The sequence below is a fragment of the Spermophilus citellus genome (genome assembly GCF_964194105.1).
Source record: "Spermophilus citellus genome assembly, chromosome: 4".
In the NCBI taxonomy this organism is placed as follows: Eukaryota; Metazoa; Chordata; class Mammalia; order Rodentia; family Sciuridae; genus Spermophilus; species Spermophilus citellus.
The window spans coordinates 29,193,346-29,264,559 of NC_138185.1; the positions used below are offsets into that span (position 1 = coordinate 29,193,346).

Consider the following 71,214-nt stretch of genomic DNA (forward strand, 5'->3'; position numbering starts at 1 on the left):
CCCAGTGACTTGGGGAGGCTGAGGCAGGAGGGTTGCAAGTTCCAGGGCAGTCTCAGCAACTTAGTGAGTCTCAAAATAAAAAAAAAAAAAGACTGGGGTTGTAGCTCAGTGGTAAAGCACCCCTGGGTTCAATCCCTAGTATTGCAAAAATACAAGAAAAGAAAAATAAATAAATAAATAAATAAAGAGGGGGGACAAGCAGCTGTACAATGTAAGGAGACAAATGAAAGGGCTTAAGACTTTTTAAGTCTTATACAGACAGAGCTGGAGTAGATTGACCAGGTTGAGCCCAAGCCTATAGCCTGGTTTTTCAGCCAAGGAAACTGAGGATGTGTACTGCTTATCGTCATTTCCATCATCTCATTATAGAAGGTCACCTCACTGAGGCCATTGCATGCATAAGCACGTGCCCTGGCATCTCATTTGCCCTGTTGCTCATGCTCCTCTTCCCCTCCTCAGTCCCAGGAGCCAGAGCTCCCCCAGCTGAGCTCATCCTGTGAGTGGGAGGGAGGAAGGCAGGTGAAAGGGGTTCTCTCTGGAGGCTCCCAGTTTCTGAGACAGGCTAATTGCAGGCTTCCTAATTAATGAGCCATGGGGTTGCATTTCATCAGCTGAGTCAGAGCTGATGTCTGGGCTCTGGCCCAAGGGAAGGGTACCAAGAGTCAGGGGGGTCTCCCCCACAAGGATGCTTTGCCCTTCTTCTTTTCAAACCCAGTTCTCTTCACCAGTTCACAGTGGCCCCAACCCACCCTTCTTATTCTTGATGTCTTCCTGTTCCTGGCTCAGTCTGTCTGTCCCTCATGCCATTCCACTCCACCAGGACCATACCAGGTTCATCTGATACTGATTCACACATGGTTTCCCAATCAGTTTTTTTTTTTCAGACTTCTTCAGCCACACACATTCCATACCTGGGGTCTCTGAAACATGACAAGGCCACCCCAGCAGGATACTGAGGCCCACTGTTCCTGTTGGCAGTTTGCTAAAGATCCTGCCCATGCCTTCCTCTTTCCGTAAGTGCACAGGATGGGCACTTTTCCATTCACATTTCAGCCATATTTCTCCATTTATATGCAGCTAATTCTGCTGAGCCTTTGTTTGGGGAAGCATCTTCTATTTTTGTGCCTAGTGTTGTAACAATTGAATTTTCAAGAGTTATGCTGTGGCCTGGTCATGAGGTTGCTATTCCATACCTGCATTCTGCCGTGCCCTTGGTTCTGCATGGTGGATTTTTGGACACAAGTGAAAAGATTCCTGTATGTCATTTGATTGTTGGTTTCCCACCAGATCAATGATGGGATCTGTAGGAAACCATCCAAAATAGAACCTGAGCTAGTCATATTAGCTCCTCATATAACTGAGCATCAGTTTCCTCTTAATCCCAGAGCTGCCTGGATTAAATACATATAAAACATAGCTCATGTGAGGCTCGGAGGCATACATCTATAATCCCAGTGGCTTGGTAGGCTGAGGCAGGAGTATCACAAGTTCAAAGCTAGCCTCAGCAGCCTAGTGAGATCCTGAGCACCTTAGTGAGAAAATAAAATAAAATAAAAAATAAAAAGGACTGGGATGTGGCACAGTGGTTAAGTGCCCCTGGGTTCAGTCCCCAGTAACAACAACAACAACAACAACAACAACAAAACCAGTTCAGGACACTGTGCTTGATACTAGAAACTTTTCTTTAATTTTGGTACTGGGCGGGGGGGTCAAACCTAGGGTGTCACATATGCTAGGAAAGTGCTCCACCACTGAGTCACATCCTTGGCCCCCTTTTAAACTTTTAAATGCACAGATTTTTTGTTTTTCTTTTGTGTTACTGAAAATCAAACCCAGGGCCTTGAAAATGCTAGGCAAGTACCACTAAGCTACATCCCCAGTCCTTTTATCATTTTGAGGCAGGGTCTTGCTAAATTGCCCAGGCTGGCCTTGAAACTTGCCATCTTCCTGCCTCAAATTTCCAAGTAGCTAGGATTACAAGTGTGCACCAACTTGACCAATAAATGCATTTTTTTTGTTCTATGCATTGATATTTTATTAGTAGTAGTAGTAATAGTAGTACCGATAATTTAACCCAGAGATGCTTTACCACAGAATTATATCCCCAGACCTTTTTAATTTTTTATTTTGAAACAGGTTCTAATTAACTTGATAAGGGCATCAATAATTTGATGGGCTGGCCTTGGATTTGTGATCCTTCTGTATCAGCCTCCTGAATCGCTGGGATTATAGGCATGTAACACTACACCCAGCAAATGGCAAATGCAATATTTTGTGTTGTTTTAAACCCAGGGGCATTTAACCACTGAGCCATATCCCCAGCCCTTTTTATTTTTTATTTTGAGACAGGGTCTAACTAAGCTGCATAGTGCCTCACTAAATTACTGAGGCTGGCTTTGAACTTGTGATCTTCTTGCCTCAGCTTCCCTAGCCCCTGGGAATACAGGCATGAACCACCTCACTGGCAATAACTCACTTTTTTCCTCATAGAGAAGTGTTGCAAAGGAAAACACAAAATATTTGTGTGGTCACGTCTCCCCCCTCCCCCCAATAATGAGAATTGATCCCAGGGGCACTTTGCCACCAAGCTACATCCCCAGCCTTTTTTGTTTTGTTTTTAATTTTAAGGCAGGGTTTCACTAAGTTGCTTATGGCCTCACTAAATTGTTGAACTTGAAATCTTCCTGTCTCAGCCTCCCAAATTGCTGGGATTATAGGCATGCACCACCACACCTGACTGGTTGTGTATCAAAAGCATGGTTATAGGTAACATTGTTATTAGTATAAACCTTTCATGGAAAAGCTTGCCAACCACCACCAGGTTGTCTCTTGCTCTTTTATCACTCATCTCTATGACACTGGAGATTCTGTCACTCTTTGGGGCTGTCAGAGTAGCAGGCAGAGCCATCTCAAGCACCTCTTATAAGAAAAGGGAGTTCATGTTGGTAGTGTGGAGGCCCAGACTGTGGCCAATGCCCAGTGCAGGAAAGAGTTTCAAGCCTGCAATTCTCTCCATCACTCTCCTGCTCTCTCATTCTCATGAACTGGTACTTCTCCTGACAGGTTCATAAGAAGTAAGGGGCAAGCCACTCCACCAAGTTCATACTTTGGCCTAGCACTATCCAGAACTCTTGTCATGGTGGAAATGTCTTTATCTGTGCTGTCCAATACAGTAACCTCCAACCACATGAATATCAAGCACTTGAAATGTGGCTGTTGGGACCAGGAGCTGAGTCTTAAATTATGTTTACTTTAATTAAATACATTGTAATTAATTTTAATAGACTATCGACTACTATAGTAGACTGCAGCTCTGGCCAATTCCCAACCCAGCTCCTCCCCTTTCCATCCAGAACCCAAAGGAATATGCTGCATGTGCAAGTGGGTTGGGAGGCCAGGTGAGGCCACAGTAGGGGTGGCCAGGGAGGTGAGAGGTGGTGGTCAGACCAGCTCAGTACCAGGTCCTATTTCCAGTATGTCTACAAGACCTCTGTGGGAGGTGGCCAGTTTGCAGCAGCCCTATCCCCACCCCAGTGGCCATCACAATCAAGAGTCAGGCCAACATACAATGCCACCGGCAGGAGGTTGAGCAGCAGCCTTGTGCCTGTGGATGGTTTCCTCCAGGGCAGGTCTCTTTGTCTGCAGACCTATTTACAGCAACTCCAGCGTCAGAGGACCAGTTTCCTAGGGAATAGAAAGGCATCCAGCAGCTGAGTGGCCTTAAGCTGGAGGCCAATAGGAAGAAGCAAAACAAGTGTGGGCTTAAGATAAAAGTATGTATATCTCCAAGGATGTAGGCAAGTTCTGCCTACCCCTGTGGTTCCCATGTCTGGTTTTCCACTAGAGCTGCTAGGGAGTAAGAACCTGCTAGAAATGCAGATCATAGTCAGGTGTGATGTGAATGCCTGTAATCCCAATGGCTCAGGAGGCTGAGGCAAGAAGGATCTCAAGTTCAAGGCCAGCCTGAGCAACTTTGTGGGACTCTGTCTCAAAGTAAAAAATGAAAAGGACCGGGGATACAGCTTGATGGTAGAGCACCCTGAGTTCAATCCCCAGTATTGCAAAAAAAAAAAAAAAAAAAAAAGAAAGAAAGAAAAAATGCAGCTCACCAGGCCCCTGCAACAGGTCTGGTCTGAGAAGTACCTCCAGCATAGCTGTTGGAGGGGAGTTGAGGTGAGGGAAAGGAGCAGGCTCTGCCCTCATCCAGGTACTCTGCACTGCTCCCACTAACACCAAGTTGTTGGTTTCCAGGGCTGGGCAGACAGGACATCCCCCAGAGAGAACATCTTCAGTGGAGAGCACTGAAGACCTTGAACCACTGCTGGTGAAGTAGGCTGTTCCAGAGACCAAAAAGAGGGTGAGGGTAGCAAGCACCCCTCCCCCCCCCACACACACACTCCAACCAAAGTGCTCTGCTGGGGCTTTCCAGGAACCCAGCACATGGAAGGGATGGTGAGATCCTGGAGTGGTATAGACATATAGATATCCAAAGGGCACACAAGAGCCTCATCAGCAAGGGCATGGCTTGCCATCCATGCTTATGACCCTGAAGTCTTACATGAGGGTTGCATCAAGGTAAGGATCAGAGGGAAGTAGAAGTAAGGAGAAGACTACCTCTACAGCCGCCTTTGTGGACAAAATCCTAGGAACTCTCAAATGCAGATTCCCCCCAGCTACTCTAGAAGCTGAGGCAGGATGATTCCAAGTTTGATGTCATCCAGGGCACCTAGTTGAGACCTTGTCTCAAAACTTTAAAAATTAAAAAAAGGGGCTAGGGAGCCAGGCATGGTGTTACACACCTGTAATCCCAGCAGCTCAGGAGGCTGAGGCCGGAGGATCTTGAGATCAAAACCAGCCTTAGCAATGGCGAGGTGCTAAGCAACTTACTGAGACCCTGTCTCTAAATAAAATACAAAATAGGGCTGGGGATGTGGCTCAGTGTTCAAGTGCTCCTGAATTCAGTCCCCAGTACTCAAAAAAAAAAGGGGGGGGGTTGGAGATTTAGCTCAGTTATAGAGAGCTTGCCTAGCATGTGTGAGACGTTGGGTTTGATCCCAGCACTGAAAAAAAAAAAGAAAGAAAAAGAAAAAATACGCAGATTCCCTAAGCCCAGCTGCACCTCTCTAAATTCTAGAGTCTGGATGGAGCCCTGGGCAGCAGCCCAAGGCCTGTCTACAGGACTGCGATTAATCTCAAGAACAAAACAGGAGCATGTGGGGCCAATCCTTCCTTAATATGCTCAGCAGAGAATGAGAACACCATGGTGTACTTTCTCACATTCTGGTGAGTAGAATCTGTGTGATATGGTAAACAGAATTGTGGGAATAACAAATTTAAAAGAAAAAAAAAAACAAATACAGCCTATAAACAAGTGTTTTTTTCTGAAATGAGCCACAAGTAGAATAATGCCTTCCCCGCTTCTAAGAGCAGCCCTAGGAGCCAATTGAGTGCATGCTGATACCTGGCTAGGAGGTCACTCAACCCTCCCAACTGGCAAATGAATAGCAAACCTGTCATTTTGGGCTCTCCCAACTGAGTGGGTGTGAAAACTCCAGCTTTTGTTCTTTCAGCTTGTTAACAAGAATCACAGCCTAATGGGTTGCAGCGACTACTCATGGCTGCCCTGTGATAGTTCCACTTGTGTGGACGCAGGTGGGGAACAGAAATATGACGACAGAGACAGGCACTCTGCCAAGAGGAAGACATCAATAATCACTTTATTAAGGCGCTGAGTGTCTGCCGGTCAAAGGAGGAGGCTGAGTCATGAGCTCCACAGCCCCCACCGTGGTCAGTATGACCCTGAGACCCTCTTTGCTATCCATAGTCCATTGTGCTCCACTCACAAGGCTCTGCTAGAAAAGGGTATGGACAAGCAATTCAGGGAGCCCTCAGCATGGGTACTCCTGCCCCAGTGGGGCTGGCTTCAGCAGGCCCTGGGATCTGGTGGGGGAGTGGCAGGGAGGCACAGGAGGGTAGGGACATCCCCCAGCCTTCCCAGCCAAGCCTATGGCTTTTTTATCCTGTTGCCACCTGAGCAGGAGTGGAGTGTTTCCCCACTCAGTCCCTGTGCAACACTATGAGGTGATAAAGCCCTGGAGAAAAAACAGGCACTCTGTGCCTGCCACCATCAAACTGCAGGAAAGCTGTGACTCTGCTCCTGCTCCCCCTCTGCTCCTCCCAGCAAGTGCTTCTCAGGTTGAGGCTGGTCACTCAGAAGTGGACCCGCAGCACATCCTGGCTGGCAACTGGCTGCTGGCAGGCTGTGCATGTCATGGGCAGGGAGCGCTGCTTCTCAGCCAGGCAGGGTCGACATAGGAGGTGACCACAGGGCAGCTGGTACATGGGCTCCTTTTTGAAGTAGGAAGAAAATGTTCTTTTGCAGGAGGCACATTCAGGGCCTGCGATGCTCCCAGGCTGCTCTAAATCAGGAGACAGGATAGAGTTAGGGAAGGCTATTCCTTGGCCCAGGCTCACTCTGAGAGTCTGGCTTTTTCCTTCCTTAGCCCATCTCTAATCTGGGAGAAGAGGTGACAGGGTACTGGGTAAATTGGCAGGCCTCCTCTCTATAATCTCTGACCAAATCTCAAGATTCCTGTGACTGTTCAAGATGAACTGGCCTCCGGGACCAACAAACAGGACCAGCTCTTACCCCTAGTTTCCCAGCAAGGTATACTCTCCTGAACAGGCACAAACTCATCCTCATAATTGCAAGAAAAGGTGAAATGTGACAAGAAAAGAGAAAAGCAGAAAGTGGATAGTTAGGAGGTCACAAGAGGGACAGCTGAGATTTGCTTTCAGTCACCTTCCCAACACCTCAACCCTTATCCTGTGCTACCCTGACCTCTAGGGCAGGCCTCCCAGGGGGCCTCCTGAAGCTCCAGCCACTCCTCCCCCTCCTCCCCCTCCCCAAGCTGCACCTGTGGTGCTCTTCCTTACCTGAGGTCCTTGCCTGAGAAGCTGCTCTTTATCCCCTACTCTAGGGAGAGGCAGGAGCTGGCCTCACCTGTCTTCCTTCAGGTCCACTTCTCCATTCCTAGCCACCACTCCATAGGGGACCCCCAAAGCATCTCAAACTTTGAAACTTCTTAAACCTTAAAGTTCTACTTTGAAAATTCTTAAACCTAGCTCCCCCCACTCCATCCACTTTCATCATTATAATCCCAGCTACTTGGCACATCTCTTCCTGCCTGGATCACTTTCCTCCAGACTTGTCCTGGACATCTATTCTCAGCCCCCATCCATACAAGAGCACAACCTGACTCCCATGCCTCTGCTTTACACCTCCTGGGAGTGCTCCCTACCTTCTGGCACAGTCAATCCCTTGTGTGGCCTATGCAGCCTCGCCTCATACCCACTCTCATTCTTTAGGTTCCAGTAACTTCAAATCAGTTCTTTTCTGCATATTTTGCTATTGCTGGTCTCCTGACATTGTGCTTACTGTTCCCTCTGCTTGAAATGTCCTTATGACATGTGGCTCAGATCACACCCCTTTCAGGAAGCCAATCCTGAATGCCCCTCTCCTGTGCCTCTGGAGCTTTTTACAGTTGTTCTCACACATGCCTGTTTCCTCCCCTAGCTCTGGAAGCCCACATTCATGCTTCTTCTCAGTCCATTCTTGGGGCCTAGCAAAGCACTTCATATGGCCCACATTCAGTAAGTATATGTTGAATGGATCTGACTTCTGCACAAAGGGACCAGACATCAAGAAATGCACCTCAGCTCCCTGCACTGTGCACCCCAAACCTCACAGGGAAGTCCAAATTGCAAGGTGGTCTAAAGAGTGCTGTCCTACCTCAACATCCCTGAGGCTGTGGCCAAGAAAGAAGGGCCTGGCCTCCAGTGTTTTCATTAAACAACCTAAAAGAATCAGTGTATGTCCTCTAAACAAACAGGCCAAGAATCCACAATGAGTTGAAATATTCCCTTCCTTACTGGAGAATCTCTAAAATGAAGGGAAAACAGAAGGGAGAAAAAATGCAGGGAGAAGGAATGAAGAAAAGGAAGCAAAAGGCCCCAATTCTCTCTAGCACCAATGAGAAGTTCCATTGAAGGGTTTTAAAGGCCTAAAGCCCCAGGGGCAGTTTTAGAGACAGAAAACAAAAGTCACTAAGAAATAAAGAAAAGACACAGAGTGAGATGAGTGAACCACAGTGTGGCTTCAGATGAGATGGAGAGGAGGGGAGGCAGGGCTACAGCATGCAGACCTCAGAGACAGCAGGAGGCTAGGTTCTATTTTAAGTTCAATGGTATGCCATAGAAGGATTTTAAGAATGAAGTGCAGTTGGTAGAGTGCTTGCCTCGCATGCACAAGGCCCTGGATTCAATTCTCAGCAACACCACCACCACAAAAACAACAAAAAATGAAGCACAGTGATCCTGTTTACATTTTAATAAGATCCCTCTGACTCCTGTGAGGGTACTGAAATAGTGAGCAAGGGTGGCTGAGGGGAGCCAGCAGGGCTACTGCAGGGCTGGTGGAAAAGCAGCAGGAGTGGTGCCATGGTGGCAGTCAAGGGAAGCAGGGCACAGAGGACTAATCTAAGAACTACTCTGGAGGAGTAATGAAGGAAATGTCAAGGTCAGGACACTGACTTTCATGTTCAAGGCCTGACACAGGTAGAATATACTGCTTTTTGCCCAGATGAGCTGATTGAGGGGTGGAGGGGAACTTTAGAGGGCAGATACCCATGAAAAGAAGCTGAGCAGCTGTAGGGAGACTGGGGGTCTGAATCCCAAGGAGAAGTAGGAGCTGCATGGAAGGGAAGGGAGCCCCAAACCTCCCTAGTACTCCAGATGTCATATGGGAGACTGGCTAGATGAGAAAAATAAAAAAGAAGAAACAAAACTCCCCAGGAGAGAATATTTAACATGACATCTTAGAAAGAAACACAGCAAAAGAGTAGCTAAGCCATGAGTCCACGGATTGACTAAGGGCTGACTGAAGAAGGCCTTCCCTCTGAAGGTCAGTTTGCCAGGAAGCCTGTTACCTCCTCTTGGAGAAGGCAAACAAGCAGTGTTCTCCCCAGGTTGGAATTAAGGAAGGAGGGAGCTGGCTACACAGGTCCACAGAGCCCCCAGGGACAAGCCCAGCATTCTGTACAGGATGGGCCACCTGTTCTATGGCTCTGGGAAGATACAGGGGGGAGGGACCCAGGTTACCCGAGCTGGCGCCTGGCCTCCCAGCAGTGCTGCTCCCTCTTATGCCCAGGTGCTGGAGCTGTCCCCTGGTCAGTCGGGCTGTGAAGGAGGGCATGGAACCAAGGGTGGACATCAAGGCAATTTCCAAGCTTTGCGATAGCTTCTGCTCATGGGACACTGGATCTGTTGAGAGATGCAGAGACTACAACATTCAGAGGAAGTTCAGCAAAACAAGTCACAAGTCCTTTGAGGACTACAAAATAGCACCTTCAACATACATAAATGTAAAAAAAAAGAAAAAAAAAACCTTCCTACTATCTCTTAGGACTTTGATGACAGAACACAGGGAGTCATAGGCCTGGAAACCCTGAAAGTTCCTCTCCATCCCTCATGACTTCAAGGCCTTGGGCTCTCTAGCTTCCTGTTCCTGAACAAAGTGCAGGGCAGGCAGGGGCCACCTGGTGGCTCCATGAGGAACTGCAGCAGCCTTTCTAAAGGCCTCCCTGGAGTGCGCCAAGAAAAGGACAAAGCTAACAAATACCAGGTTTGTACCCCTCTCCCTCCTCCCATCTTCCTTCCCCAGCTGCCTTAGTCTTTGCCTTCCTCAACTTCTCCTACTGGGACCCTCAACACCAGGCAGTGATACTTGCCTGAGTTCTAGGTGTTGTGTCCTCTTTCTCCTGGTAAGTAAAGCAGAGTGGACTAACCTTAGTCACTCTGACCAGATCATGATCTAGGTAAGTAAAGCAGAGTGAACTAACCTTAGTTATTCTTTCTGACTAGGTCATATCAGAAAGCCAAGATATAGGATGAGGGTGGGGGCAAGAGGGGTTTGGGGGAGAGCTGCTCAAGAAAGGCCCCAGGGATCAGCCTGTTGGCAGAATTTGCAAGACTTCTCCAACTCAGGGAGTGGAATATTTTGTCAGGTTTGTAGGACATAGGACATCAACTTAGGGCCTTCAAGGACCACTAGTCCACATGGCTCTGTGTCACCAAGTCTGTCAAGGCCAACACCAGTGAAACTTCTACAAACAGACAAGAGATGTAAGGACCTTGTTGCATCCCATTGAACCTCAGATGCTTCCAGGAATTCCTGGGGTCATGCCAAAGACACAAATGTAACCATTAAGCACATTCTCAGCATAGCCTTTTAGAAAAAGACAGGAAATTAAAAGAATAATAAGATTTGAACAGACGGAGTTTCTTAAGGAAAAAAAGAAAAAAGGAAAAAAGCTGTCAAAGAAAGAGGTTCCTCCAAAAGCAACAGGCACTAATCATTAAAGGGAGTCTACCAAAGATGCAAAGAGTAGATTATTCTGATACTATTAAATTGTTCCAGAATACAGAAAAGGAAAATTTCCAAATTCTTTTTATGAAGTAAAAAAATCCCTGATATCAAAGCCTGTCCAAAGATAAACAACAAACTGAGAAAATATATTTTTAGCTTACATTAAGGTCAAAGGGCTAAACTTGATAAAATATAAAAAGTTCCTAGAGATAATTGGGAAACAACAACAACTGATTGAAAATGGGCAAGGAAATGGGCAGTCGATTCACAGAAAAGGAAACAAAAATAGTTTTTTTTTTATTAGAAATGTTCAAGCTCACTAATAAGAGATATAAAAACTAAAGCAATCATAAGATACCATTTTTTTACCTATCAAAATAATAGCTCCTCAATAAATAACAGTTCCTCAATTCCACAATGTGTTAGTAAAGCTAAGAGGAATCTCATATCACTAGTGGAATGGTCGTGACGGCAACTGGGCAATATCTATCAAGTCTACAGAAGAATATAACCCAGAAATGTGAATTCTATGATACTGTCCTACAGAGACAGCTGCAGTTGTAAAATTATATATGCACCAGGTTTATTCTGTGCAGTAAAAGATCAGAAAAAAACTTACCACCAAAAGGACAGGGTAACACTCTGAGCCCGGATCGGATGAATTCAAGCTCCTGTTCGCCTGCTTCCCACAGACAAACAGCTGTGACTCAGCACTAATCCATCCGGCTGAAACAACTGGTCAGCCCTTCTCATCCTATGGAGGTAAATGCCTACCGAGCCTTCATAGGTAGTGGCCACAGGTTTGAAACGGGGCTTGGGAGAGACAGTAAGGACCCACCCGTTGCATGGGTCGTCAGGCAAAGGGAAACGAACTGTCGCCATTTGCAAGAGATACCACCATGGCAGAGAACTGACGTCATCAGACTGTGGCGGAGGAGATAACTTCATTGAAACCTGCGGCTACAGGTGTGTAATTCCCTAGCCTTCCCTCTCCACACATCGGGGAAACCTGAAGGGCCCCTCCCAGCACTCCTGTGAGCATGATAGCCAGACCCAGGGAATCAGAGGTGGCGAGGGACCCGCGGCGCGGAACTACCGCTCCCACCAGGGCTGACTGCTGAGGTCTCTTGCACCAACTACCGGGGGAGTGGCTACCGGAGGGCAAGTAAAATTCGCTGAGGATTCTCAGCCCCAAGCTCTACAAACTTAGGGTCTGAGGGAATGGCAAACTGGAAGAGTGTGCCCAGTCGTTCATGAAAACAGGGCTCCCCGGAGCAGCAGACCTGGTGTGTAGCCAGTATTGTGGTGAGAGGGGCCTGGCTAGAGGAAAAGTGGGAAGTGACTAGACACAAGAGGAGGCCCTAGGCACTCAGGATTGGAGACTTGCCCAGTCTGGGAGGAGCTGCTGCACAGTGATTGGTTCCCGTGTATTGACAGGAGAAACTTGGCCTGGTGGGCACAGCGCCACCTACTGGAAGAGAAGTTAATCAAACGCTAAGACTGCATTTATTAGTTTTTTTTTCTTTTTCTCTTTTTTTTTTGATTTGGGTTTTTCTTTCATTTTCATTTTTCTTTCTTGTTGTTTTTTTAAATTTTTTTTTACAATTTTTAAAAAAATTTTTTTCTTCTAATTTTAATTTTAATTTTTTTATTATTTTTTTTTAAATTTTTTCTTTTTTTATTTCCTATTTTTTTCTTCTTTTCTCTTTTCATTTCTTTTCAATTATCTTATCCCCCCCTTCCTTGAATTATACCTGCTTACTCTCATTCTCTTTAGTGACTTCTTCCCTTCCCTTCTAATACCTTTCCTCCCAAGCATCAAATAAATTTATAGGAGTAAACAGTAACTCAGCAGTCAAACAGAACAAGAAGTAACATGAGCAGCTTCAAAAAGCAAGGAAGAAAATGAGTACAAACAATGCAGGACAGCCTAAATATTCAGGAGGACCTAGAGTCATCAGAAAAATGGTCATATAAAGAACTCAAGGAACACCTTAGACAGATGGAATGGAACCTTAAAGAGGATACAAGACAGCAAATTCAAGCAGCAAAAGAACACATTGAGAATGAATTACATAAACAGATAAAAGAAGAAGTTAAGCATCTTTACCAGGAGATAGAGATTATAAAAAATAATCAAACAATAATTCTAGAAATGAAGGAAACGATAAACCAAATTAAAAACTCAATTGAGAGTATCACTAACAGAGTGGAGCAAGTAGAAGCCAGAACGTCAGATAATGAAGACAAAATATATCATCTTGAAAAGAGTCTAGCCAACTCAGAAAGGCTGGTAAAAAATCACAAGAAAAACATCCAAGAGTTATGGGATAACATAAAAAAAACCAAACTTACGAGTCATCGGGATAGAAGAAGGTACAGAGATTCAAACCAAGGGAATGAGTAACCTGCTGAATGAAATAATTACAGAAAACTTTCCAGAAATAAAAAAGGAAACAGATATACAAATTGAAGATGCATACAGGACACCAAGCACACAAAATCACAGTAGACCAACGCCAAGACACATTGTTATGAAGATATCCAATATACAGAACAAAGAGAAAATATTAAAAGCTACAAGAGAAAGGAGACAGATTACATTCAGGGGTAAACCAATAAGGTTAACAACGGATTTTTCATCACAGACACTGAAAGCAAGAAGGTCATGGAACAATGTATTTCAAACACTGAAAGACAATGGATGCCAACCAAGAATTCTGTATCCAGCAAAATTAAGCTTCAGGTATGACAACGAAATAAAAATCTTTCATGATAAACAAAAGTTAAAAGAATTTGCAGCCAGAAAACCAGCATTGCAAAGCATTTTGAGCAAAACACTAAACGAGGAAGAAATGAAAAACAATAACCAAAACCATCAGTAGGAAGTGCCTCGGTAAAGACAGAGGGCGAGGGGAAAGATAATCATGGAGAAACAAACTAAATTTTTTTTAAAAAAGGATAAATAATCAAACATGGATGGAAGTACAAACCATATATCAATAGTAACTCTGAATGTTAATGGCTTAAACTCTCCAATAAAGCGACATAGGCTGGTATCATGGATTAAAAAAACAAATCCAACAATATGCTGCCTCCAGGAGACACATCTGATTGGAAAAGACATACACAGGCTCAAGGTGAAAGGATGGGAAAAAATATACCATGCACACGGTCCTCGTAAGCAAGCAGGGGTGGCCATCCTCATATCGAATAAAATCGACTTCAAGACTAAGTTAATCAAAAGGGATAAAGAGGGACATTATATAATGTTAAAAGGAACCATTCACCAACAAGACATAACAATTATCAATATTTATGCACCAAATAATGGTGTTGCGACATTCATAAAACAAATTCTCCTCAAGTTCAAGAATCAAATAGACCACAACACAATAATTATGGGTGACTTCAACACACCTCTCTCACCATTGGACAGATCCTCCAAACAAAAGTTGAATAAAGAAACTATAGAACTCAATATCACAATCAATAACCTAGACTTAACTGACATATATAGAATATATCAACCATCATCAAATGGATATACTTTTTTCTCAGCAGCACATGGATCCTTCTCACAAATAGACCATATATTATGCCATAGGGCAACCCTCAGTAAATATAAAGGGGTGGAGATAATACCTTGCATTTTATCTGATCATAATGGAATGAAACTGGAAATCAATGATAAAAGAAGGAAGGAAAAATCCTACACCACATGGAAAATGAACAATATGTTACTGAATGATCAATGGGTTACAGAAGACATAAAGGAGGAAATCAAAAAATTCTTAGAGATAAATGAAAATACAGACACAACATATCGGAATCTATGGGACACAATGAAAGCAGTTTTAAGAGGGAAATTCATCGCCTGGAGGTCATTCCTCAAAAAAAGAAAAAACCAACAAATAAATGAGCTCACACTTCTTCTCAAAGCCCTAGAAAAAGAAGAGCAAAACAACAGCAAATGTAGCAGAAGGCAAGAAATAATTAAAATCAGAGTGGAAATCAATGAAATTGAAACAAAAGAAACTATTGAAAAAATTAACAAAACTAAAAGTTGGTTCTTCGAAAAAATAAATAAGATCGACAGACCTTTAGCCATGCTAACGAAGAGAAGAAGAGAGAGAACTCAAATTACTAACATACGGGATGAAAAAGGCAATATCACAACAGATGCTACAGAAATACAGAAGACAATTAGAAATTATTTTGAAAACCTATATTCCAATAAAATAGAAGATAGTGAAGACATCGATAAATTTCTTAAGTCATATGATTTGCCCAGACTGAGTCAGGAGGATACACACAATTTGAACAGACCAATATCAATGGATGAAATTGAAGAAGCCATCAAAAGACTACCAACCAAGAAAAGCCCAGGACCGGATGGGTATACAGCGGAGTTTTACAAAACCTTTAAAGAAGAATTAATACCAATACTTTTCAAGTTATTTCAGGAAATAGAAAAAGAGGGAGTTCTTCCAAATTCATTCTATGAGGCCAACATCACCCTGATTCTGAAACCAGACAAAGACACCTCAAAGAAAGAAAACTACACACCAATATCTCTAATGAACCTAGATGCAAAAATCCTCAATAAAATTCTGGCGAATCGAATACAAAAACACATCAAAAAAATTGTGCACCATGATCAAGTAGGATTCATCCCTGGGATGCAAGGATGGTTCAATATACGGAAATCAATAAATGTTATTCACCACATCAATAGACTTAAAGATAAGAACCATATGATCATCTCGATAGACGCAGAGAAAGCATTCGACAAAGTACAGCATCCCTTTATGTTCAAAACATTAGAAAAACTAGGGATAACAGGAACTTACCTTGACATTGTAAAAGCTATCTATGCTAAGCCTCAGGCTAGCATCATTCTGAATGGACAAAAGTTGAAGGCATTCCCTCTAAAATCTGGAACAAGACAGGGATGCCCTCTCTCACCACTTCTATTTAATTTAGTCCTTGAAACACTAGCCAGAGCAATTAGACAGACAAAAGAAATTAAAGGCATAAAAATAGGAAAAGAAGAACTTAAATTATCACTATTTGCAGACGACATGATTCTATACCTAGAAGACCCAAAAGGGTCTACAAAGAAACTACTAGAACTAATAAATGAATTCAGGAAAGTGGCAGGATATAAAATCAACACACATAAATCAAAGGCATTTCTGTATATCAGCGACAAAACTTCTGAAACGGAAATGAGGAAACACACTCCATTCACAATATCCTCAAAAAAAATAAAATACTTGGGAATCAACCTAACAAAAGAGGTGAAAGATTTATACAATGAAAACTACAGAACCCTAAAGAGAGAAGTAGAAGAAGATCTTAGAAGATGGAAAAATATACCCTGTTCATGGATAGGCAGAACTAACATCATCAAAATGGCGATATTACCAAAAGTTCTCTATAGGTTTAATGCAATGCCAATCAAAATCCCAACAGCATTTCTTGTAGAAATAGATAAAGCAATTATGAAATTCATATGGAAAAATAAAAGACCCAGAATAGCAAAAGCAATTCTAAGCAGGAAGTGTGAATCAGGCAGTATAGCGATACCAGATTTCAAACTATATTACAGAGCAATAGTGACAAAAACAGCATGGCACTGGTACCAAAACAGGCGGGTGGACCAATGGTATAGAATAGAGGATACAGAGACTAATTCACAAAGTTACAACTATCTTATATTTGATAAAGGGGCTAAAAGCATGCAATGGAGGAAGGATAGCATCTTCAACAAATGGTGTTGGGAAAACTGGAAATCCATATGCAACAAAATGAAACTGAATCCCTTTCTCTCGCCATGCACAAAAGTTAACTCAAAATGGATCAAGGAGCTTGATATCAAATCAGAGACTCTGCGTCTGATAGAAGAAAAAGTTGGCTCTGATCTACATATTGTGGGGTCGGGCTCCAAATTCCTTAATAGGACACCCATAGCACAAGAGTTAATAACAAGAATCAACAAATGGGACTTACTTAAACTAAAAAGTTTTTTCTCAGCAAGAGAAACAATAAGAGAGGTAAATAGGGAGCCTACATCCTGGGAACAAATTTTTACTCCTCACACTTCAGATAGAGCCCTAATATCCAGAGTATACAAAGAACTCAAAAAATTAGACAATAAGATAACAAATAACCCAATCAACAAATGGGCCAAGGACCTGAACAGACACTTCTCAGAGGAGGATATACAATCAATCAACAAGTACATGAAAAAATGCTCACCATCTCTAGCAATCAGAGAAATGCAAATCAAAACCACCCTAAGATATCATCTCACTCCAGTAAGATTGGCAGCCACTATGAAGTCAAACAACAACAAGTGCTGGCGAGGATGTGGAGAAAAGGGTACACTTGTACATTGCTGGTGGGACTGCAAATTGGTGCGGCCAATTTGGAAAGCAGTTTGGAGATTCCTGGGAAAGATGGGAATGGAACCACCATTTGACCCTGCTATTGCCCTTCTTGGACTATTCCCTGAAGAACTTAAAAGAGCATGCTACAGGGATACTGCCACATCGATGTTCATAGCAGCACAATTCACAATAGCTAGACTGTGGAACCAACCCAGATGCCCTTCAATAGATGAATGGATAAAAAAATGTGGCATTTGTACACCATGGAATATTACACAGCACTAAAAAATGACAAAATCATGGAATTTGCAGGGAAATGGATGGCACTAGAGCAGATTATGCTTAGTGAAGCTAGCCAGTCCCTAAAAAACAAATACCAAATGTCTTCTTTGATATAATGAGAGCAACTATGAACAGAGCAGGGAGGAAGAGCAGGAAGAAAAGATTAACATTAAACAGAGACATGAGATGGGAGGGAAAGGGAGAGAAAAGGGAAATTGCATGGAAATGAAGGGAGACCCTCATTGCTATACAAAATTACATATAAGAGGTTGTGAGGGGAATGGGAAAATAAACAAGGAGAGAAATGAATTACAGTAGATGGAGTAGAGAGAGAAGATGTGAGGGAAGGGGAGGGGGGATAGTAGGGGATAGGAAAGGTAGCAGAATACAACAATTACTAATAGGGCATTATGTAAAATTGTGGATGTGTAAGCGAAGTGATTCTGCAATCTGCATTTGGGGTAAAATTGGGGGTTCATAACCCACTTCAATCTAATGTATGAAATATGATATGTCAAGAGCTTTGTAATGTTGTGAACAACCAATGAAAAAAAAAAGAAAGCCAGGAAAAAAAAATTCCAATATAGAAGGTATAATAGCGTAGCACTCTTGTTCCACTCTCCAGACTTAAGGTTCTTATTAAGCTGCTGATAATGTTTTGTCAACTTTGCTCTTGAGTTTTGGAAAGAAAATAAACAAAGTGATTAGAAAAAAAAAAATAAATAAATAAATAAAAGCAAAAAAAAAAAAAAACAATTACTAATAGGGCATTATGTAAAATTGTGGATGTGTAACCGACGTGATTCTGCAATCTGCATTTGGGGTAAAATTGGGGGTTCATAACCCACTTCAATCTAATGTATGAAATATGATATGTCAAGAGCTTTGTAATGTTGTGAACAACCAATAAAAAAAAAATTAAAAAAAAAGGACAGGGTAAGACTGTTTCACTCTGTGTGTGTATACAATCTGCTTTTCAGTTTTTAAAAACTACATGAATACATTGCTTTTTTAAAAACAAAAGGTACTAAAGTTAGGCTTAGTTAAAATAGCACAATGATAAAACAGCCTAAAGATTTATGGAATCACCTTTAAAACTCTTACCTAATCTTAAAAGTTCCAAAGCACTAATCTTTTGTTTCAATTTTGCAGTTCAAAAAACTTAGATTTTAATCTTTTTTCTAAGTTTTAAAACAACCTTTGCTCTAAATCATTCACTCTGACCTAAAGATAAATGTCTACATTGAGGCACTAGAATTTCTGCTCATGCTGCCTAAGCTGAGAAGACTTTTTAAAATTTATACTTTTTCATCTCTCTCTTCTACTTTTACTAGAATTAAGTATATTACTTGTCAGTCTTATTTGGAACACATATAAATCACAATGGTCTTCCATGCAGAGCCCATTACGAACATGAACGGGGGTTCATCAAAATGAAGGCCCCAAAACTAAGCCCAATAACTACATGAAGAAGGTGGTGGTGATTGATGGGGAAAACAAAGCTTAAGCAAAATCACATGGCTGGCTGGCTGGCTGACCATTCAGCTGCAGAAAGGCTAAGCCTACTATCCCGAGGAGAGGGCGGCATCCCTGGTCCCAGAAATCACTGGCAATGCCCTGGGGAAGAAGTGGGAAGCCAGAAGGCTTAAATTTCATACTAAAGAACACTGTAATTGTTCAAGTACTTATTGACACCTGTTCTTCAGTACGACTTCTTTCTCCTAAAAGTAGGACCCTCCAACTTAGTTATTTTCTGCTTTTCTGTGTGCTCATGGCACCTCGTGGTGAGGTAAGGCAGGGAGGATATTAATGCACTTCCACCAGAGCTCCTCTGTGAAAATTCAAACAACATCCTAGAAGAGTCCACTGATACATGATGAACTGTAAAGACAGAAGATGGAAGACATGGTCTGCTTTGAGGGACTAGTGTCTCTTTTCCTAGAAGTTTTGACCAGAGGATTCAAGCCAGGAAAAACTTTTGGCCTGGTCAGAGCACACCAAGGGAGTCCAAGGCAGGGAAACTCACAAGCAGGAACATTAGTAGATGAAAGAACAAAACACTGAGACAGAAGCCTGGAATAGAGAACCTCCCAGGCCTCCAGATTGTCTGTGGTCTGAAGACAGCTAAAGCTGAGGAACTCTCCAATGAAAATGAGCATAAAGAAGGTCAGGCCCTAGCCAGAAGAACTGAAGCTGGCAAAGCACAGGGCCAAGGGCCACAGTGCCATATGTCATCAGGAAGAATAGGGAGGCCACTGGGCCATGGACACAAGACAGCAAATTACCTGTTGAGCAGTCCATGTGCGTTAGGCCAAGCTCACTGGTGGTTTTCATTTTCTTGGAGGTGTGCTCTGAGGTAGTAGGTGAGACCAGAGGATTTGTGATAGTAAAACAGGAAGCATTCACACCAAAGCTACTGCCTGGGGTCCGCTCAGCCTGCTCTATCTTCCTTTTCCGTGAGGGCAGGGCAATGGAAGAAGGGGTCACTGCCAAAGTAGTCTGAGCTCTCCCAAGTAGGTGACAGCCAGGGATGGAGTGCTGAAGCAGGAAATGATCAATCCTGGCCTTTAGGGAGGGGTGGGGCAGGGGCTGGGAGTGTGGAGTAAAGGCTACCCCAGTAAAAGGGTCACTGGGCACTCGGCCCCATGTAGCTTCACTGCGGTTACACTTTTCCAGTGTGCTCTGGTCAATGACCTTGCCTGAAGGTAGCAGCATGGGGCAAGGCATGATCTCCAGGGTGATGGGATCCAGGAACTCCTCGGGCACATCACCAACTGCCTGAGCCAATTCCTGCAGGCTAGAGGGGGCCTGTTGGGTCTCAGACTGGCTCCCAGAGTCACAGTCACTCTCCATGGGCAAAGCTGGAGTTTGCAAAGCCAAGTCCTGAGGCAGATTCTCTGAAGCCACCAGTAGGACACTGTCTATCACCTCCTGAGAGCAGGTCTTGGCTGGCTGACCCCACACTTCCAACCGCTTGATGCAAGGAATACCACTGCCTGTTACATGCGTGATACCAATCTTTAGGTGAGCCACGTGGCTAAGGGAAAGAGTCCCTTTATTCCAGAGCTCCTGGGCCATAACAGCAGGGGAGGGGAGTGTGATTTCCATTGGGCTAAAGGGTGGCCTGGCCTTGAAGCCCCTGTGGCTGAACACCACTTGGCTCTGGTTTTTCAGTAAGACTTTGCCTACCAAGGTGAATGCCTCCTTGTCAGGAACAGATGGCTCAGCTGGGCCTGGGGTCTGGCACTCAGGTGTATTCCAAGAGGCTCTGCTGGATAAGGCAGATGTGTACATTTCCAGGCCAATGACATTCTGGCCTCCTCCAGCTGTGAGGTCTATGTTAATCCTACAGATTTCCACATTAAAGGGAAAGGAGACTGTCACGTAGATTGGTGGCTTAATGAAATACTCTGTCCTAAAACCATGGCTTCTCTTTGTGAGGTCTTCAGAGATGAGATTTTCTACTTCGTAACCATCAGCTGATATCTAGATTTAATGACAAATATGAGACATACTGATTCAAATGAAGATGCTGCTTTGCAAGAACTTGTCATTTCTAAGAAAACTAAAGTGTGAAGTTCTTCATTTTAAAATTTCCCCTACTAAACTAAATTGTCCCAGTTTTTTTTTTTTTTTTTTTATAAATTGCCTGTTATTTATTTTTTCTTTTAGTTTTCGGCGGACACAACATCTCTGTTTGTATGTGGTGCTGAGGATCGAACCCAGGCCGCACGCATGCCAGGCGAGCTCGCTACCGCTTGAGCCACATACCCAGCCCCCAAGTCAAAGGCTGAAGGCAGCAATTGTGTTCAGCACTATAGACCAATTATATAAAATATATATATATATATATATATATATATATATATATATATATATATATGTAATAAAACTCTACCCAACCTACCCAAAACTTCCTGCAAAATAATATCTCTGTGAAGAGGAGGCAGGTATACTAGTGGTTTTTTATTTCAGAGGATGAAAACATGCAGATTTAAAGGAAAACAAAAATGTGCCTTAAAGTTCTCAATTTATATTTGAATCCCACCAATTATAACAGTTTTCCTAGGAAGGCAAAATAAACAATCTGATTATAAATCTATAAATGATGACACTGATTTTAAAAAAATGTATTCAGGAAAAAGGATCACAAAAGACTATGGACATTTAAAACAATAAATGGGTTTTGGTAGGGGTTTGTGATGACTTCTTCCCTTTTTTAATATTTCTAATACTTGTTAAAATTAATGGATATTTTAAGGCATTTTTGTCTGAAGGAGTCAGCCCAATAATTTGGGAATGTAAAACAGTATGCTGTATTCAGAAACTCTTAAATTAGGGAAGGGGTTCAATTTTTTCCTTGCTGTTTCCTTATTCCTTGCTTTGTGCTGTGAATAGATATCTTCCTTTGCACAAAAAGGGAAGAAGCTTAATTCAAATAATAAATAGCAAGAAATCCAAACAACAAATACAAAACATTACTTCTAGTATTAGAAATTAGCAAAAGAGCCAGATGTGATGGTGTAGGCCTGTAATCCCAGCGATTAGGGAGGCTAACACAGGAAGACTGCACAACTCAAGGCCAGCCTCAGCAACTTAGAGAGACCCTGATTCAAAAAAATAAAAAGGGCTATAATCTAGTTCAATGTTAAAGTGCCCCTGGATTCAATCCCTAGTACCAAAAAAAAAAAAAAAAAAAAAAAAAAAAAAAAAAATTAGCAAAAGAACAAAAGAATGGGGGTGGGGGGTAATTTCCACTTTTGCTTTGACTAAGGGTAGAACTGAAATTGACTGTTCTAGAGGGAAAAGACAATGAAGACAACCCCCCACAAAATGAATCACAGCTTACCTCATAATGGTGCTCTATGATTCCAGAGGTAAGCTTGCCCCATGCTCACCTAAATGCCCTCTGGAGGAATCAAAGGGCGAAAATATAATAAACCTGAATCAAGTCCTCATGTGCAAGGCAGGAAATGGGAAAACTCAGGAAAAATATGTGTTGTATATCTATGTATATGTATTTGTTTTGTTTACCTTGTTGCAGTGAATTCTTGGTTTAAATTGTGGGAGACAAAGATTTATGACCATCTTTGTGGCTGAAAGGATAGCTTCCAAGTATCAGAAACAGCCTTAAATAAAAAATAAAACTTGGTATTAGTCATACCAGTTAAAATTCAGTTCTAAACTTTCAAGAGTTCCTAAGAGAAGAGAAACAGGGTAACAACAAAAATTTCAATATACACATAACTCTCACAGACTATACTCACTCTCCTTATGTCCTTCACATGATGCTGGGAAAAAATTAAATTAACCAATAAAAAAGTATGAAAGAAATTTTTAGTGTAGGATCCACAAGTTGGTAAAGTCTGACAGTTCTCTGGCCCAACAGACGTGCCAAAGATCCATTAGAGGCAAAGTCTGTTAAGTCTGCAGGAGGCTACCCACAGGAAAGGGACAGTCAAAAATGACTTGAGCTCAGAAAAAGAACTGAGGTTTAGAATGGAAAGGGTCACAGAAAATAATCACAGTAATGTTAAGCATCTTTATTATTTAACATTTGTTAATACAAGTATATTTTCCTGTTAAAACAGACAATTAGGGCTGGGGTTATGGCTCAGTGGTAGAGTACTTGCCTCACATGTGTGAGGCACTGGTTTCAATTCTTAGCACCATGTATAAATAAATGAATAAAATAAAGGTCCATCAACAACTAAAAAAATATTTAAGAAAGAAAGAAAACAAAGACAATTAGAAGAGTTAAAAACATCATTATTGCCAGGGATGGTGGCATACACCTGCAATCCTAGCTATTTAGGAGGCTAAGGCAAGAAGAGGTCAGCCTGGGAGTGAAAGCCTGCCTCAAAATGAAAAAATAAAAGGACTAGGGATGTAGTTCAGTGATAGACCACCCTTGGGTTTCAATACATAGTACCACACACAAAAAGAAAAAGAAAAAGAAACAAAACAATCATGATTGAGAAGACTGTTAGGATTTTTATTGGATTATACTGAGTCTACGGAACAATTTAGGGAGCTATTATGACATTTTAATGAAATTCACGAACATAGCACTTCTATTCATTTATTTAGGTTACACCAAATTTCTTCCTGATGAATTGCAATTTGGATGCCCTTTAAAAAAAACTGAAACAATAACATGATCATAAATGACTGCTGATGTTTACCAAGTGCTACGTGTCATGCCTTTTGTTAAATGCAAAATGTGTAGCATCTATCTCATTTCATCCTCACAGTAACCTTAGGTGGGTACTGATATCCTTATTGGGCAGATGAAAAAACTGAGGCCAAGGAGAAGTTAAGCTGAGTTTCAGATTCCAAAACTTCCCTTAGGCACTCTGTGGCCTATGTGGGCACCATTTGCCTTGAAGGATTTACCATGAAGTAATGTAGCTGAAAAGTAGATGTTAATGCCTTACAACTTTCTTCTTCTGTTACTTGGATCAAGATATGATATAATTGATTTAAAAAAACAATTTTCTAGACTTGAAATTAATGTGACTATGCCCTATTATGTACAAATGGGGAAACCTTGATTGTCCTTCCCAACTTGCGCTGGAACAGGCCTCAAATTGTTTTTTAAGGAAAATCTTAATGGATCCTTCACACTGGTACTTCAGAGGAAGTTTCTTGCCTGTATGAAGATAGGCTAGCCTACTAGTCAAGTGTAGTAGAGCAGAATGAAAACTTTAGCAGTTTAAGAGCTGACAGGTGGTAGTTCTGCATGCTAACACACACCAGCTCTTCTTACTGACATTTAACCATAGAGGCCTGCAGCATCTAACAGGTAGCTTTAAAAGATAACTGCAGTAGCAGAACCAGGAAACAAAATGATAGGGACAAAATAATCTCCCTTTAGGCTTGGTGCAATAAAAGTCCCTAAGCTGTATGAGCTGAGGCCCTAGTTTGTTGACAGGCTTGTACCCATATAAGGAATGTAAATGTACCCTCCAGTAGAATTACACCATCTCTCCTGACTTGATGTACACAAAACTTGCTTATGTAGAAAAGTAAAAGCCCTCCTATGCTTGGGGCTCAGACTTTGGGATTTATCCCTCTGGGCCGTGGCCACTAATAAAGTGTTGCTTCCAGATCTTGGTGTCCTGACTCTCATTTCCCACTATATAAGCATCTCACCTCATGAGCTTTTCCACCTTGTTCAGAAGTTGTCAACTCTACCGGTCAACCATGAAAGCAAGGCCTGAGTAGACACAACTACTTACTCTCAATAGAACTTACCAAAATGTAATTTCAAGGAATATTCATGCAGACTGTTCAGTCCATCCATAGTAAATTCTCTTCAGTGCCAGCCTAAGTGGCACTTCTGGCCTCCTGCCTGGTATACCTGCTGGCTACTGCAAATCATATCCCACATCACCACCTGAGAGATTTCGCTGCAGTTTGGATTCTCAGCTGTAGAAAAACAGATGTAACACATTAATAAAAATTCAGTAGCCAATCTATGTAGATTCATAGGCCCCATCAACCAAGAACAGCAATTTGAGTCTCTAAAACATAAACTTCCTTGAGCATCATACCCAACTTCATTCATCCCAGCCACCACATCACTACACACTTCTCAACCCACCAAAACTCTTCACCAAACTTCCCTGGTATAATGTGATCTATTAGCAAGGAATTTCATAAGACACAGCTCTGCAAGGTTAGATGGTGTTTTTTTAAAAAAATATTTATTATATTTACTTATTTTTATGTGGTGCTGAGGATCGAGCACCGTGCCTCACGTGTGTGAGGCAAGCGCTCTGCCACTGAGCCACAAGCCCAGCCCCTAGATGGTGTTTTGTTAGGTTACAAACATGATCATTCCCTACACAATACCCACTCTTTGAGACCAGGAGAAAATTTTCTTTTATGTCTCAGTACTACAATAATTGTTTTTACCAAGCAACTCAGTATTTTATGATATGACTATGGATTATATACCTTCTTTGGCTGCTAGAAAGCTCAGAATAAAACTTGTGGCCTCTCCCTCAAATTTTTCTTTGATTAAAACCCTTATTTTTATGTCACAGAGTATGAGAATGATCTTAAAATCATCACCTTTTGGTGAACAATTAGGTCATTACAACCTTTTTACTATGATAACATTAAGATTAAAATCTTAATAAAAATTATGCCTTTTTTCCCCTTTGGTACAATTTTGACTTTTTGTATTTTTTTCTTAATTTCAATATTTGTTTTTTAGTTTTTGTTGGACACAACATCTTTGTTTGTATGTGGTGCTGAGGATCGAACCTGGGCCGCACGCATGCCAGGTGAGAGCGGTACCGCTTGAGCCACATCCCCAGCCCTTGACTTTTTGTCTTAATGGATCCTACATATTTTCTTGTTAAGGTTCCTATTCATAAATAGGATATGCTTATCCCATTGATTTTTCTAACCAATTATTTCTATACATATAGGAAAGGTTTTTCACTCTGGTTATCTTTATCATGTATTTACTGAACTAATTGAATTTAATAAATTTTTCAGTTGGTTTTCTTGGGGCTTTTGCAATGCCATCTGCTCAATATTAATTAGAGTTCTTTTCTCAAAATGGTAACTTTTTTTTTAAAGAGAGAGTGAGAGAGGAGAGAGAGAGAGAGAGAGAGAGAGAGAATTTTAATATTTATTTTTAGTTCTCGGCGGACACAACATCTTTGTTGGTATGTGGTGCTGAGGATCCAAACGGGCCGCACGCATGCGAGGCGAGCGCGCTACCGCTTGAGCCACATCCCCAGCCCCCAAAATGGTAACTCTTATTACTGTCTCTCATTGTATGGATTAGCTAGAACTTACAGAGTTACACACACACACAAAAAATATAGTTGCCATTCTTGTTCCCATTAGAAAATGCCTCTTTAAACATAAAGCTGATTGTTAGATTGAAATATTCTTTTTATGTTAATAAAGCATTCTAAATGTTTTTGAAGATCAGTAATATGCTCTGAATTCTGATTTTTCTTTTTTTTTTTTTAAGAGAGAGTGAGAGAGAGAGAGAGAGAGAGAGAGAGAGAGAGAGAGAGAATTTTCAATATTTATTTCTAGTTCTCGGCAGACACAACATCTTTGTTGGTATGTGGTGCTGAGGATCGAACCCGGGCCGAACGCATGCCAGGCGAGCGTGCTACCGCTTGAGCCACATCCCCAGCCCCCTGATTTTTCTCTATATTGTTTTATTATTTATCTTATCTGATATATTAACTCATTTTTCTAACTTTAAACTATGCCTTTATTCCCAGAATAGGTTCTATTTGATTGTGGCAGACTGCTCTTCAAAAGTACTGTGAGGGTTGGGACTGTAGCTCAGTGAGAGTCCTTGTTTAGCATGTGTGAGGCACTGGGTTCAATCCTTAGTGCCACATAATAAATAAATAATTATTTTTTAAAAAGTACTATTAAATTTTATTTTATATTTAATTTTAGATGGGATGTCATTGTACATTCACACAAGATTTGTAAACCCTGTGCTAGGTACTTGAGTACAAAGATAAATGAAGTGGTCAGGTGGTGAAACTATTGTGTTACCCTGTAATGGTGAATACATAACACTACACATTTTTCAAAACCCACAGAATTATGTAACATAAAGAGTGAACCTTCACTCTTTATGTTAATAATGTAGCAATCATACTCAATCATAACAAATATACCACACCAATATAAAATGTTAATAACAGAGGAAACTGTATAGGGGAAGGAGGTATATGTATTATCTGCTTAATTTTTCTATGAACCTAAAACTGCTCTAAAATATAAGATCTTGGGCTGGGGATGTGGCTCAAGCGGTAGCGCGCTCGCCTGGCATGCGTGCGGCCCGGGTTCGATCCTCAGCACCACATACCAACAAAGATGTTGTGTCCGCCAAGAACTGAAAATAAATATTAAAAATTCTCTCTCTCTCTCTCTCTCTCTCCCTCTCTCTTAAAAAAAAATAAAATATAAGATCTAACAATAATAATTGCAGGGAGAAGTAACTGAAAACAAATCAGGACTGGACATCGAATGGAAATATGCAAATTGAAACAAGTGATTGTTCCATTATGGCACAAGAGTGGCAGACACTTTTTAAAAAATGTCTTACAAATAAGCTAGGCATGGTGGCACATGCCTTTACAGCTACTTAGAAGATTAAGGCAGAAGGAGTCCAAGTTATGGGGCTGGGGATGTGGCTCAAGTGGTAGCGCGCTCGCCTGGCATGCGTGCGGCCCGGGTTCGATCCTCAGCACCACATACCAACAAAGATGTTGTGTCCGCCGAGAACTAAAAAATAAATATTAAAAATTCTCTCTCTCTCTCTCTCTCTCTCTCTCCTCTCTCACTCTCTCTTTAAAAAAAAAAAAAAAAAAAAGAAGGAGTCCAAGTTTGAGGTCTGTCTCAACTTAGTAAGAACCTATCTCAAAATTGGAATTTTTTTTTTTTTAAAAAAGGATTGAGGATGTGGCTCAGTGATTAAATGCTCCTGGGTTCAATCCCCAATATTCGCCCTCCCCCAGAAACAACAACAAAGCTGGATGTGGTGGCAAATGCCTGTAATCCCAGCAATTCTGGAGGCTGAGGCAAGAGCATCACAGGTCTGAGGCTAGCCTCAGCAACTTGACAAGGCCCTCTGCAACTTTAAGTCCCCGTCTCAAAATTTAAAAAAAATAAAAATAAAAATGGTTGGGGACATAGCTCAGTGACAAAGCACCCTTGAGTTCACCCCCAGTACTAAAAAAAGTAAAACAATCTTACAAATTATTCTGTTTCTTTGAGAAATTTTGGTGCCTACACTAGGATCCTACTTCAATTTAATGTATGAAATATGATATGTCAAGAGCTTTGTAATTTTGTGAACAACCAATAAAAAAAATAATAAAATTAAAAAAAAAAAAAAAGATCTTTAACTGGTATGACCTTATCATCTCTCTGGGTTTCTAATACCCTGATCTTTCAATGTCAAGTGCCTCCTACCCTAATGCTTAATTCGGAGGGGTGGAGGGGGGGGAAATCAACATACAAAAAGGCAAAGAAAGAGCCTCACTCAGGAAGACTACCTCCCAAACTCTGCTGAGGACATGGTCATGTAACCTGAATTCATTGCAAATACTGTCCAGTAAAACAGAAATTATAGCATCTTTTTCCAAATGTGGTACAAGGAAAACTGGCCTGAATATAAACTGGGGACCTCAGATCATGACTAACGTGCCTTGCAGTTCAGAGAAGTAGCTTGGAGCCATATAACAATGGTATAGTAAGACAGTAGTACGCATTTGTTAGCAGATAAAATAGAAGTCAATATTTATTAGAAATTTTATATTACAAATCACTTCAGGTAAAAAAGGATTACAGACTATAACTCTTGAACCCACCACTAGCTTTAGTAAGTATTAATATTTTGCCATGTTTTTGTCTGATTTCAGTGTAAAAATCAAAATTTTTTATCAAGTAAGCTCTATCTATCTAAAGTTGTTATTCAAATCATGTAGGTACGCATGTATCCATCATAATTTTATGTATTTTAATGTATCTTAAGGATATTCTACTGTGCCTGTCATCTTACAACTTGCTTTTCCATTAAGCATTACTATTTTTAAAGTTTTTTATTTAGAAATTTTTTTACCAAGTTTATTCATTTTAACTTCTTTGCAGTATTCAACTGTATATGACTAAAAGTGTATTTATCCCCTTCCCTATTACTTATGTTGTTTATAAATTTTTAGTATTAAAAAATTACTACAAAAAAAATTACTACAGCTGGGCATGGTGATGCACACATTAGTCCTAGTGGACTCAGGAGGCTGAGGCAAGAGGATTATAAATTCAAGGCCAGCCTCAACAACTTACTAAGAACCTTTCTTAAAATAAAATGAAAATAAAAAGGCTGGAGATATAGTTCAATGGTAAGTGCTGCTGGGTTCTATCCCCAGTAACAAAACCAACCAACCAACTAACCAACTACAATATTCTCTCTCTGTCTTCCTGTTGGGGGAAGTAAGGAAAAATGAAATGAGCAGTTCTGTCTTGGGGCAATCCACACCTCTTCCTAACAGATTATAGAATATAAAGGTTTATGACAACTTTCTGCAAACTACATTGAGAATGGGGAAGAATGGACTAACTCAATGCGTTTCAACTTGTGATTTTTGAAATCAAGTTACAGATTGAAGAAAAAATGTAAAATACAAAATATCAAAATGCATAGGGAGGACTGGGGTTGTAGCTCAGTGGTAGAGTGCTTGCCTAGCATGTGTGAGACATTGGGTTTGATTCTCAGTGAAAGAAAAGAAAAAAAAAAGGAAGGAAGGCCCATCAACAACTAAATATATATTTAAAAATGCATAGTGAATGGGTCTTACATCATGAAACCTGTTTCAGGTTTGTACAAATATATGCAAATCCATGTAAAATGTTCTTTATTGTGCTTCCCCCCCCCCTTCTCCTTGGTACCAGGGATTGAACCCAGGGGTCCTTAACCACTGAGTCACATCCCCAGCCTGTTTTGTTTTGTTTTTTAATTTTGAGACAAAGTCTCTCTAAGTTGCTAAGGCTGGCTTTGAATTTGTGATCCTCTGGCCTCAGCCTCCCAAGCCACTGGGATTACAGGCGTATACCATTGTGCCCAGCTACTGTGGCTCTTGATTTAAAAAAAAAAAAAAAAATGAAAAACACCAGCCAAAAATATACCCAGAACTCAGGGACGGAGTCACTTGAACTAAGGATGACTAGGACACATGGCTTCAGGAACAACTATGAGGAGAGACAAGTACTACAAATTAATGGTACAATTAACTATATATGCTCAATTATAAAAGTCAGGAGAGAACAGGAACAGAAAGGGAAAAGCCCTACAGAGAGGGACCAGTAAGAATCAAGACCTAAAGGAGGAATGGTGTAAAGTAGGGTTAGAAGTACTATATATGCCATTGACATTGTCATTTGTTCATTTTGAGACAAGGTCTTACTATGTTGCCCAGGCTGGTATTGAGTTTGGTGGACTCGAACAAGCATCCCACCTTATCCTTCAAGCAGCTAGGACTACAGCCATACCAGCATGCCAGGTTTGAATATACACCACTTAGCTACAGGCTGGAATAGGAGGCAGGGAAGGCACTGAATATACCAAGGGGCTTAGACAACTTCATCTGGTAGAATGAAGTAGTGTTTCTCCAAACTCAAGACCAAGAGCTCCAATTAGTGAGATATAACCAGTAATTTTTTAATTAAGTAGAATAGAAAGGAAATATCAGTATGCACTAACATAAAGGTGAACATACTGTCTTGTAAAACTTTTTGTTTCAGTTATATATCCATGTACACTCATTCATTCATTCATTCAAGGTTTTGATGTAAAGCATTTTGATCTTTTGGTAGTACTAGGGATTGAACCCAGGGCCCTGCACATGAGAGGCAGGTGTTCTACCACTGAGTTTCATACTCAGTCCTTTTGGAGACAGGGTCTTACTAGGTTGCCCAAGCTGGTTTCAAACTATGTTCTTTTTGCCTCATCTCGCAAGTAGCTGGAATCACAGGCATGTGTCACTATGCCAGGAATAAAAGGCATTTCTTACTAAGGGTTGTTGTTAAAAAAAAAAAATGTTTGAAAGCTACTGGTCAGAGGGAAGTCATAGAAGGCTTATAACAAGGGAGAGAAATGACACTAATGAAAAGCCTGCCATTAACCTCCTAGATGATGTAACAATTTTGAACCACTTAGAAGCAATTCATCCTTCAATTGGTTTCCCTTTCCTCTGGCTGATGTGTTCCCACTATCTTTTCCGTATTATAGGAGGGATTATCTTTGTAAATGGCTTCCTAAAGATACCAAGGTATAAACTACTTAGAAATAAGCTAGTAGCCTCAATTTTTCTTTTGACATTTTCTCCCCTTTTTAGAGTGATATTCTTTTTTGAACTACTGAGCATTTCACAAGGATTTCAAAGCTACTAAGAAACTGATTATTTAAAAGATATTTAATTAAACCTTTCAAGATAATTGTAGGTTAAGTTGTAAGAAACAGAGTATCTTTTACACAGTTTTTCCTGGTGGTAATTCTTACATAGTTATAATACAACACCATGACTAGAAAATTTACAATAACAATCTACTGATCTTTCTTAGATTTCACCCGTTTTATATGCATTCATTTGTGCAGGCCTACCTCTTCAGTTCTATGCAATTTTATTATATGTGTAGATTTGTGTAATCAATACCATAGTCAAGATAACAAAACAGTTCAAGCACCACAAGGATCCCTTGTGCTACCCATTAAGAAGTCATTTATTGGCTGGGCATGGTGGTGCACCCTTGCAATTCTAGTGACTGGAAAAAGGCTAAGGCAGGAGGATCACATGTTTTAAACTAGCCTCAGCAACTTAGGGAGGCCCTAAGCAACTCAGCAAGAACCTGTCTCAAAATAAAGAGGACTGGGATGTGGCTCAGTAGTAAAACATCCCTGGGTTCAATGACCAGTACTACTAAGAAAAAAAAAAAGTCATTTATTTTATAAAGTCAAATACTTTTTTGTTTATTTATTGGGTAGTGCTGGGAATAGAATCTAGGGCCTCACAAATGGTAGGCAAGCACTCTACCAATGCACTACACCCTCAACCCCAAAGTACTGTTATTACCACAGAAATCCTGAAGTTCTTCACCCATATCTAAGTCCATTAAGACATCAGTTAAGTCCACTGTTCACATTGTAAGAAACAAATTTGAGTGATATTATCATTCATGTCATTTAAATGATAACTGCAACTATTTAAAAAAATGCAAAAGTATACATAAAACAAAGAAAAAGAACATAAATCTTTAAATTCAATTATTTACTCATCCATATAAAATGTTTGACTTATTCTCATTATCCTTAGAGCTGGCTAAAATGAAAGACAGCTGTCTCAACCTATCACACACAGTTGGTTGCCCACAAGTGAAAGTTTATGGGAGTATTACAATTATATATTTGTGAAAAATCTGTATCTAGGACTATGTGTACATGAATAGTTTGGGAGGTAATGGTGGGCATGCAGAAGTTTAAACATGTCATACTCTACTAGACTAGAGGGATACGTTGGGGGATTTTTTCCCCTCTTTTGGGTTTAAAATTCTTCTAAGTACTAACCAGGTGTGGTAGCCATGCCTATAATCCCAGCACTCAGGAGGCCGAGGCAGAAGGATCATAGGTTTGAGGGCAGTCTCAGCAACTTAGCAAGGACCTAAGCAACCTAGCAAGACCCTGTCTCAAAATAAAAATAAACAGTGCTGGGGATGTAGCTCAGGGATTAAGCACTCTGGGTACAATCCCAAGTACCCAAAACACACACACACAAAGTTGTTATAAATAGTTAAACACATGCACTGGATTTCTGAGGTCTCCAGATGGTATCAGGGAGGACTGATCATAAAATATATGTTCTGGGTATTTCTTGGCAGCTGATAGCCACTGGATGTCCAGATGGGACAAACCTTTCTTCCCTGCCTCTCTGTACTCAGGCTCAGGAAGGGAAAATGTAAGGGAAAGAACAAGAAAGGAGTCAGAAGTCAACTGCCCAACTGTATTGGTCTACCCAGGACCGGAGGGATTATCAAAATGTGTGACTTTCAGTGCTGGGAGAGTCCCAGGCAAACTGGGACAAGTTGGTCACTCCGTCCTGAAGGTTGTTGTCTGTGATGCCCTGGAGCTTAAAGAAATGAAGCAAACCTTTTGTTGTTGTTGTTGAAGTTCAGAACCTGGGGGTGGGAAAGAATGGAGGGGTAATTTGGAAGAGAATAAGGTGACCATGACACTTTTTGAAAATTTAAGCATCCACCTTCCTTTGGCCTACAAAAAAGTTACCATAGATGAATTATACAATCTGATTTTGAGTTTCACGAAAAAGAAATGGAAAATAATTCTGGCAGATACACATATTTTTAAAGACTAAGCTCAAACAGGATACAGAGGGGGGAAAAAAGATTACCTGTCAAATAAGAGAAAAGCATTTAACCGTATAGAGTGGGTGGAATACTAACACAGTGAGCAATTTTATAAATTGGGCACTTCAGCTTTTAAAGACACATAATACTTCTCATAATTTCTAAATTGAGTCACCTGTCCATCCATGAAGTTTGACTTATATGCATTTTTCTTAGAGTTGGTTAAACTGAAAGACTGTTGCCCACCAGTGAGAGAACTAGAACATAGGCAGGGGTCTAAAAGATGCCTGCAATTTTATATCACATGTACCTAAGTCACCTTTAAGGTTTTTATGTTTGAGGCACTATGCTTGGCACAAATGGACATTTCTGTGTCCATGCATATTAGGCAAGCACACTACCACTAAGTTATACCCTTAACCCATGCATACAGTTTTTACTCTTAAGCAAACCACAGCATCAAAATGAGGCACAAATGGACATGTTTTTCTTTTAAAAGATTCTGTCTCAAAACAAGATATACAATGAATTGTCTTAATAACAATGTCAGGGAAATTCTATGGGATCTCAGGTGAGGTGGCCAGGCTCTACAATCAACCTGACCTTAATCCGGTCCCTTTCCTCCAGGACCTAATTTCGAGTCTTATCTCCCTCCTGAATTTTCAACTATCTCCAATTATAGTACTCTATTTTTAACAAATGCAATCATTCATTCAAGTCTATTCTGTGCACCACCCCACCCAAATAAAACTTGTCTTGATCCTATGCTTTAGGGTTGCCAGATTTAACAAATAAAAACTGTTCACTTAAACCTGAACTTCAGCCGGGAATGGTGACACACACCTATAATCCCAGCAACATGGGAGACTGAGGCAAGAGGATCCCAAATTCAAGGTCAGCCTTAGCAATTCAGCAATTCTGTATCTCAAAATAAAAAGGACTAGAGATGGGGGCTGGGATTGTGGCTCAGCGGTACAGTGCTTGCCTAGCACAGGTGGGACCCGGGTTCGATCCTCAGCACCAAATAAAAATAAAGGCATTGTGTTATGTCCATCTACACCTAAAAAAATAAATATTAAAAAAAAAAAAAGGACTAGGGATGTAGCTCAGTGGTAAAGCATCCGTGGATTCAATCCTCAGACACTCCCTGTTCACACGCACATATACACACACACAAGAAAAAGCCCAAACTTCAGCAAAACAATGAATTATTTTAAGTATAAGAAATGTCCCACCCAGTGCAGAGACACACACCTGTAATCCCAGCTACTCAGGAAGCTGAGGTAGGAGGATCACAAGCTCAATGCCAGCCTGGGCAACCTAGCAAGAACCTGTCTCAAAATAGAAAAATAAGAAGTACTGGGGATATAGTTTAGTGATAGAGAATCTGAGAGTCTGAATTCAACCCACAGTACTTCAAGGAGAAAGAGAGAGAGAGAGAGAGAGAGATATCACATGTACTATTTGGGTCACACACTAAAATAATTTATTAGAGACTCAGAAAAGTAGGAACAAAAAATAAAAGGAACTCCCTCAACATTAAAGGATCCAAACAATAACAACAACAAAAACAATTTGAGCTAATAACTGAATGAAGCAAAATAGCATGTTTGACAGATCATGATCAAAGGCCAATGGAGCTAGGTATGAGGGCACATGCCTATGATCCAACTACTTGGGAAGCTGAAATAGGAGCATCCCAAGTTTGAGGCCAGCCTCAGTAACTGAGGCCCTGTCTCAAAAATAACAAGGGCTGGGGATATAGCTCAGTGGTAAAATGCCCTGGGTTGAATCATCAATATGAAAAAAAAATTTTAAAAAGACTGAAGTGCTATTGGACAGAGTGAGAAATCTTCTCTGAAGAAGTGACCTTTGAGAGACCTTAACAATAGGAGGAGGGATCCCTCTTTCTTTTGCAGTGTGGGGGAATCAAACCTCATACATGGTAGGCAAGCAATCTACCACTGAACTACATCTGTAGTCCAGAGTGATCCCTTTTGAAAGAAATTTTCACAGACCCCAAGTGTTTACTAAAATTACTTATATTGTTATTTACACAGAAAATCTCTATGTTGGTGACTCTAGTATAAGCAAAAAGGAATCAACAAAACCTGTCTATGGGACTACCTGATTTGAAAGGTAATTCATTTTCTTCCCATCTGGGCTACTTGCCATGAAAAACATTCATCAGATTTGGGAACTACTGGCCTCTTAGGCTCTTATATAATTCTATTTTTCTAGGTCCAATTTTAAGAAGAAAATATGGGAGGCCTGGAGAGAAGAGTTTATGCAAGAAGTGTAGAAATGTGGAATAGGGAGCTAAGAAGAAGATATTAACTCCAATTCTGAAATTGGAAGAACAAGCAACTAAGGATAACCAATCAAAAACAAAAATGAGAACTTTCATTTTAGACTGTGAAGAACACACACAGAGGTAAAGTCCTGAAATGTAAGTAAAGCTGTGATTCTTCTTTAAAACAAAGAATATGATAACTACTTTTTATAAAAATTGGCTTTAGACAATACCTAAATTTTTATTCTAAAAGCTTAAAATAGTTGAGACATAAGGCTAGTAAACAAAGTGCAACAGGAGGGCTGGGGTTGTGGCTCAGATGTAGAGCACTCGCCAGGCATGCTTGAGGCACTGGGTTCAATCCTGTACACCATACAAAAATAAAATAAAGGTATTGTGTCCACCTACAACTAAAAAATATTAAAAAAAAAAAAAAGAAAGAAGGAAATAAAAACTGCAATAGGAATTACTAGACCATGGACATTTTAAAATGTTTATTACTTACTAAGAGTAATATGCACAAATTAGCAATAACTTATTACTGCTACAGGTCACAATTAATTCACAGTTAACATATATTAGCTCAATCTGTAACAGATAACACCATGATTAATTCTCTTCAACAGATGATTTTATTACTAAATTTACATTCTGGCTTTTATAATTATTTTGCTGTATAAATTGAGTATGATTTTATTCAAAATGCTCGGGACCAGGCTGGGCACAGCGGCGCACACCCGTATTCCCAGTGACTGGGGAGGCTGAGGCAGGAAAATAGCAAGTTTAAAGCTAGCCTCATCAACTTAGAGAGGTCCTAAGCAACTTAGCAAGACCCTGTCTCAAAACAATAACAACAACAAAAAAAAGGGTCGGAATGTGGCGCCTCTGGCTCAGTTCCTAGTTAAAAAAAAAAAAAAAAGCTTGAGACAAGAAAGACTTTGAGTTGCTTCAGATTAAGAAATATCTGCATAGACTACCATTTGAATATCCCTAATCCAAAAGTCTAAAATAAAATCCAAAGTGAATGTCATGGTGGTACTCAAAGTTCCTGATTCTGGAACGTTTTAGATTTTCAAATTAGGGATGCTCAACCTGTACACCAACAGTTTAGAGTAAAAATACCCATGAAAGCCCTTTAGAGAACAGAAGTGAACACTTTCTCATGGAGGAAAGCCAGCTTCTCTAAACGAGTTCGTTTTAGTAGTGGGAGCCATTCCCAGTAGGATAATTCTACCACATGGTACCCAAGCCGAACCAGCTGCCGCCTCTTCATATTGTGCAGTCCAAGCAGATCCCTGGAACCATAGCAATATTGGTTCCTGTTAGTCAACTGAATAGCCAGCTTCACTGGTGGGGCCTGCACATGGAGTGAGGGATGCAGGCCAGCCATCTCCACAGCTCCCAATCTACCTGCCATACTGGAAAGGAAGTTCCCCAAGGATTCTTTCTCTGACTTTACAGGCTGCTGCAAAGTCTCTGACTCACTGTTCCCCTGGAAATGCCCTCTTGCTTTCCCTTTCAGCAACTGATTCATCAAATTATCTGTAAGGCTGACTCCTACATGCTTAAGCCTTAATTTGGCTACATCATCAGCTGGTATGGCTTCTTTATTAAATGGTAATGGCTTCATGTTAATGTCAAGCTGGACCTCTAAATCAGAAGACCGAGTATGAGGCAAAATCATATGGTGCTTGATGTACTGGGGGCCGCCCAACATGGTCTCAAGTAAAGAGAGAGCTTCTAGGAATTCAGGCTTTGAGTTCATATCTTTCCTTGCTAAATTCCAAAGCTTAGCAGATGCCTCTTGCTGAAGGTAAGAACTAAGACGACTGCCTCTATAATCTGGACACTCAACACCAACTGTACCATCAAGAGTATACAGTTCCTTGGTGAGTTCAAATTTACTTCTCTCCTGAGCTAGCTTGACAAACCCTGGACTCAAAGCAAAATCAATAAGCTCTATTGGAAAGTACTCTGAAAATGCCAGACCCAGCAGGCAGGTGAGCAGGTGTTCTGGATATTGGTTGAATTCAGGCATCTTTCTGTGAATTTCATTGATCAGGCTAGAATAAAATTCTTCTGTGTTGGGTGGCTTATAATTCAGAGTTCCAAATGACCACAGAATTTTGGCAATATCTTTACTTCGACAGTGCACTACTCTAGGAGGCAAAGAAGCAGCCACGGCATTCATTACTCCTTCATCCAGAAAGTGTAAAGCTGAGCAGGCAAGAGTCAGGTGCATAACACCCTGAACCCCCAAGGAAGGAATTCGCTGAGGAGCTATCTCTCCAAAGCGCTTCATGAAATTTATGTGATCCACATGAGTGAATCTGAACATTTTAAGAATATGCACTAAGGCATGACTACTCAGATGCTCCATGTCAGCACAAGCCAAATCTCCAAGTTTCCGCATTACAAATTCAGAGAGACTACTACTTGACTTAAAGAATCCTAAACAGATTGTACCAACCTCCTCTAAGTTGATCAAATCTATATACTTAAGGATCAATGATTCCAGTTTTTGCATTAGGTCCTGAGGCACCTGTCGACTTTCACCTATAATATAAATTAAGTGAATCAGCTGGGACAAGGATAGATCTTTCCAGTGCAAATTAAGGTAACTAAAAAAAATTTTTAAAAACTGAGGTACTCTGAGACCTAAGCACCGCCAGAGATCAGCCACCAAGAGAAGCTGATTCAGACTCATCTCCCATACCTGTTGACAGAACCTGGTTTCATACACATCTAGCATTGAATGAGAGTGAGGAATTCCTAAACTAACAAAGGCTTTCAAAATACTGATTAGATCTGGAATATCAAAGACTTGTATATTTTTCACACTCAATTGGCAGAGCAGAGCAAAGCTGGTACTTGTCAGCAAAACAGGATGCTGTTCTGTAGGCAAAGAGCTCAGCTTACAGAAATAATCAGCAATGATTTGAGGTTGAAGGTTACTTTGATAAACTGTGACTTTGTGCAAAATTAGTTCGCCTTCTGAAACAGAGAGGGGCTGACAAGTCTCAGATCTGTTATAGCTGTGAAGCTGGTATTCTGGCCTTAGCTGTAGGAAAACTCGGGTGCCTTCAAAGGAATCAAAAACTTCTACATCCTCTTCATCAATTTTCATAGTCCTGGGTGAGTCCAGCTGCAACTTCCTGGCTTTAGAGGTAGAAGCTTTGCTGAATTCCAAACCCAGAAAGGCACTGCTGATTGTGAAGACCCTCTGAGAAAAGGTGCCACTACCAACATTCTTAACTTTTCTGGCAGGATGGCAGGAACTACTACGCTCAGGAGGGGCCTTTCCCCTATGTCGTATATTGCTTCCCATATTCCAATATGCCACACTTTGGGTGGCACTGTAGGCAAAAGAATCGCGAAATGCTTGATATTTTAAAGGTTTTAATAATTTGAGAGTAGCTGCCATTCTGATGTCAGTACTGATCTTTTTGGCAGTCAGAGCACAGTCTTCACAGGTTTGACCAAACAATTTCTTGTTTATATGATGCTTGATTAGAGCTGGATGGGGAGATGTTCCACAGAAACTGCCTGGAATCTTCGGCATATCACAAGAGTCACGGTTCACAAATGACTCAGCCCGAATTGGTGCCAGATACTGAAAAAAGGGTAGATGAAGAATGAGTGGCTTCCACCTATCACATAACCAAAATTTATACATTATAAGAAATAGAGTCAAACCACACTGTTATCCACTCAAGTTAGTCTACTGCTAGTGAATGCCCAAACAACAAAACAGAATGTTATTAAAGATAAACTGTGTACCTTGTATAAAGGCACAGAAAAACCCCAAACCCAGGGTACAACAGAGTAGTTCCTAGACTGCTGTTCAGTCCACACTTTCTTCCTTTCAGAAGAGAAGCAGTGACAACGAGAGAAGACAGGTGCTCTACTAATACTCAATAGAAAGCTGGGAGTGAAAGTAAGCAATCATTCCATCTATTTAATATCAACACAGAAAGATCACACTTGGAGAACAGAAAGTTTATAAAAACTGCCATGCATAAAGGAAAAAGTGGGATTTGGTATAAGATTTAACTTATACACAAAATAACACTCCCAATTCTTATAATACTAACTTTTAATTACAAAATTCTGTTATTCTAACACTATGCCTATACCTTTCAGAAGATGGTGACTGTTATCTCCAGAAGGATTTTTTTAGTTCTAGAGTCTGAATGAAGGAGTACTCTACCACTGTGCTACATCTCCAGCCCTTTTTGAGACAGGGTCTCACTACATTGTTCAGGCTGGCTTCAAACCTTCAATCCATGGGCCACTGTGCTAAGCACCAGGGGGCTTGTAAGAGAATCTGAATCACTAGTGCAAAGTAGTTGTTCAACGAGGAAGTATATTCAGAAATTCATGTTGAGCTAGGAGTGATTCAGTGGCAGAGCACTTCCCTAACTGTGTGAGGCCCTGGGTTCAATCCCCAGTACTACTAAAAAAGAAAAAAAAAAATGAAGGAAAAGAAGGAAGGAAGGAAACTAGCTCACTTGTGCTCATGGTAAAGCAGAAGACCAAGGCGCTTTCTGTCAATTCACAGGTGAACTCTAAGCAGGGCTTAGAGTTCAGGGAACATCATTTTACCATACTACCTGGCTACCATGTGGGGGAACAGTGCAGCTTTCCTATGATGAAGGCAGATTTGCAACGCTTCTACTGAGACAAGTACTGAATCAAGTGCTGATTATATCCTTACTCTGCCTGTAAACAGTACAATTTTCATTTTTCTTCCATGGCAGAAATCATAGAGGCTATGAAACTGACTCTGCCATACTCTTGCTTTCCTTAATAGTTATTCTTTCTTTCGACTTAGGTGCCAAAGCCTAATAAGCAAAAACTGAGATCTGAGCTGCCAACTCATGGAGCACATAAGGCTATTCCACAAGGGTTGCAGAAAATTCCACAAGGGCTCTCAGGGGGTCAGAATGACTTTCTGAAATGTCTGCCCAAGTCTGCTGTCAGGTCCTTTCTTCCAGAGCCCATAGCATAAGAACCACAACTATAAGGCAGGCCAGTGGCTATTATGGTAGGCAAACTACACAGGCTTCTCTTGGTGGCAGGAATGTATTTAATTTCTTTCTTTGTGAACTATAGCAGAAATCTTTCACAGTACATCTTTATACAGTTGTCTGCTGTTTTATTGGTTTGGTTTGGGCTTTGTTTTGTTTTGTTGTTGTTGTTGTTTGCAGTACTATGGTTTCTTCAAGCAGAATTTGGGACTTCAAGAGGTAGATTGCCAAATCTGAATCTATAGCATCTGACTCTAGGTTGAATCTCTTGGTAGGCAAAAATGGTCCATAGGTGCTGGGGTGGTGGCGCATGCCTATAATCCCAGCAACTCAGGAGGCTGAGGCAGGAGGATCATGAGTTCAAACCCAGCCTCAGCAACTAAGAGCAGCCTTAAGCAACTTAGCAAGACCCTGTCTCAAAAAATAAAAAGGATTGGGGATGTAGCTCAGTGATAAAGCACACGCTTAGCATGTGTGAGGAACTGAGTTCAATCTCCAGCACCACCAGGAAAAAAAAAAAAAAGAGGATTTATATGCCTTAAAATAGTCACTAAGAATCTCAACAGGGTAGCACAGGCATGAAGGAAATAAAAGACAAAACAGGTAACAGAACGCTCTACTTGACAGAACAGGGCCTTTAAGAAAACCTGCTTGAGACCTGGAATTTAAATTTAGTCCAACACAGTATGAAACTAAAAGATATACACATTAAATCTATAGTCCTTCATCTCATCTGAATTCTTCAGAGATCCTTCATAGACATAACTTAAAAAAAAAAAAACTTTCTCTTTTTGATTTTTAACAAAATATCCATATAAAAACTGAAAACAAGTCATATGTCCATCCAGTAGGAAGAGTCTGGTTTGCATGGTATGTTTGTGACAGACACAAGTGCACACAAATATTCAACAGAGTGAATAGTTACACAAATGAGTGCCATCACCTAAAACATTCTTTTTTCCCAGTATTAGGGCACTTTACCCCAGCCCTTTTAGTGTTTTTTTTTTTGTTGTTGTTGTTGTTTTTAGATAGGATCTTGCTAAATTGCCAAGCCTGGCCCCAAACTTGCAATCCTCTTTCCTCAGCCTCCTGATTCACTGGAATTACAGGTATATGCCACTGTATGTGGCTTCATCTCCTTTTTTTTAAAAAAATATTTTTTTAGATGTTTCTAGACATTTATTTTATTCATTTATTTATATGTAGTGCTGAGAATCGAACCCAGTGCCTCAGACATGCTAGGCAAGTGCTCTACCACTGAGCTACAACCCCAGCCCCTCATCTCTTCTTTAGGAGTCATACTGAATTAGAGTGGATCGTTAGAGACCCTTAGACCCTGACATTTCCAAAAGGCACTGCCCAAACCACCCTGAATGATGTGATTTTACAAGGGTGAGGAATCTTACCTTTCCATCTTCCAGGTACAAGTCTGAGCAAGGCCAAAGAGCTTCATTTTAAACTATGGTCGAGAAGTTAGAAAAAGGGAGCCAGGTAGAAGAAGGCAGCCAAGCTAACTGTAGATTAAATATATGACACTCTCAGCATATACAGTTTACCAGTTGCCAGATCTTACCCCTCAGTTCTCATTTTTTTTTAAATATATTTTTTTTAAATTGTAGTTGAACACAATACCTTTATTTTATTTATTTATTTTTATGTGGTGCTGAGGATCAAAGCCAGCACCTCACATGTGCTAGGCGAGCATTATACTGCTGAACCACAACCCCAGTCCATCAATTCTCATTCTTTTCCTAGAAAGGAAAAGATCTTCCTAAGTACCAATAAAATCACCATAAATAATGAATACTCCAATGCCACCACCATCACCTTTAAAAAAAAATTTTTTTCCCCTAGTGCTAGGAATTGAATCCAGGGCTTCACGCATGTTAGGGACATATTCTACCACTGAGCTACATTCCCAGCCACCAACCCCATTTTTGTCTCAGCAAATAATTTGTTGAGCAACAAAAAGCAAAAAGACATATTCTACCACTGAGCTACATTCCCAGCCACCAACCCCATTTTTGACTCAGCAAATAATTTGTTGAGCAACCAAAAAGCAAAGAATTAACTTTCTCTAGGTGAATCCTACTGCTGAGAGCCTCCAAAGCTTTATAAGCTCCCAGTAAGGGCTTACAGGTAGACAGTAAAGACGCTCAGCTATTAAGGAGGATATTAACTGAGCCAGACTTTTCTGCACTTCTGTTTTCGTACAAGAGCAAGGCCTACAAGAGAAGGGTCTACTAGTACAAAGAAGGTTAAGAGTTAGTGCGAAGAAGGTGTCTAGGTTAAGGTTAAGTATCATCCACTAAGATAAGCCAAGTCAAAATCAAGTCTAGCAACACATCCCCTCCTTTTTGTTCTAGTTCTAGTGCTTGTAGGAGAGACATTAGCACATCAAATCATCTGTGAAACGTTTTTGCCTTTTATAGCCCTCCCTGGCCTTCTAAGATACCACTACTCTTCTATCAGAATGGCAAGAAGGGTGTGGGTAGAGATAGTCTGACAAAGCTACAGATGATCTTGTCAGAGTCACTTCTTTCAAAGAATTTCATAAGACCCTAGTTTTAGAAAATCTCTCCTCATGTAAGTGAAATAAAAGTTTTATGAATGGACTTTTCAAAAAAAAAAAGAAAGAAAGAAAAGAAATCTCTCCATATAACAACAGGGAACAGACATTTGTGTCCACCAGAGAAAAGAGGAAATCAAGGCACGTAAAAAGAAGTACCCACAAAGTCATGAAAGAAAATTCCCAAGTAAATGGCCTGAGTACCTATTATTGTTAGTGTATACTTGGTCTTACCTGGTTTTCCAATTTGCAATGTTTTGCTTATGCTTTTTAGTCAGGCAAATGAGGAACTTCAAAATTCTTTTATATCAAACTTGATTATTTACATGATGAATGGCAAGGCCTTGTTAGCGATCAGAAAAAAAAAAAAAAACACTAAACAGAAAAGAAAACCACACAGACAAACGAATATCAGTCTTGCACTATTCAGGAGTCACTCTCTCAGCTGTATGATACAGCAGTGTTTTCATATTTTATTTTGGTCCACCAGGCAGGAGTAAATCATTCACGGGATTGCTCAAGGCCATTCAGGGCTATTAAGTGCAAAGTCAGCTGTTACTACTTAACAGTGTGCCCAAACTGCAGAAAACATGACTGGTGCACAAAAACACCAGCCATTGTTGATACTAAAGCATTGAGCTATGATCTCCACAGGATGAAACACTGTCAATAGGTCTACACTGAGTAAGCAATGAAGTGCCACCTGAGAAGCCCAAGGTTTGCACCTGGTAAACGGGTACCTGCTCAGTCAGGTCAGAGAAGCTTTGTCATGATATGCACAAAAAAAAAGATCAATTATTTCCTGTCCCTGGAAAGAAAAGAGGGAGGGACAACAATACTACTCTGAATTAGGCTTGCACAGCCAGAAACTCTCTGCTAAAATGGGAAAAAGGCATATATCAAACTGGTACTTACTTAAGACTCACCCCACCCCATTCAAGTTCTAAGCAAAATACTCTAAGGCCTGGCTAATCGAAGCGTGGTCTGCTGGAAGCTGGTTAGAAACAGAATTTCAGGCCCTACCCCGAACCTGCTATCTCCAAGTGAGGATGATAGGCACGCCAGAAGGTCTCACTACATTCTCACAACAGCTCTGGGAGGCACGTACTGTTGGAATCTCCATTTCACCGGGGAGGGGGGAATCAAGGTTGCGGTCTCCTGCCCAAGGTCAAAGAACTCCGGAGTGGCGAGGGTCGCCGAGGTTCTCTCCAGAGGAGATCCTCTGAGAGTCGTCCGCGCATTGGCCGGGAAGCGCTGACCAGGGCCTCGACTGACGCAAGCCCTGGGCTGACCTGAAAGGCAGGAGGCACAGCCGAAAGCGAAGTCGGTCGCAGGCACACGAAGCGGCCGCCGTGACATCTTCCCGGGCCACCGCCACCACTCACCTGAACCTGGCGAAGGCGGGCAGCGCAACACCAGACTCTGAAGCCCGCCCGCCGCAGCCACACACTTACTCCTCCGGCAGCACTCGGCCTCGCAGCCCAACTTCCGGCCAACTGCCCGCTACTTCCGCCTGCTACGCGAGCGACGGGTGCGGCTGAGGCTCAAAAACCTCTGTCAGCGTTTTCCAAGGACATTTTTCACTGGAGGTTTTTGACGAGGAGAATGAGGGAATCTAAGACCTGCAGAGGGAAAATACTTCCCCGAATGAATCGCTCTGGAAGTAATTGAGCAGCATAGTCAGTTTCGACTCTCAGGACCTCGTTCAGGGTTTTATGGCCTTGGGGAATTCACGTAAACTCTCTTAGTGTCTCATCTGTACAATGAGGGTAATAGGGCATTTATAATAGAAACGTATCTGCAAAGTGCTCTCAAGAGAAGACTTAGTGATGGAGAGACGAGCTGTTGGATAGCTAAAACTTGAACCCAGGTGATATTACACTTCTCTTAATAAGGGTCTCATACCTGAATCGATTTGGGCACAAATCTTAGGCAAGAAAGAAACTCTACCAAGCCTCTACTTGTCAGGAGGGCCTGGCCCCAGACTGCCATTCCTGAGGGCACTTGAGAGCAGCTGATCAGGTTCTTTGTATCTTATCAGTGCCCGAGCTACTGATTCAGTCATCTTAAGTGCTGTGAAAGAGATATGAGAAAGCATGCTCCCTCCAGGGCACCAACTTGCAAGTGAGACAAAACAAACGTAGAGAAGACATAACCTTGCAAGGAGGAGCAAGCATGGGATCCCAACTCCTGAGCTTTGCCTAGGTGTGAACATTTGGGAACTCAGACTACTGGCACCACTGCTTAGGGGGCATTCTTTCAACAGATCAAACCAAGGAAAACTGTTAGCTGCTGATTACAACTCTGGCTTTGGCAGCAGAATCCAAAAACGAGAGGAAGTCCATCCCCAGGACAATTGTGCCAGTCCCATGCGCCTTTGCCAAAACTCAATTTCCCAGTCTCCCTTAAAGTGGGAGGAGCATGTGACTCATTTCTGGCCAACAAGATTTAAAGGGAAGGGTGTTGACAATGTTCTGCGAAGGCAAAACTAAAGCTTGGGTTTGGGCAGCCACCTTGTGGCAAGGAGGAAACAATAAGTTAGAATGGGAGAGTGGGAAGAAGAAAAGTGTAGGTCCACCATGATGGATGATACCCACATCCATACTTCTTGTCTGATGAGAAAAAAATAAACCACTTATTGAAGTCCTGTAAGTCAGGTTGTATTACGTATAACAAAATGCATTTCTTTTCTTTTTTTTTTTTTAAATAATATGGAGATTAAACCAGGGCTGCTTTACCACTAATCTACATTCCCAGCCCTTTTAAAATTTTTTTGTTTGTTGTTTTGTTTTGTTTGAGATGGGATCTTGTTAAGTTGCTGAGGCTGGCCTCAGACTTATGATTCCTGCATCAGCCTCCTGAGTTGCTGGGATTACAGGTATGTGCCACCACATCTGGCTCAGCAAGATGTATTAATTGTGGGTTCTCTGAGGACAGAAGGAATTATAAAAGGATAGCTTACTGCTATGCCACATGCTTGGGTACCTTTTGCCATTAACTGCAAATCTGTTCTCAGCCTTCAACTTATGTGTGTGTGCACCATGTGTGTTGGGGAATCAAACACCAGGGCTTCATGCATGCTAGGCGAGTGCTCTATCACTGAGCTATACTCCTAGCCTTTTAGCTTTCATTTCAATGCCCTCAACCATCACCAATCACCGTAAGGTGGATCAAGTGACTGAAGGCTACAGCTTGCAACCTGCATTGCCTACCTTCTGACCAGCAGCCTGGTGTCCAGAATCTGAAGGCTACTTTGAAACCCTTTATAAATGACAGTCTTAGCTGAAGAGAAAGCCCCACTGGGCAAAATCATGGAACTATGACTCCTCTTGGGCAATGTGGAGAAGTCTGGGCTTTGGGCCAACATCCTGGCATGGTCCGGTGAGCAACTCTAGTCTCGTGCCTCCTCCTCTGGGAAATGTTTACTCCAGCTCTGTCCTCCCCATTTCCCCACCCTCCAGGCCTCACCTCCCACACCTGCAGACACAAGCAGGCCACAAGAATGCCATTCAAGAGGCTTTCTCCATTTTATTTCTTTGGGAAAGGAAAACAAAAGTCTTTCCATCACATATGGTAGAGATATATATTTATATATATTTATATATAATTTATTTTGTGGTTGGACATCCCAAAGCTGATATATATATATATATATATATATATATATATATATATATATATATATATATATTATTTTCCCCCTACCAATGCCTTCTTTTCCCAGCCCCTGTGGCCCAGGCCCAGGTTCCGGGGCAGGTACAGTGAGACGTGAGTGGGATGGGCAGTGGTTGCCAGGGTGGCCTCACATGTAGCTCAAAGAGCTGGTGAGGACCATCCAGAAGAGGCTGTGCAGAGGGTTAGAGGCCACATAGAAGGGCACTCCTGTTTTTGTGGGGGATGCACAGCTCATTAAACAGTCACCAGTCATGGGAGGAGGCTGGTCAGGGACTGGGGGACTTGCTCACAGTAGTTGCCAGCTCTCTCCACCCTGCCCCCAAACTCTTGGGGGTAGAAGAGTGAAAGAGAGAAACACAAGGGCTGAGGGCCAAGCCTCCTCTGATTTTTATTGCTGGTGAATTAGAAATTTGCTTTCTTAGAAGGGAAATTACAAGTTCCCTTCCTATCTTGGGGAGTTAGATTCTGAGAGAGCCACCAGAGAAGGAAATGACATTGGCTGTCCCAACTCCTACTGATGGCCATGCCAGGCCTCCCTGGGCAAATGCTGAGCCAACTCAGAGCTTGACAAGGAACCAAGAGGTCAGTGTTCCTCTTAGGTCAGCCTTGTTCTTGAAGCGCAATTGCATCCAACCCTCCTGGCACCCCAAAACAAGGGCCTCGGGCTCAGACTTGGGCCAGTGGAGCTGGAAAGTGGGCAGTGCACCAAAGATCAAGCAGAATTTTCTACTAGAAGAAAAAGTGAGACTCTGGGGAAGAGGCAGCCTGGGAAGATGATGTTCTGAGCATGAAAGCAGGAAACTGGGGGAAGTGAGTGAGGGAAGACACAGGAAGACATCACAGACACTCATCTGACCTCAGAAGCTGGGCAAGGGGAGTGCCTGAGAGGCAGGTAGCACTTAATAGCTGTAGTTAGAGCCGACAGTGGCCCTGGGTGTGGGGTAAGCCAAGCATCTGGGGCTCTTGCCCTGCAGGATCCTGGCCAGAAGGGTGAAGGTAGAAACCTCCAGATGACCCTTCGCAAGAACATGAGGGAAGATCTCCCTTGGACACTGAGCTTCCAGCCCAACACAGAGGGAATACACACTCAGGGCCAGGCCAGGTTCTGAGGCCTAAACCCAAGAGACCTTACAGGGGAGGGGCTGGGCAGGTAGCCCTCTCAACCACACAGGCAGGCCATCTGCTCCTACTTGTCCTGCCAATCTGCCCAGGGAGGGATAACACCACAGGAAGGAGAGAGGCCAGGAGCCCAGGGTCTGTCGGCCTTGGCAGACCCGTGCAGGCCCCCTCAGGCTCCACGGCCTAGGAAGTGAGCACAGAAAGCATCACTAGACACAAGTGGCCAACAACAGCAGCCCAGACTCCCTGAGGGTCTGGGGCATCTTATGGCACTGCAGGCCTGCTGCCTCCATCTCCAACAAGGGGCTGCCCAGAAAGGGGGCATGCTCCCTGCTGCCTGGGCTCTCATCCCTATGCACTCTGCCCTTTCCCCATTCTCTCCTTAAGAGGAGGGTCCAAGTGGCTACCCACAGGGGCAGTACTGGAACTGGGAGGGCGTGAGGGGGCAGGGAGGAGCCTTGTCACAGCTGCTCTAAGAACCTCTTTGGTCTGGGGACATGGGGCACATTGGGAAGGGAAATGGAAGGGAGGGGAGGCTGGGGACTCTGGCCTTGAGACAGGGCACTTGTCAGAAGGCCACGTGCCCAGGTGGAGGATCAGATTTCTGTGGACTCAATGCGTTCAAGGCGGGAAGGGGTCCAGGCCTTCTTCTCCTCACCATGTTGTGGGGTAGGAGTGCTTGCACCCCCTGCTGCCCCACGCTCCCGCAGCCTCCGTTCCAGCTGCTGGTTGCGCTGGTACATCTCCACATAACTCAACTGCAGCTGCTTCTGATACTCAATGACCTTCTCTTTCTCCTCCAGCCAAACACGGCGCTCCTCTGCAAAGCTGGCGCCCTGGCGCTCCCGGGCTCTCCGCTCTGCTGCCAGCTCAGCCTGCAGCCGCCCCACCTCCCGCCTTAGGGCCCGTGTCCCATTCTCCCCTCCAGCATCCACCTCCCCATCCATGGAAACTAAGGAGGCAGCAGCTGCCACCCCAGCCTGACGGCGCATCTTGGCCTCATCACTTTCGCAGGTGGCCAGTGCCTCCTGTGGTTCGGCAGGGTCCACGGGGGTCAGTGCAGGCTTGAGGCACGTGGCAGGCAGCTCACCTTCACCCAACTCCAGGCTGGCCTGTTTGCTGCCAAAGGAGTCCCTCAGGCTGAGCAGCTGCTCCTCCTTCTCCCGCAGTGAGGCCCGGCCCTCCCGCAGCTGTGAGCGCAGACCCACAATCTCACTCAGCTTCTGGGATACATCAGCCTGCGAGTCCTTCAGCTGCTGCTTCAGAAGGGAAATCTCCCCGGCCTTCTGGCACACCTGGGCAAGGGCAGGTGGGAGAAGAAGCCAGGATAAAGGCAGAGTTCTGCTCACCCCAACCCAATCCCCATATCCAACACCAGGGCCACCAAGCTTTCCCAGGACTCAGGCTCAGCCCTTCATCAGACCAAGCAAGGATAACACACCGGCCTCCCTGCTGGACTCAGGACATACAGGGTTCATCTGACATCAGCTCAGGGACAGTTTCATGTCCTAATAGACACTCCAAAGTCAATCTGGTCCCTCTATTCCTTTCTCTCACCCTTTGAATAGTGGTAGGCTACTGCTCTGGGGTTTTCCAGAGGGTTAGAGGAAGGGGAGACAGAGGGGAAAGGACAGAGCCCCCAGCCCGCACCTCCCACTTAGTTTCCTCCATCCGGGGCAGGAAGTCGGCCTGCTCCTTCTGGCAGGCGGCCACCTTGTCCTCTAGCTCTTCCCGCTGCCGCATCAGCCGGGCCGCCTCTTCCTGAAGTTGCTTCTTGTCCTGCTGCAGCCGCAGCACTTGGAGCTGCAGTCCCTGCTGGGCTCGCTGGGCACGGCGGGCCACCTGCTGCAGCTTCCCGCTGCAGCCCTGCCGAAGCTCGGCTAGCTCTCGCTCCCATGCCTTCTGCCGTTCCTCCAGCACCTGGGCCACAGCTGCCTCGCTCTGCTCCAGACTGCGCCGCAGAGCTGCCACCTCCTGCTCCTTCTCCCATAGCCGCTCCTCCAGCTCCTGGATCAGTGCACTGGGCGAGGGTGGTGAGCAGGCTGCAAATGGCAGGCCTCCACCTCCACCCTCCCCAGATCCCAGGTGGCTTGGCCGCCCCATGGATGATGATGACCCACTCTTGCTGGAGGCCCGCCCACTGTCAGAAGTCCCCAGGTCCTGGTAGCCCGAGCCCCCACCACTACTGCCACTGCCATAGCTGGCAGTGCCGATGCGGTTGATGTGACTGGTGGAAGCACTGAGGGGCGCCAGGTGCTGGCTGTAGCTGGAGCTGTAGGTGGGCAAGCTTGTGAGTGAGTTCCGGCCTGAGTCTGAGAGGCCGCCCCCACTTCCGCCTGCTGGGGTCATGGTCCGAGACTTTTCCAGTCCACCCTTGAGGCCACCAGGGCCCTGTCGTCCCTCAGGGGTCCCATTGGTCTGCGGGGGACACAAGTTCTGCATGGAATGGAAATTCTTGGGTACAACAGGCTTGAAGGCTGATGGCCGAACTAGTGGTTCTGAGCACTGTGCAAAAGCAAGGAAGAGCAGTGAGCATCAGAATGAGTCCTTGACCTTGGCTCAGCTTCTTCCCTTTAGCTGAGCCTTGTTCAACCCCACATCCTCCCCTGTGGGTTTCTACTTGGTATCTCCCCCAAGCCAGGTCCCTGTCCTGGATCCCCCAGCTGGTCTTGGCCTCGGGGCCCCACTCCATAGCTCTTTGGCCCAGCTTGCCTCCTGGCCCCTATGATCCAACCTCCAAGAAAGCCCTCCTTGCCCATCTCTTTGAGTTACTTCCCACCCCAGAAAAAGGTTGTGACAGTCTCAGGCCCTAGAGACTGACCTGGTCTAGCTTGCCAGAGGTGGCCAGGAGCTTGGGTGGGTGGCTGGGCTCACGATACTGTGGTGGAGCCTTGTCACTGCCACCGCTGCTGCTGCTGCCACCGCTGCTACCCACCACATTGCCGCAGACATCTGTGTGGTCACTGCCCCGCAGCTCGCCGTTGAGGTAGAGGGAGTTGGCGAGAGCCTTGTCCTCTGAGGGGTATCGGCCTGGCCTCTCCCTGCTGGTCCCACTGCCACTGCCTCGGGGGCCTGGGAAACTGCCCTGGTTGCCCCCACCCCCTGTGCGGGTGCCCACACTCTTCATGGCGAACTCTTGGGCATGGGCCACCCCACTGCCCACACTGCCCATGGCCAGGCGGGGGTCTGGGGGTCCAAGCTCAGAGGGCCGTGGGGCAAAGGCCAGGAGGGGATCCCGCCCTGGGTCAGCACGCACGGGCAGTGTCTCGAGCTTCGCCATGACTAAGCCAGGAGGGCACTGTGGGCACAGACCGGAAGGTAGAGAGGTCAGACCCCACCCCTATTCCCACCACCCCAGCCAAATCAACCCCAGCACCACCCTGCCCCTCAGTGTCCCCTTTCCTAATGTAGAAGAGTTCCCAGACATTCAAAGTGAAGGAATAGGAATGAGTAAGAGTAATAGCTTGGTAATGGGGGCTACCTGTTGCCCCAGGGCACTCCACTCCTCAACCTGTGCTTCAAACCCACCTCATCCATAAGCCTCCCAGACTCATGAACCTCTCTTTGCTGCAACTCCCAGAATTTAGTTCTTTACCCTGGGTCAGGGCCTCTACATCTCAGCCTCAGCGGCTAGGGAAATGGGGTTGGGAGAGAAGTACCTGAATCCATTAGGGAACCTCAGAAGTTAGGGGAGGGTCAGAGACACAATAATTCTATTAAAAAATTGAAGGCAATGGTCTTTCCCAGCCCCCTACCCTAAGGTGTTGTAGTCAAGGGCGGAAGTGGAAGCTCACTACCAGCGCAGGCTCCTCTCCTTGCCTTTCCAAGGGAGTGGGGGGCCGATGGGTCCTCAAGCCTGGGACCCTCCGAGGCCCGGTCTGCAGGGGCCATGTGGCTGACTCTCGCAGTCGGGGCTCGGCCCGAACCAGCTGCGCGACTTTGGACCGGCCGACTGAGCCATCCTCTGTGAAATGGGAGGAATGAAGAACCTACCTCGCGGAGCTGCCGCTCGGCAGGTGCCCCGAGGCTGAGTGCACGGGAAGGAACCCGGTCACCAGGTTGGGTGGGCGGAGCTGCCCCTGCAGGATGCGCGGGCGTCGCGGGTGGGCGGCGCCATGGGCACGCAGACCGGACTGACCGAATGCAGGCCGAAGCTGCAGCAGGTGGCAAGGGAGGTCTTCCCAATTCGTCTGTAGCGGTCCTGGCCCGAGAGGGACCCCCTCCCCGATGTCAGTACTACAGAGGCCCCCAAGCTGACAGAGGCCAGGACTAGAAGGCAGTGCTGCCGGCTTCTGGCGCTGGCCAAGCCTCCCTCGGGGCCTACATCTCCCACAGGTGGGGTGGGGGGGCGGCCTTTGCACTCCACGGTGCTCCAGAGGATCCTGCACCTGCTGAACCCTGCCAAGAATGCACTGCCACCAGGAAGACTTCCTGGATTGCCCCCTCCCCCTCCTCCCCCCCCCCGTGGACTTTGATCCTGTTCAGTTCACCATGAAGTCAATTCTGTGGATGTGCGCCCCCTCCCCCAAGGCAGGCCGGCAGAAAGAGGGGGAGCAGGGCCTCGGATTACCTGAGCTCAGGCAGGCCTGATTTCCTGGTTCCTTTGTCTGAAGTCTGCACCTGGGAACACCTGTCACAGAGATCTACATAATCCAGCTGGACAGGGGCACTAGGGTGCTAGCAGCTGGCTAGATGGCTCAAGATGGCTCAAACTCCAGTGCCTTTCAGGCCTTTAAACCTCCTGCCCCCACCCAGGTTCCACCAGAAACTGGGCAGGAAGCCCTCCTTCTCTATTAAGTGAAGGAATCCAACCTCCTTTTGAGTGTTCTGTAGACTGTCTTCTAATGATGTCCAGTGTTAATGTTCCCAAACAAGGAAGCCTGGTAAAACCCTTGCTCTTCAGGATCTTCAGGCCATGTCAGCCTTAGATGGTGGGTAAGTTCACCGCCAAACTGGTCTATTAAATGGAATGTAGCATTCCATTCTCTCAGTCTTTCCCCACAGGTGTGGAAAACAGCAAACTTTCACCACCCTCATCCCTTCTGCAAGTCTATCCCCATAACCAGCAGTGGTACTAAGCTGGGCAAGAGAGGCATATAGGGCACAAGTGAAGTGCAGGACGTGCAGGTACACCCACAACCCTGAGAGTGAGGCCTCTTTTGCCTCACCCTAGTATCTGCCTCCACTCCCCAGCATACTCCATCCTGGCTGCTACTCCTTGGCTTTGAAACCCCTCCTACCCTAAACATGGCCCCCTTCTCTCAACATCCCTCGGTGAAGTATAGGAAGCAGCTAGAATTGGGAGGATGGTTGCTGAATGGCCTGAAGCTTGAAACCAGTGGGAAGGCCTAGGCAGGGTTTGGAGAAGAGAAACTGGCAAAGCCTCATACAGCTGGGTTTCAGGTAGTAGGGACAAGGGAAATGTCTGGATTGAGGCATCAGGGGGGTAAAAACAAGGAAAGAATCTGAGCTGAAGCATAAGGGTAGGTGGGACACCCTTAACATAATGGGGAAATTGCTTGAGAGAAATAGGTCTTAAAAATAAATTTTAAAAAGTATGTGTGTGTGTGTGCATATTTATTTATATTGTAGGTGAATACAATACATTTATTATTTATTTTGTTTTTAAGTGGTGCTGAGGATTGAACCCAGTGCTTCACCTGAGCTAGGCGCGTGCTTTACCACTGAGCCACAACCCTGGCCCTGAAATAAGGCTTTTTGAGAAGACCAGAGAAATAATTCTCATGCACTGAGTGGAGTGAAAGACTCGAATCTTCAGCATACAAGGGCGGTGTGGGTGGGCCCAGCCTCCAACTAAGGCAGAAGAGCCCCATAAGTCTGGGTGACAGTGTGGGAGCTAGAAGGCATCTAGGAGAAGCTGGGCCCTGAAGGCCAAGACGGGGGACTCAAGAACGTGGGGGCAAGCTAGATGCAGTGGTGTACACCTACAGTCACAGCTACTCAAGAGGATCACTTGAGCCCAGGAGTTTAATACCAGTCTTAGTTTTGGTGACATAGAGAGACTCCATCTCAAAAAAGAAAGAAAAACAGAATGTGGGATGTGGGGGCAGCTCTCAGGGTTAAAAAGAAAAGGGACAGGTAAAAATTGGGATTACAGAGTGTGCCCTGGATTTGGCAGTTGAAGATATCACTGGTGTGTGTGAGTAAGAATGGCTTCAGAAAAGTAGTACAAGGGAAAAGCAGACCACAGGGGTGGAGGGGTGCAGAGAGATGAAATGGCAGAATTCCCTGCTAACAGAGGCCAGAGAACACCATCATTTAAGGAGTTTTGGAATCTCAATGTTTGTTTTCTTTTTTAATTTTAAAATTAAATATGATAGAAACTTGAGTGTGCTGATATGCCAAAGAAAGGCACCACTAGTAAAATTAAAAATCTAGGCAGGGAGCTAGCAAGGGGGCTGCATCAGAAGCCAGGGATGAATAAGAAGAAATCTCAGACATGATAATGTTGACTGTGAGTGACAGGGCTAATGCTTGGGAAGGTACTTTCTAAACCGTAAGGTACAGCACAAACATGCAAAACCACCTTCTTTGAGATCCAGGAAAAAATAATCTGACCATAAATTTGAGTTGGTCATATGCCAATCTGCCCCACTCTTTCTCTAGACTGTTATTTCCCACTAGGTTCACATGCCCAGAGCTCTGGATAGAAATGAAACTGTCTTGAACCTTCTTTCCTTGTGCTGTACCTGGGGAATCCTTGATTGTCATTCTACAGAAGCTCTCTCTGGAGCCCAAAGAGCTTCTTGCCATAATTCTACTCTGTCATGGTCAACCTCTTGCAAGTGTTCCCTGCCCCCCTTTCCTCTCCCAAGATTAGACTGCTGCTGGTACTTTCCTCAAAAACCTGACAGGGAGCTGGAAGGACAAGGAGTTGGGATATTTTTTACTGCTAAGAAGGAATTAAGCCGAGAGGAAGGGTTGTGCTTCCTTTGTGGGTCAGGGTCTTGCACTGGCCCAGGTAACAGTGCCATCTGAAAAGAAAGCTTCATGGCATCGAACCATGTCATCGAACCACGACAGCCTTGTTTCCACACTCTGCCTCTATCTCTGTCTTATTAATACTCAATGTGTGTGACATTACAGTTTAAGTGGTCACAGAGGGACCTACAGGTTACACATGAAAGTCTCTCCAATCCATAGAAACCACCTCGCTCCTCACCACCTGTATTCCCCCAAAGCTAGAACACTTGAAGTCCCAGAGGTCCCCAAGTCCAACTCAGTCCACCCCCTAAAGATCTCAGCAGCACCTCCTGCCAGCACCTTTGCTGAGTCTCCTCTGTGGCCCTTCTTCTGCACTCCCTTCTTGAGCTGCAGCCAAGAGACTCTTTCTAAAGGGCAAAGCCATTCATGTTCTTATTCTGCCCAAATCCTTCCATGAGCTGGGTCAAGTGCAGAAGATGGAGTTCTGGCTCCATCAGCTCCAAGTGTAAATCACAGCTCGACTGATTGGAGTGGAACCAAATGTAGGTTGTTTCACCTCAGATTCTCACATTTACCTTGCAGGAATTTTAAGAAGCAAATGTATTAAGGGCAAATTGTTTGATATTCCTCTTGGTCCCCAGAATCAAGCAGAGCTTGCAGCAGTGTCCCCAAGGTCCCTCCTGATGCCCATCCTTTATCTTCCTTGACCTGAGCTCCTCTCCACTCCACATACAACCTCAGCTCTCTGTGCTCATCCTATAGCCTTCTAGAATCAGTCCAAATGCTGTCAATACAGCATCCCTGATATATCTCAGGGGTCTTGGAGCACTTAGCTCAGGACACCCCAGGACAAAAATGAAAGAGTCCTCAGGGTTTCTGGGCCCTGGCACCAAGAAAATGCAGGGTGAATGCCTATGGGAACGCTAGTTATGAGCAATGCAAATAGGTAATGAACACAGGCAGAGAAACCAGGAAGGGCTTCCAGGAAGAAGGACTGAGGGAGGAAAGGGATCCAGGGGCACTGTAGGGCTCTGGGGGTACAGAGATCTCCAGAACTTCTTGGTTGGGATGTGTGAGGGGAGATCCATCTTCCCTTGGAGGCATGGACACTATCCTGGCTCTGTTGAAGCCCATGTTTCAGGACTGGGGAGGCCGACAGCACACCCCCACACATACCCGGAGCTCACACACGCGCGCGCACACACGAGCCTCCACTGGGGGTGGGGGTCGCCATTCACCAGCAGCCCACAGCGCACAGCGCCAACAGATAGAGACCCCAGCCACAGGCCATCCGCAGGGGTGCCCAGGGGGTCTCTGCTGTGGGGAAAATCCCGCCCGCACCTCCTAGGGCTACCCACCAACGCGTGTGGCCCTGGGGGGCGGGGCGCAGAGGGAAGAGGTGACATAATCCGGACCGCACCCCCTCCGGCCGCCATCCCCCCAGGCCGGGCGAAGCATCCATGACATCATTGGCCTCCTCTACATTTCCCCTCCCCCGCCCCCGGGACCCTAGCAGCGGGACGCGACCCCTCCCCAGCTCCCAGTCGGGACAGACGCGCCGAGCCGTGCAGCAGGCACGGCGGCGGGTTGGAGCCGAGAGGGGCGACGCAGTGGGCCTGCCTCACTTACTCGCTGCCCCAGGGTTCGGTGTAGGGTCTCCGACGCGGGCGCCACGGGCCCGGCTAGCTGGCGCAGCCCGAAGCCCGCCCGGCGGGGCGCGCGGCGCGGGCCCGGCTCGGCTTCGCGCCCCTCCAGCTCTCCGCCCGGGCCCCGCCCACCAGCGGCTGCGGCAAACGCGGGCCCGCCCCCGGCCACGCCCCCCGGAGCCACCAATCCCGGAGCTGGGGCGGGGCACGGTGATTTAACCCCTTAGTCTCTGCGTCTCCGCCCGCACGTGGGATCCCTCCGTCTCACCAGCTGCAGGATGCTTAATAGTCTGCCCGAGTCCCTCGGTTTGTCATTTGTCACCCGTCCTCTCAAGTCCTTGGACTTAGTGCCCCAGTCTCTCCTAACAAATCCTGTGGGACTGCGCCGTCCTTGAATCTAAGATTTTGCTATGGGAGATGAGCCCCTCTGGTTTCGAAAAAGGGGTCCCAATTCCGAGCCCCAAACTCCCATTCCTCTCCGGCTTTGGGGAGGCGGCCTCCAAGCGGACGCATTTAGATCTTGAAAGACTGCGTGGTTGGGGCTCAACAAGCCATTGCGGGTGTATCCGACCCAGCCGCCCGCCAGGTCACGGGGACCACAGGCAGGATCGTGGGAAGCTCGAGGGCCAGTAACTACGTCAGCCTGCAAACCCAGAGGATTTGAAACTTGCTGCTTGCGAAGGCTCACGGTCTCCAAGGTGCAATGAGGAAAAATATGCATTACATACCGGCAGGGTTTGAGCGCTTTCACCTTGTGCGGGGTCCCTCCCTGGTGTAAGGCCCGGCCCAAGTCCCTGTGTTGCATCCCTGAGTGAGAAGGAGCAGTGGCAGGGACTTCATCCCTGACCCAGAAAGCCAGCTTCCTTCACTGCGGGGAGTGCTCGATGACTTGGGAGGACTGCTGGGAGTAAGGAGTCAGCCTTGAATTGTGACCTTAGCCTCGCTTAGTGTGGCGAAACAAGTTAGACCTAGGGTCAGGCACTAGCAAAGCCTGGAGGCACAAGGATCTGAGGTAAAAACCGCAGCTCCGGGACTGGGGATGCGGCTCAAGCGGTAGCACGCTCGCCTGGCATGCGTGCGGCCCGCGTTCGATCCTCAGCACCACATACCAACAAAGATGTTGTGTCCGCCGAGAACTAAAAAATAAATATTAAAAATCCTCTCTCTCTCTCCTCTCTCACTCTCTTAAAAACAAACAAACAAAAAAAACCGCAGCTCCTCCACTCTGGCTGGGATTTAACCCATTATATTTCTGCTGTGATAGCTGATGTGTTTGCTCATTCTATTTTGTAATTTTTATTTCTTGTTGTTTTACATTTTCCCCCACATTTGCTTTTATTTTATATAGTGGTTTTTAAGGCAAAAACCTTGTTTTTAGTTCTCCTAATGACTTCCTTTAAATTTATTTTTATGTCACTATATGACGAATCATTCCTTTTATATTATTTATGTAAAGAGAAATATTTAATGTTTTCGAATGTCACATAATTGTATGTATTTGTGAGGTTGTAATAAGAAATTGAATGTGCCTTTTGCCCTCAAACCTATTTATATTTGTCCACTTTAGACAGGATGACAGACCTTCCTTTTGCACTTTTTTTTTTTGAGAGAGAGAGAGAGAGAGAGAGAGTGTTTTAGTTCTCGGTGGACACAACATCTTTGTTTGTATGTGGTGCTGAGAGGATCGAACCCTGGCCGCACGCATGCCAGGCGAGCGCGCTACCGCTTGAGCCACATCCCCAGCCCTCCTTTTGCACTTTTTAAGACAAAATATAATTTTTTTTCAGTGGTAGAAGGTTTGCCTATTATGCAGGAGGCTCTGGGTTCCTCCCAACCCTGCTTTTGGGAATACAATTCAGGGACAAGGGTGCTCCACCATTGAGATACATCCCCTTCTTAAACATGTTTTTTTCTTTCTTTTTTTTTTTTTTTCTTTTTTTGTAACAGGGATTGAACCTTGAAGCCCTTAGCCAAAGGTCTCACGAAGTTGCTTAGGACCTCTCTAAGTTGCTGAGGCTGGTTTTGAACTTGTGATCCTCTTGCTTCAGTCTCCCTTACAGGTGGGATCCACTGTGCCCACCTCTTTGTACATTTTTTTTTATTGGTATATTATAGTTGTACCTATAATGGGATTCGTTCCTGCATATTCATACATGCACACAATATAATTTGTCCAGTATCACTCCCCAGCAATAAATCAATAAGTAAAATTTATTTTTACATAAGGTCTCGTTAAATTGCCCAAGCCAGCCTGGAAATTGCCATCCTCTTTCCTCATCTCCTGAGTTATCTGGGATTGCAGGTGTGCTACACCATACCTTATAAAATTCTTGAGTCTCAAACTCTTCCCCTCAAAATTTTCTAGTCCTGATCTCCTGTCTTCTAGCACTGAAAATGGTAGCAAAACTGGGCTTGTCTGGTTAAGTAAATTGGTGCTTGTAAGAGTTTTTCTTTAAACTCAGAAGTCAAACCTGTTGCCTGTGTAAGTCTCTGAGGGCCTTTGCCTATTAATTTTCCAGAAACAAAAGATGTCTTTTCAATTTAGGAAAGTCTGTTAATATGTTCCTATCCATTTTGTGAACAGATTTTTTTTTTCTTCCTTCCCTATCACATTAGACCTCCACTGTCAAATCTCTGTTCTGTTTATCTACATCCTGAAAGAGTATTTCAAGGTTTTCTTCACCATCATAGACTTAATTTCCTTCAGAGTCAAGTGTACTGTTTGTTTCACCAATAAGACATTTGATTCTGCTATTTAATTTTTCCTTTCATTTCAGCCAATTTCCATTCCCCCTCTAATTTGATCTCAACTTACTATCTTTACAGTTCTGTTTCTATTTTATAGAAAATGTGGTTTTCCATCTTTAGAAGAACATCGGAAAATATTTTTGTTCTAATGCACAGGAAAACCTTGCTAAAGTTGGCAATTTTCTGGAAAAAAACTACAGAAATAAAAAATATTTTGAAAATATCATCCCAGAAATGTCCAAAAAAGCTCTGGGCTCAGGTGGTTTGATAGAATAAACCACTTAGAAAGAAACTTCCACTGATCAGATCATCCTCACCTTGTAAACCTGTACAAAAGCTCAGGGGGAAAAAAAAAGAATTCTATTCATTTTGTCAAGCCATAATTCCCCTTATAACAATACCTGATAACAACACAGAAAGGAAAGCTACAAACCAACCACACTTAACAGTACAGGGGGGAAAAATCCTAAATACAATTCAAGAAAACAAAATGTTATTGTATATGAAATCAATAAGCTATGAGTTTGTCAAATGAGAAAAAAAAATCACTAAAAGAAATCATTCAGCTGGGTGTGATGGTGCTCACCTGTAATCCCTGCTACATGGGAGGCCAAGGGGATTACAAGTTTGAAGACAACTTGTGCAACCTGAGACCTGTCTGAAAATAAAAAAGGGGCTGAGAGTGAAGCTCAATAGTAGAGTGCCCCTGAGTTCAATCCCCAGTGCTACAAAGAAAAACAGCAATTCAGTTAGGTGTGGCGGTGCACACCTACAGTCTCAGTTATTCAAAAGGCAGGAGGATCACTTAAGCCCATAAGTTCAAGACCAACCTGGGCAACATAGCAAGACCCCACTCCCCAAAAAATAAAAAAGAGGGCTGGGTTGTGGCTCAGTGGTAGAGCGCTTGCCTAGCATGTGTGAGACACTGGGTTCGATTCTCAGCACCACATGTAAATAGATAAATGAATAAAATAAAGGTCCATCAACAACTAAAAAATACATCTTTAAAAAATAATCAGAATAAGGTTCTGAGGAATGATACTAATGAATGCATTGTAAAGAAGTGTTCTTTTTGAATTACCTTTTCCTTCTCTCTTCCAATTTTATCTTTTATGTTACATGATTGGTTTGAATAACTGATACATATTTTATAATTTTAAGTATTTTGATTCTAAAGCAACGTTTTTATGTAAGCATGAAAAATGATTATTTTTTTAAAAATCACAACAAATCACCAAGGAAAATCATTGTTTTGCTTTATTTTTAAATCATTTTCATTATTTATGTCATATATGTGCTACATATAACCATATAAAACTTTATGCTTTTCATACATTAATGTAATATGTGGTATCTATTGCATGTTTTAACTGTTTTATATATTTCACTTAATATTGTATCATAGGGTTTTCATTAATGATAAAATATTAAAGGAAAACCTGATTATAATGAATGCATGTTAAATAAATTTTTTTAATGCATGTGAAAAATAAAACCCATCAAATTATTTGGGAGGCTAAAGCAGCAAGATTACAAACAAACAAAAACAAACAAACAAACAAACAAAAACCTATCACATTAACAAACACTACTAGAAGGGAACTTGGGGCTTCTCTAGAATGTCTGTGAAGTTACCCCTGAATACTAAATTGGGGGCATATGAGGCACTTTATGCTAAAATTTGAATGTTTGTACTTGGGCTTCTTATTTTTTGAGACTCAGTTCCACTACGTTGCCCAGACTGGTCTTGAATGCCTGGGCTCAAGTGTTCCTCCTGCCCCAACCTCCTGAGTAGCTGGGTCTACAACTCACCACACCCAGCTTATACTAAAGCTTTTTACAGCTGTGCTTGCTTTATGAGAAAATGAATATCTCCAAAACTGGGCCAAAGATTCCTGCAAATTACCAGTAAAGGCTTGTGGGTTATCTAAACCAATATATAAATGTGACTGCAACGGTTATGATCCAAGTATGCTGAGGTCTTTTATAAGCTGTTTTATGATAAGCTGCACGCATGGGCAAGCACACACATGCACATACATGGCCCAGGAAAAACAAAAATTAAAGAAAAAAGTAAATTTACTAATAACCATATTCTCCTTCTTACCTCTATTCTTTACTAATGACACATTTTTACCTAAAATACATGGTTTATGCTTACGTTCCCCAGAAACCCCCATCACATTTTATGCTGTTTCTATAATTGATGTATTGTTTTATAATACTAAGGATTCATCGGTACCTATATACTTTAAGCCTCATTGCAAGTTATTAAATAAAATGTAAAGAGAAGCACCAGTCACCACCCCAAGTGTGTTCTATATACTCACATCTACTTGTGAAGTACAGTATTTTCCCTAAACGCCCTCAAAAAACAATAAAATTGTTATTGAACCAGGGAAATTATGGAAAAACAGACTCAAAAAAATGTTACCAGATTTAATTTTTAAAAGAGCTTTTTGTAGCTGTAGATGGACAGAATGCTTTTGTTTACTTTTATGAGATGCTAAGGATGGAACCCTGTGCTTCACACATGCTAGGCAAGTGCTCTGCCACCAAGTTACAGCCCCAGATTTAATGTTTGTAAAAGCTGGTATAATTAGTCTAGTCCAAACTTTTTTTTTTTTTTTTTTGAACTGGAGGGTTGAACCTAGGGCTCTACAAATGCAAGGCAGATGCTTTGCCACTGACCTACATCCCAGCCCTCCAAACTTTTTTTGCTGATACTGGGGACTGAACCCCAAAGCACTTATCTCCTGAGCTATATCCCCACAGCCTGCCCCACCAGATTTTTATTTTTAGAAAGGGCGTTGCTAAGTTGCTGAGATCGGTCTTGAACTTGTGATCCTCCTGCCTTAGTCTCCCAGCTGCTGGGATTACAGGTGTGTTGCACTATGCCCTATAACCTTTGTGAACTTTTTACACAATTATTGTAGATAGACATGGTAGTAGCTTAATGAAACTTTCATTACCTGCCTCTGTGTTCTTCATTCATCACTTGCCAACTTTTTCTCTCCTGAGCTGCTGCTACCCAATAACAACAGTAACTGAGATGTGGAAAAATAAGAAATTCCTGACAATAATGGATTATATGTTGAATAACTGCTCACTTGTGATATTTACTCTGGTCTGCTTTGACATGAGGCAATAAGTACAAACTAAAAAACATTAAGACAAATGCAGCTGGGCGCAGTGGTGCTAACTTATAATCCCAGCAACTAATGAGGCAGAAGCAGAAGGATTGTGATTTTGAGGCTAGCCTCATCACCTTGGTGAGACCCTGTCTCAAAATAAAAATTAAAAAGGGCTGGCGATGTGGCTCAGTGCTAAAGCACCTCTGGGTTCAATCTCCAGTACCAAAAAAAGACAACTGCTAAGTAGACATTAAGAATGTGCCCACACATCTGCACTGCTCCACAAACTACACAGTGAACTGTGGTGTTTGGCTCCATAAAAGTGGTTAGAGGGAGCTGGGGCTGTGGTTCAGTGGTGGAGCACTTGCTTAGCACGTGTGAGGCACTGGGTTTGATCCTCAGCACCACATAAAATAAATAAATAAAATAAAGAACTAAAAAAAATATATATGTTTAAAAAAAAGTGACTTGACTCACCTTATTGTCAAGGAACAGTTAAAAGAAAATTTCTTAAAACAACATAAGTATTAAATCTCAGTTATTCAGTTCTGATACAGTTGGAACATTAATAGTTTTAGTATTATTATTACAGATGTTTTTTGTATCATTCGTTAGAAATGTAAATCATATAAGAAAGTTAAAAGGACTAAAATCTGTCCAAGTAAATCTAGTAAGCTACAGGCAAAAGATTACTTTTATGTAAGTTTAATGTTACAGTACCAGTATTTATTAGGTCCTGCTCTAAGGTTGCCTTTCCCATTTTGTTATAATGAGTAATTAAATAATGTATTATCCCCAAATCATATATGGGATCAGGATAAACCAAGTCAAAATATTTTTTCTGTTGTGTTACTACTGTAATCTAAATTACTTCTGGCACAATTTGAAGATTATCAAAATCTGTGTATGGAGCTGAGGATATAGCTCAGTCATAGAGCACATGCTTAGTATGTACAAGGCCCTGGGTTCCATCCCCAGCACTTAAAAAAAAAAAAAGTTATGTGCAATATACAACTTTACCCAGATACATTCTTGGCCCTGTTCAGTATAAAAGGAACAGGCCTCCTTATCACCCTGTTTTTCAAACTATAGGTTGAGAGCTATTTGTGGGTTGGAAAATCAAGTCATCATCAGCAATGAAACAAAATAGAGAAGCAAATATTAACATGTGTCAAAAACCATAAGTGGATCCTACTGTGAAAGTTTTGCTTGAATTACCTACATGTATCCATGCATACAGATGTACTAAGTCCTTAGTAAAATGGATTTCTTACTGAGAGATACTATACAAAAAGCTCGAATAGCACAGCCTTAATGTAATAGGGGCCTCCAATCTTAAGGCCAGTGCTTGGCACTAGAGGAATTGGGGCAAGCACTCACAAAGGCTGATGGGGCACTTTTCAACAGCACCTATAGATCCTTTTTTCTAGAAATCTGAAATTCCACAAGAACTCTTACAGAAATCCATCTCATCAGATACTTAAAACATTTACCTTCATTCCTTTCAATAAATTCTTTGATATGTAATCTTTTTCACCTTTCAGAGCTGTGGAGAGAAAACCCTTCCCTCCACTATTCCCAGGACTATTCCTGTTTTTAAGTAAAATGTACACCCTCCACCTGAGCATTGGTGAATCAACTGGAGTTAGTAATAGCTCCTTCTTCCTGTCTGGAATTCTGGTTCCATCTGGAATTCTGGTTCCTCTCATAGGAGCTTCACAGACTCAAGTGATTTATTTAATACCTCTAAACTTCTTTAAGTGTCCTATCTGTAAAATGGGAATAATGATAGCTTTTAAATCAATCTGACACGACTAAGGTAATAGAGGCAACAGAGGATAGCACACAGTAAATGCTCAACATGTCAGAGGGGAAACATGAAAAAGGCTTAACCCAATACAACGTGTACTTGACTTTAATTAATTTAAATGGGAAAAAATTCTAATTTTTATCAGATGAAAAAATTTAAAAAAAGATTATAATGAAAATAGCAGTACTCTGCCCTACTTATCCTCTACTTCCTCTTTTTCCACCAGTCACCACTTTTGTTCATTTATTCTATTAGTCAGCTCCATATTTATAAGCCATACATTTGTACCACTTATAATAAGATTTATCAACTTTAAATGTCATCTACTCAAATGAAGTGTGAAAGAAGGAGCTGATGGAGTGATGGATAAATTTGTGGGATACAAAAACTTAATGGTTTAAGAAATGAGGTATTGGCTGGGCATGTTAGAACATGCCTCTAATCCCACCAGTTTAGGAGGCTGAAGCAGGAGGATTACAAGTTTAAAGCCAGTCTCAGTAATTTAGTGAGGCCCTAAGCAACTTAGCAAGACTATTTCTTAAACTGCAAAATAAAAAGGGCTGGGGATGTGGCTCGGTGGTTAAGTGTCCCTGAGTTCAATCCCTGGTGCCAAAAAAGAAATGTTACTGACTCAAAAAACCAATTAGACTTTTCCCTCTTCCCTTGCCCCAGCTCACCAAACATAGCCCAAATTTCTGAATTTAGCACTCACCTCCCTTACCACTTCTGTCTCTTATTTGCCCAGTCCTTTCCTCTTCCTCTACCCAAAACCCCATCATCCTGCCAGCTTTTACATTCTCTGCCCCATCTGTCCTCTCCTCAACCTAGGACCCTCTCTGTTAGCCACAGGTCCTTTCACTCCAACATGTGGCTGTGCACTTGCCAGCTGGGTGATTGGCCAGTCTCCTTAGGGTAATACCATTGCACCTGCCCCTACTGCGTATGGCGTCATGTTTCGCAACTTCCTTCAGGCACTTAGCATCATGCTTTGTACTCAGCAGGCTGGATCTGTTTAAATAATTTTCATGTTACAAAGAACCAACATGCACCCTGTACTGGTGCCACTGTGGTAGCCTGGAAGAGGTACTCAACTGCCTGGTAAATGGAGTGACTACTAGTGGCTTTACAGGGCAGAACATTTTTAGCTTGTTTTCTGAGGCTTAGCATAAGCTAAGCATATACTAGACCACTGAGGGTTTATTGTGTTGGAACTTTTTTGTTACAGGGTATTTTACTTATTTTTATTTTTTGGTACTAGGGATTGAACCCAGGGTCACTTAACCACTGAGCCACATCCCCAGCCCATTGTTTTGTTTGTTTTGAGACAGGGTCTCACTAAGTCCTTAAGACCTCACTGAATTACAGAGGTTAGTCTCAAACTTGTAATACTCCTGCCTCAACCTCCTGTTGCTGGGATTCAACATGCCCAACTGTTACAGGATTTTTTTTTTTATGGTTGTTGTTGTTGCTTTTTAGTTATAGATGGACACAGTATCTTTACTTATTTTTATATGGTGCTGAGGATTGAACCCAGTGCCTCACACGTGCTAGGCAAGTGCTCTACCACTGAGCTACAACCTCAGCCCTGTTAAAGGATATTTTAAACATGTACAAAAATAGATAACTTTTACGTACCCATTACCCAGTTTCAGTAATTTTCAACAAATGGCCAATCTTGTAAATTGATATTTTTGAAAAGACAAATTACACAGCTCTCCAACCATAAGGCTTATCAACAGGCCTTGAAGATTCAGGACAAAGAAGAGTTATAATGGAACTAAACTGAACTACTAGAAGCAAGTGGTATCAAAATATACCTACACTGGGCTGGGTTGTAAAGATAAGACACCCAGGACAAGCATCACTTGGGAGTTATAAAAAATCAAAACTTTACTGGCTAGAGAGCCAACAATCAAAGAGTTCCTGACTTAAGGAGGAAAATCTATGAAAAAGGTACCATAAGTGTGCTGGGGATATAGCTTAGTGGTAGAGCTCATGTGTAGCTCATTAAGATTTGAATTAAATGCTTAGAAATCTTTAACAATTCATGTTTAAATGCTTGAAAAATTCTAAGTTGTCTAACCTGTAAGTTTTCATTGATTAGTTGCTGAAGCAGCTTGTACACATTTAGCAAAATGTTAACTGTTTAGTGAAGTGTTCATCTGATATACTTATCAGATTAACAGAGCACTACATAATGCACAAAAGATTACAGATTTTTTCTTCCACACTAAATCTTTGGAACATCAAGAATTAGAAGGCTTCCAGAATGTAAAGAAGGGATGTCCTATTCCCAACTCCTGGCCTTTGGGCACAATCCTGAGGACGGTATGCTATGACTAGAGTTGCATTAGCTATCTTGCTACTGGATGGCAGTGGGGGATGGCAACTGAGGCAAAGGGGGCAAGAGCCCCTTCCTCTGGGGATTTGAATTACTTGAAACTTTATTGCCCTCCCCCCATCTCTGTTCCTGGGTTCCCAAACTTGCCTCTTCTTTGGACTCTCCTACTGATATTGTCTGGTTCTACCTGCTATCCTGATTTAATCAGTCATGGGGACAACTTGGCATGGGACTACTGAAAACTTTTCGGATGATTCTAATAAATAAACAGGGCTGAGAATTACTAATCTAACTATGCAAGTCATCCTCTGCTTTTCCCTTTGCAATTTTATTTTCCTACCTCATACTGTGGTTATCTGTGTATATTTCTTCCCTCTCCTACTAGATCCTGGACTCCAGATCACCTTTGAAACAATGCATAGGGCCTTCATGTGCTGACTTCTAGTGGCTGTTGCTGATGGAATTGGCAGTCACACTTTACTTGGAATTTAGGTTCTACAGTCAATGCTTATGGCACCACATGAGTCAAAATCGCCCTTGACAGCCTCTCAGAAAGGCTCTGCACAGGAGTCTGATGTTTGTTCTGTCTCCCCTATCATCATCCACATAGTTTTCTCCTGGCCTGGAACAGAAAGCTGCCTCCTCCACCAAACACCAGAGGAAATAGGTGGCTTGTGCTTAGGGGCCACCTTGAATAAAAAAAAATATATATATACACATTTAAACATGTGTCTCACCCTTAGCACCACAGAATGTTCATACCATGAACAGTCCACAGGAACCAGAATGACTGACCCTGTAGGAGACATACATCTTCCAATCTCACACCCACTCCTGAGCATATGGTCCTCAAATTCACCAGTGGGTGGATCACCCACAGCATTTAAGCTTTTTAAATCAAGGATATAGAGCTGAATTCATGTGATTTGCTATATGAACAATGTCTCCTCAATGCACAATTACATCCAGCTCACACAAAGCCCTCCTTTTCCTATACCTGACCCAAAATAACTGGCCATCCTCTCTTTCACTGAGTTCTTCCATCCAGCTCAAATGCTACTGCTCCTTAAGATTCTATCCTTGGAACTTCTCATTAACTCTACTCCCAGGATTCTCACCCTTTACTTAGGGATCCTGAATTTTTTTTTTTTTTTTTGAGAGAGAGAGAGAGAGAGAGAGAGAGAGAGAGAGAGAGAGAATTTTAAAATTTAATTTTTAGTTTTCGGAGGACACAACATCTTTGTTTGTATGTGGTGCTGAGGATCGAACCCGGGCCGCACGCATGCCAAGCGAGAGCGCTACCGCTTGAGCCACATCCCCAGCCCAGGGATCCTGAATTTGACATGGCAAGATTTTTCTCTCTCGTTAAGGGAGGTGTGGCCTAAGAGGTTTCTTCACTTTCACTGAGGGGGGATTAAGGGATTAGAGAAAGAGCTCTTCTAGGCGTTGAGCACTGGGCTTGCAAAGAAACTTGGTAAGTGCACAATAAGTTTTGTGGGATTTTTTGTTTGTTTGTTTTGGGGGGGTTACCAGGGATTGAACTCAGGGGCACTCAACCACTGAGCCACGTCCCCAACCCTATTTTGTATTTTATTTAAAACAGGGTCTCACCAAGTTGCTTAGCGCCTCACCACTGCTAAGACTGGCTTTGAACTTGCAATCTTCCTACCTTACCCTCCTGAGCCGCTGGGATTACAGGCATGTGCCTGACCACAGTAAGTTTTTTATGAAGAAATGGGTAAGAATTGGAATTCTGCCAGCTTGCAAGGGACTCTCGCCACCTCTCAGTTTTCTTTTTCTCAGAACCAGGGATGGAACCCAGGGCCTCACACATGCCAGGCAAGCATCCTACCACTAAGCCACATTCCCAGCCCAACATTTTGTGGTGCTGGGGATCAAACCCTGGGCCTTGCACATGCTAGGAAAATATTCTACCACTGCTACATCCTCAACCCCCACAGATATCTGCTGAGGCTTAAATTTCACCAGCTCATCTGAGATCCCAGGCCAGGCCTTCTGTCACACCAAGCCACACCAAGCTCAGCAGTGCTCACAGGCCTTTAATCTACAACTTCCTGGCCACACTCCATCACTGCCTCAGGATGGTGAGGAGACATGAAGATGTACTGCCAGGTAGGCCACACCAGCTCTGAGTCCAAGTAGGCAGGGCTGAGGTCAGGCTGGCAGGGTTGTGGGGGCTCCTAGCCCCAGGCGATGAGAGAGTTGCTGGCCTGGGCAAGCTCAGTGATGGACACCCGGCCCCGCTGTCGGATGAAGTTGGCCACAGCAGCCAGTTCCTCTGGGGTTATGTAGATGAACTTGCCCCGGTCGTCAATCACACCTGTAAGGATATGCAGGTTGTGGAGCTGAGTCCTCCTGGGACCTCCCAATCTGATCTAAGAATATCCACCCATTCCTTCACAACTAGCTAAGAGCCCTCCAGGTCCCCTGCTTGCCTGACCTTTTCTGATTATGTCCAATCCTGGCTAGGTGAGTCAAATCAGGGTTTGCTGCCTGTCCTCATTAACCCCACAGCCAGCTCTAAGCCTCGGCATGTCCTTGTAACTGCATCCAACCATTCAGTGCCCTTCTTCGAACACCCACCACTGCTCAGAATGCTCATCCTGTTTCTACAACAAATCCCTACAGCCCACTGTGGATAGATACTCCCCAAGCCAGGGTCTGTAGTGACTGAATCTCAATCCTCTCACCTGTTAGAGTCCCATCAGCCAGCAGGTCCTGGATGCGGTTGATAGTGTCCTATGAAGAGAATGCTTCTCAGAACAAAGACAGGTGCTACTGTCCCAAGGAAAAAAACACATTTTCCCTCCTGCTACAGCCAAACCTCCTTCCCTCACTCTCACAGCTATCCCATATAAATCTGCTTCTCCTTTGGAGGGACCATGAGGAGAAGAGGCTCTAGTCCTGGGTCCTGCAAGACCACCATCAGAGGCTCTCTTCCAGTGGGAGGGGAGCAGTGGAGATGTTAGGCCACAAAACAGCCTGTCTGCAAGAGAGTTGTCAAGGTAACTGGATTTGGGCTGGTGGAGGGATGGGATTTGAATTTTTTTCTTTTCTTTTCTGCTTGTTCTTTCATCTAGTAGAAACGCAGGATTCCTGTGGTGCCAAGACTTCTACATTCTAGGTTGGGGGCAGGTTGGAGGGGGCCTCAGGACTCTCCCATTCTTATGACAGCAGGTGCCCTGCTGCACACAGACCCCATGGCCTCCACACAGCAGGTGACCTTCCAGAGCTTACCTGAGTCCGTAGGCCCACCTGGGAAGCCAAATCTTCCAAGAGTACAACCTTGGATTGCTACAGGGGAGGGAGAAAATGGGAGAGAGAATGAGTTTGGGCAAATCCCTTCTAACATGGAGATATCCTCTTAGGTCTGCATTCTGATTTAAGGTTTTCAAAAAGGATTTTTGTTGATGGTGCCTTCCCCACACTGCTGGGAATATTCTACCACTGAAGCACATTCCCAGCCCCTAAAAAGCTCTTTTTTTTTTTTTTTTTTTTTTTAAAAGAGAGTGAGAGAGGAGAGAGAGAGAGAATTTTTAATATTTATTTTTTAGTTCTCGGCGGACACAACATCTTTGTTGGTATGTGGTGCTGAGGATCGAACCCTGGCCGCACGCATGCCAGGTGAGCGCGCTACGGCTTGAGCCACATCCCCAGCCCCTAAAAAGCTCTTTTTTAATAGTACTAAGGAGTGAACCCAGGACCACACACATGCTAGGCAAGTATTCCACCACTGAGTTACATCCCAGCCCTTTTTAAATTTAATTTTTGAAGCAGGGTTTGGCTATAGTGCCCAGGCTGGCTTCAAACTGGAGACCCTCCTGTCTTAGCCTTCCAAGCAGCTGGGATTACAGGTGTGCACCACTGTGCCAGCCACTATTTTTAAGAACTGTTACCAATACTTTCGTTTGCTCAGGACCTAACAAGGCACTGAAAGGATGCAGGGAAATAATGGTAAACAAAACACAGCTCCTACCCTTGACTCACAGCCCAGCTGGTGAGAAAGGAAGTACATGAATAAGGAAAGAGGAGACAAAGACCCCCAATGAGCCAGGACCTCTCAGTAGACCCAATGGGGGTTCATTCCTGCCTCATCTTTGCTCCTACCCCCTCACCCTGGATCCCCCCACAACTCTGGCATGCTGAACTTATCCTCATCCATCTTCTTCACACCATTTGAGGCACGGAGCCCACCCTCAAAATAACTGTCACTAACACTGACAAGTGCTTTCCATGTGCAGCTCCATGGCATGTTCCACGTGCTGCCCACATACCCTCAGTAAACCTTAGTTTCCAGGGTGCAGCCAAGAATCCACAGCTGGGTATACACATGCATCTGCCCCTGCCTCCCCCAGAGAGAGCATGTGACTGAAGAGAAGGTGGTCTCCTGCATTTCTGTGAATCTTCCAAAGCAAATGAGCTGGGGGAGGAGTGACACTGTGAACCTCCCTGATTGCAGATGGCATGTGACTTATTTGAAATGCCAAACTGTATGTGCAAGCAGGAAGGCCAGGGAGTGGGCAAGCAAAAGGTGACCTGGTCAGCTGGCCTCTGTCTAAAAAACAGGGAACAGGCACTGGATTCTTGGTGATAGCTCAGAACTTGACCACAAATCATACCACGTGGTCCTCAAAGACCTGGCTTGAAGTTCTGTTGGAGCTAAAAGTGTGTTTAAAAGAAATAAACAAACCCAGTCATGATCAGAAAGTGGAATGGAACAACAAGAGCAAACTATCCCTAAATCTCTATAAACTATGCTATGTGCAGAAACCTTCCTCTGGTTTAAAATCCTAAGTCTAATGAGCCCAACCCCTTGAAGTGAGGAGGAAGGTGAGTGGACTGAATTTCGGAAGTCCCCCTTCTTGCTG

At 43.4% G+C, this 71,214-nt stretch overlaps 4 protein-coding genes across 11 annotated transcripts in view; all 4 read right to left on the minus strand.

Annotated features, from left to right (window-relative positions):
* Positions 1–5,691: 5,691 nt before the first annotated feature.
* UBOX5 (U-box domain containing 5) lies at positions 5,692–41,855 on the minus strand. 4 transcript variants are annotated; one of them, XM_081290725.1, is made up of 6 exons: positions 41,745–41,855; positions 24,361–24,534; positions 22,138–22,232; positions 19,389–20,589; positions 9,160–9,321; positions 5,692–6,419 (listed from the first exon to the last, which is right to left on the minus strand). In XM_081290725.1, the coding sequence occupies exons 3-6, from the start codon at positions 22,189–22,191 to the stop codon at positions 6,211–6,213; spliced, it is 1,626 nt and encodes a 541-aa protein (XP_081146851.1). In that variant the 5' UTR covers positions 22,192–22,232; positions 24,361–24,534; positions 41,745–41,855; the 3' UTR covers positions 5,692–6,210. The 4 variants fall into 4 exon arrangements, with proteins under 4 accessions (XP_081146851.1, XP_081146854.1, XP_081146852.1 ...); XM_081290728.1 differs by lacking the exon at positions 41,745–41,855 and adding an exon at positions 21,953–22,012 and having other exon boundaries at positions 24,361–24,405; XM_081290727.1 differs by having other exon boundaries at positions 6,259–6,414.
* Positions 34,615–44,394, minus strand: FASTKD5 (FAST kinase domains 5). Of its 5 annotated transcripts, none has more exons than XM_081290723.1 (2): positions 44,293–44,394; positions 34,615–38,921 (listed from the first exon to the last, which is right to left on the minus strand). In XM_081290723.1, exon 2 carries the CDS (start codon positions 38,868–38,870, stop codon positions 36,444–36,446), a length of 2,427 nt encoding a protein of 808 aa, XP_081146849.1. In that variant the 5' UTR covers positions 38,871–38,921; positions 44,293–44,394; the 3' UTR covers positions 34,615–36,443. The 5 variants fall into 5 exon arrangements, with proteins under 5 accessions (XP_081146849.1, XP_081146848.1, XP_081146850.1 ...); XM_081290722.1 differs by lacking the exon at positions 44,293–44,394 and adding an exon at positions 43,938–44,073; XM_081290724.1 differs by lacking the exon at positions 44,293–44,394 and adding an exon at positions 43,142–43,277.
* Positions 44,395–46,425: 2,031 nt separating this feature from the next.
* LZTS3 (leucine zipper tumor suppressor family member 3) lies at positions 46,426–56,427 on the minus strand. The gene is given in 7 exon segments (XM_081292179.1): positions 46,426–48,996; positions 49,352–50,206; positions 50,523–50,999; positions 51,496–51,537; positions 51,539–51,665; positions 52,272–52,331; positions 56,276–56,427. Coding segments are annotated over 5 exon segments (2,127 nt in total). The 5' UTR covers positions 51,593–51,665; positions 52,272–52,331; positions 56,276–56,427; the 3' UTR covers positions 46,426–48,297.
* An 11,062-nt stretch (positions 56,428–67,489) lies between these two features.
* Positions 67,490–71,214, minus strand: part of DDRGK1 (DDRGK domain containing 1) — an 11,204-nt gene continuing 7,479 nt past the window's right edge. The window contains exons 7-9 of the mRNA XM_081289224.1: positions 69,584–69,640; positions 69,037–69,085; positions 67,490–68,666 (exon numbers count right to left, since the gene is read on the minus strand). Of these exons, the coding sequence (XP_081145350.1) occupies positions 68,527–68,666; positions 69,037–69,085; positions 69,584–69,640 (246 nt within the window). The 3' untranslated portion in view covers positions 67,490–68,526. The remainder of the gene's footprint in view (positions 68,667–69,036; positions 69,086–69,583; positions 69,641–71,214) is intronic.

What these genes read in the sequence shown, in the direction of transcription:
- UBOX5 (XM_081290725.1), bottom strand. Translation starts at nt 22,191, where the DNA reads ATGGTCATAAATCTTTGTCTCCCACAATTTAAACCAAGAATTCACTGC. An exon ending in CAAGAATTCACTGCAACAAG is followed by an intron (nt 20,590 to 22,137) that starts GTAAACAAAACA and finishes CATTAAATCTAG; the next exon opens with ATATCAGCTGATGGTTACGA. An exon ending in GAGGCCAGGCGCCAGCTCGG is followed by an intron (nt 6,420 to 9,159) that starts GTAACCTGGGTC and finishes CTCCTGATTTAG; the next exon opens with AGCAGCCTGGGAGCATCGCA.